Source organism: Athene noctua, chromosome 36 (genome assembly GCF_965140245.1).
Source record: "Athene noctua chromosome 36, bAthNoc1.hap1.1, whole genome shotgun sequence".
Taxonomy (NCBI): domain Eukaryota; kingdom Metazoa; phylum Chordata; class Aves; order Strigiformes; family Strigidae; genus Athene; species Athene noctua.
In genome coordinates this window covers 383,307-444,254 of record NC_134072.1, presented here as the reverse complement: position 1 = coordinate 444,254, position 60,948 = coordinate 383,307, and the positions used below count along the sequence as shown (strand labels likewise).

Genomic DNA, 60,948 nt, shown 5'->3' with positions numbered 1-60,948 from the left:
TGGTCCCCATCCCCCGCAGGGGAACCCCTGTCCCGCCCGGCCTGGGTGACGCGTCACAATGTGACCCCTTTGTGACATCGCTCCGTGTCACCCCCGGCACCGTATCTGAGCAGCGCAGCCCCGCAGGGTCTGACAAGTCGGGGAAGGGACAGGGCAGGAGCGCAGCGAGGAGACGCCTGAGCACAGCCTGTCTTTCCCCACCGCCCCCGGCGTTTAAGCTGAACCCCCCCCGGTCCCTCAACCACTTCCCTCCATTTTTGAAGATGGCAGAGAGACCCCCCAGCAGCCCCAGGGTGGTTTGGGAGGAGGTGGAGGCTCCCCAGGAGAGCAGCTCTCCTCCAGAGCCCCACGAGGTGTCCATGGTCCAGCCCCTGCAGATGGGTGAGTAGACGGCTCCCCGGGGCGGGCTCGATGCCGGGACCCCGTTCCCTCGGCGTGGGGCCATTTAAAGCTCTTCGCCGCCCGGGAGGCTCGTTGGCGAGGGTGGCGTGTCCCACCGACTCTTCCCTGTTTCCCTGTAGGCGAGACACTGCCGGAGGAGGAGCCAGAGCTCACAGAGCTCCAACCAGGGTGCGATTCTGAGAGCACCTCGTTGCTTTCTTGGCTTGACAGCAGCGACATGACAAAGGTAATGAGCTCCCCCCTCGCAGGGACCCTTGTCCGTGGCATCAGCTTGTGCGAGCAAAGGGACCCAGGGACGGTTGAGCTGATCAGCCGTGCAGCACCGTCGGCGTGCTCAGAGTGACACGTCTTCCCCCCATCCCTCTTCCCGTAGGTGTTTGGCAAATACCTCCGGCCTTCTCAGAGGACGGACATTCTCCTCGTGGCCATCGAGGCCTTGACGTCAGACGATGTCCAGGACAGGCAGAAGGGCATAGATGTCGTGTACATGGCCGTGAGGGACCCCGCGTCCTGGCTGACGGATGTAAGTGCCCCGTGGCTGGACCGTCCTCCTGTGTCAAGACGTGTCAAGCCTTGTTCTTCCCTCCTGCCCTAACCCGGCTCTCTCAGGCACCCCAAACCATTTCAAGGCAGCAGGGAGGGGTGGGAACGGCAGCACCATCCTTACCCATGTCCCCTCCAGGTGCTAGAAATCATGAGATACATCCACAAATATGTGGAGCACGTCCGCACGGAGCCAGCCCGCAAGAGCCTGGACTCACTGCTGCTGGTGTTGACAGACTGGAGCCCCAGGGAGACGGTCAGGAGCCTCTTGAGGATCTCTCCAACGTGTGACAGGTACCGGCCCCGAGAGCCTTGAGGGCTCGTTCCCCAGGGGGAGAGTGGCCCAGAGACTCTCCGGCTGCCAGACCCACGGAAAACTGCAGGATATCTATCCCCGAGGGGCAGGGCTCTCCATCCCACCACGCTTCCCCCTGCAGCCAGAGCCGGCCCAAGCAGAGCCCCTGCCCCACGGGAACAGAACCTCACCCCCCTCTGCCTCCGCGGGCACCCCGAAATGAGGGGGTGGGCAGGGCCGGGCTCCGGAGGAGCCGAGGCAGCTCTGCTGAGCGAGTTGGCTCTGGCTCCGCAGGGCGGCCATGGCCATGTGGGAGGTGCTGATCTCCGTGCGCTGGGCTTTGTGGAGCGTCTTGTTGCAGCTGGTCGACGTGCTGCAGGACCGGCGGCTGCGCAGGGTGTTCAGCTCTGCCACGGAGGACGCCTGCATCTACCCCTTGGATGTGAGTGACCCACACCCAGCCCCAGCGCTCTGCCTTCCTCCTCCTCCACCTCCTCCTCCTCCCAGACCCCTGTGCCACACGCTCGGGCCCACCTGATGCTGGTTTGGCCCGACCAAGCCTGTCCCGGCACAGGCAGTGCTCTGCCTTCCCCCCTGCCTGCATTCCCCTGCCCAGCTCTGGCCCTGGGACAGAGATGTGGGGACTCGGAGGTGGCTTCAAGGGGAAAGGAGACACTTGCCACGGGCTGTGCCAGTGTAGGGGAGGGAGCCCTGCAGCTCTGCTGGTTTCTCACCACTGTCTCCATTTTAGCTGCTGACCAGAGATGACATTGACGACAAGGATTTTGCTGCCCTCTACAATGCCCAGAGGTTCCTGAGGCGTCCCAGCCCGGTGATGCTCTCGCTGGTGCTCACAGGCCTTGTAACACTCTCAAAAACACCTGAACTGGTGAGCGGGGGGTCAGCAAGGGGAGCCATGCTGGTAGTTGGGGCCTGTGGGATGCGTTGGCTTGGCCCCGTCCGGGAGGATGTGGGGTGACGGCTCCAAGCACCCTCCCTGCTCTGGAGGGGCTGGGGGTGCCTGGGGGGGTCTTTCACTGCTTCACAAGAAGGTGACCGGTGTATTTCCGTACAGGCAAGGAAAATGCTGGTGCTGCTGCCCGACATCGTGGAGAACTTGCTGGCAGCCAACGCTGATGTCAGGGTGAAGGCCCTGATGCTCTTTACCAACGTGATTCATCACATGAAGAGGGAAGAGGCCAACCTCATTGCTCTGAGGCTGGCAGAGAAGCTCCTGCTCCTCTTCGATGATGTAAGGCGGCAGCTGGAGCTGAGGCGATGGGTGAAGGACCTTCAGCCCCAGCCCTGCGGACAGCATTTGGGCAGGGGTGCCCCCCTGGCTCCTCTTGTGTGGCCATTCAGGGTGCTTCCCACTCTCCTTCCATGGCCTTTCCAGGCTCTTCCCCTCCCCGCTCCTCTTCCGCGGCCTTTCAGGGCTCCGGGGCCGTTGAGCCGCAGCTGCGGGACTGGCCGACGGCTCCTGGTTCAGGATCCGACCCCGGAGCAGCTCCTCTCCGCCGGCCACGCTAACGCCCCTGCTCCCCGTGGGCGAGGAGCAGCTGGTGCTGAGCTGCCTCTGTCCTCCTCCCTTCCAGGAGTGCAGCCGGGTGCGGGAGCTCTCCATCAGCCTCTTCAAAGACGTGATGAAGACCGTGGTGGGGAGAAACACCAAAAAAATGGTGGAGAAAGTGCAGGGTGTGGTGCTGCCGCTGTTCTTCCACACCAACGAGCAGATCGAGAGTGTGGCCAAGGTGCAGTGATTAGTGACTGGTGTCGCGGGGAGGGGCGTGCTGACACCATGGGGGTGGCCTGGGCATGAGGGACAAGGGGAATGTGTGTCACTGCAGGGTCTCGCTGTGCTGGTCCCACCTCCACCGGCCTCCTTTCCCCCTGCTGCAGAGCTGGAGGGAGAGGTGGGGGCCCCCCAGCCCAGAGGAAGGGTCCCTGCAGCCCCAACACCATCAGGGCTGGGGAACTGGGCACAGACATTTCCCTGCTCAGCAGCAGCCTGTGGCCACCAAGCACACGAGTCCCCAACGGGCTTTGTGAGCTTTGAGTCCCCATCCCTGTCCCCCAGGGCTGTGCCAGGCCCAGAGCAGGAGGATGCCAGCTCTCCTTCTCTGGGCTCTGGTGCCATCTCCCAGCCTCTGCTTCTCCACAGGCTTCCTGGGACACCCTCCGTGCCTCTGCAGAGTTCCTGGGCTGGAGGAGGCTCAGCTTCCTGGCTGAGACAGAGCAGGCACACCAGATCAGAGAGTGCTTGGTGAGGACACCCCCCAAACCCCCGGGCCGGGCTGGACGGGGGCTGCAGCCGTGCCTGGGGGGGCTGTGCCGCTCTGCATCGCCGCCCTGACCCAGCCCCGCTGCTCCAGCTGCAGCCTCCTTCCCTGCCCTCCAGCACGCAGCCCCCAGGGGCTCTTCTCCAGGAGAGCCCGGCCCAGCTGGGCCCTGGCAGCGGGATGGAGGGGTCTCGGCACCCCCAGCCCCCTCTGCCTGCGGCTCTCTCTGGCCCCCAGCCCCACGGGGCTCCCGGCTGGGAGACGGGACTCACTGGGAGGGAGCGGGGGTGCTGGCGGGAGGGACTGGTCCGGACGGCTGCGGAGGGTCCGTACCAGCCCCGTGCCCTTGTGCTCCCTCAGATAACGCACAAGAGGAACAGCGTGGACGAGTATCTGCGCCAGAGCCTGCCCTACGTGGAGAACCCTCAGGCCACCGTGCGGGAGGCGGCCGTCAGGTTCATTGGTGAGTCCCCGGACCCATTTCGGGCCACCCAGCCCCAGTCCCCACTGGTGGGCTCGCTGGGGGCCTTGATGGGTCCCAGAGCCCTCGGGTGCTGTCCTTGCCGGGGGACAGCCCTGCCCAGGGGGAGCAGAGTTCTGACATTAGCTCTGTGCCCCAGGTCTTGCTGCGCGGCACCAGAGGATCCTCAGGCTGGAAAAGCTGTGGGACATCTGCCACAGTGAGTAGGGGCAGTGCTGTGCTGGCGCGGGCTGCTGGAGCAGGGGACGAAGCCTGGGATCCTGGGCTCTCTGCGGGCAGGGGGGGTTCACCTCTGCTCTGTTTCCTTCTCTTGCAGCCCTCCAGTCCTTGGGCAAAGACGCTGAGTTCTCGATCAGGTCCCTGGCAGCTCAGACCGTCCTCATCCTGACAGTTCTAAAGCAGAAGCCAAGGTCAGGATGGAGCCTGCGGTCGCTGTGCTGCTGCGCCTGATGAGCCTTGGAGACGTGCAGGTCTTGGGGAAACAGCTGTACTTCAATAAATCTTTTTTTTAAATCAAGCTGGAGCAACAAGCCCAGTCCTATGGTGTCCTTCCCGTGGGGACTCCCCCAAGCAGTGTCCCTCTGCTGCTGCCCCCAGGGCCCCACACCCAGGGTGTCCCGAATGACCACAAAGCCCAAAGAGGAGGAGGAGGAGGGAAGCTTTAGCCCATCCTGCCCCTCCTGAGGTGTCTCAGGGCACAAAAAGGCACCCGCACACCAAGCTGGCACGTCACCATTTGTCCCAGCACCAAAATCCTCTCCTGTACTGGGGAGCTGGGCTGGTTTTGACTGGGCACTGGTTGGTTGGTTGTCAGCAGTTGGTTTCATTGCCATCACTTGTCCCTCTTAAGTTTCATTTCCGTCTCTCTGCTAATTTTTGTCATGAGAAATTATTATTCTTCTTGTTACTTTAGTTCAGTTATTAAACTGTTCTTATCTCCAACCACCCTTCCAATTCTCTTCCCCCATCCTGCTGGGGGGGAAGGTGATTTGTTGCCAAATGGGGTTAAACCACAACACCAAGGAGCAATTTTGCCTTCTCAAAATAAAAATAAATCCCTTTAGTTACCAGCAGTAGCGTTCCCTTACTGGGTGCAAGACAGCAATAGAGAATGAATAGAATTGGTGAATCAGAAGAATTCCGGTTCAAAAAAACCTTTAATGTCACCGAACCTGGCCGTGAACCCACCACTGGCGAGCCCCGCCCCCAAACCGCGTCCTGAGCGCCACGTCTGCACGTCTTCTAAATACCCCCAGGGCTGGGGACGCCACCACCTCCCTGGGCAGCCTGTCCCCGTGCCCGACAGCCCTCACGGTGAAGAAATTCTTCCCGCATTTCGCTCTGGTGTTGGGAGAACGCGGTAGCGGGGGGGTGAAGGAAGTTTCTGAGCAGGGACAGAGAGGGGGTGATAGGGGGGAAGAGACAGAGGAGAAGCGAGGGCTGCAGAAAGGGAAGGACGGAAGAGGGAAAGAGAGGACAGAGGGGACAGAGCGGGGAGAGGAGCCCGTGTGCCGGGCTGGGGGGGCGTGAGGAGCGCCCAGCTCGCTCCCACGGACAAGAGCTGCTCCCTCTCCGGGGTGGGGGTGGCCTTTGGTGGCCGCTGCCCCAGCAGGGGTCCGCAGCGCGATCTGCAAACAGCAGCTGTAATTCCCACCAGGATCCACTCGCCCTAACACGTGTCTGCATGCCCTGGTGAGGAATTCCAGGGAAATCACCCCAAGGAAAATTAGAAGAGAGATCTGTCAAAGGGTGGGGGGAGGTGGAAGAAGGGGCAGTGGGTAAGGCAAGGGAGTGTGAAGAACAGCCCCTGTGACAACCAGGAGGGGCCGGGACCTGTGACTCATTTCTTTAATTAATTATTTCTTCACTGCATGCTGGTTTATTGCTGCCTAAACAATGCTAAAAAGAAGAAAAGTTGCTGCTGTGGGGAAAAGATTTTTTATTTTTTTACACACATTTTCTTCCTTGCTAGACAGAAGAAACACGGGCACTGACACACTCGCCTCCATCACTCTCCTGATCAGGGGCATCTGAAAATTGCGTCTGATGCTTATTCTTCAGTGGCAAAGCCTCAGTTTTCATTGCCAAAGCCTCAGTTTTAGTGTCCGAACCTCACGTGAAGACACTAAAGGTCACTTCAGAGACCGGACACGCCTCAGTCTGGTTTCCAGGCCTTCATTTATAGGGCTCAAAGCTTCAACCTCAGGGTCCAAATTCTCATTCCTGCAGTTCAAACCCCTCTTCTACAGCTCAAAGTCTTATTTTTGGATTCTTATTTTAAAGGCCCAAAGCTTCATTGTAAGGCTCTAAACTCTCATTTGTAGGGACAAAGCCACTTCTTCACAGTCAAAATCTACATTTAGAGAGTCCCAAGCCTCTGTTCATGGCCAAAAGCATCATTTTTGGTTTCCAAAGTCTTCTCTTTCAAGACCAAAGCACCAATTCTAGGGCACAAATCCTTGATTTAATCCTCAAAACCCACTTCAGGGAACAAAACCTCATTTTTGGGTCTCAAAGCCTCATCTTTATTGTTCAAGGCCTCAATTTCGGGACTCAAGCTTCATTTGAAGGGCTGCAAGCCTCATTGTAGGGCCCAAGGGTTCATTGTTTCTGAGGAATTACAGCCTCATTTCTAGGGTCCAAACCGTAACATTTAGGGCTGAAGCGCTGATTATTTGTGAACATTTAAAGCCTCATTTCTAGAGTCAAAACCCTAATTTTTAGGGTGCAAGGGTTCATTGTTTCTGAGCATTTAAAGCTTCATTTCTAGGGTGCGAACATTAATTTTTAGGGCGCAAGGGTTCATTGTTTCTGAGGATTTAAAGCCTCCTTTCTAGGGTGCCAACCCTCATTTCTAGGGCCCAAAGCCTCCTTTGGGGGAGTGGTGTGAGGGTCCAGAGCCGTCTCTCTGTGCTCTGAAGCCTGATGCCAGCCTCAGGCAGCGTTTGTGCTTGTAAGCAGGCTGCGTTGCCGTTAGCCATTGCGGAAGCACGGCCCTGCTTTTTGGGGCCGGGCTCTCCCTTGCTTTGTTTTCCCTCAGCACAAGCAGCACCCCCGCCTGCGCTTCCCGGCCCTCAGCACCCCGGCCCCGGCTGTGAGCAGAGCCAGCCAGCCACCAAGGCACTGCTACTGCCGAGCCTGGCCGGCAGAACCTTTGGGCAGGGAGTTTTCCTGACGCTACCCCGAGCGACCTGGCGGGGCGGGCTGTGAGGGCAGGCCCGGAGCCGCCCGAGCCATCGCCTGACAGCGCAGGCCGCGGCAGGGCCGGGCCTGGGCCGCCGCCATGACAACCGCCCCCCCACTGCCGGGGCGCTCCTGCCAGTCCAGCCCAGAGCCCGCCCCGGCCGGCAGAGCGACAGCCAATCGGCTGCTGCGGCGGGAAGCGCCGCCAATCGGCGCTGGGCGTGCCCTGCCCAATCCCAGCGCCGCTCTCGGCGGAGAGGCGGGAAAGTTCTGAGGGGAGGGCCCCGCCCCTGGCCCCTGGCCGAGGCCGCGGGCACCTGCGGTCCCGTGAGTTTTGTGGGGCCGAGGAAAGGGTTCATTCGCAGCGGGAATTCTCTGCCGCCTGCGGCTTCCCTGGATTTAAACTGTTTGCCGATGAAGACAGCCAGGAGACTCGAGTGTAAAGACTTGCGAGCCCGCAGCCTCCTTCAGTACCCTCCAGGACGGGTTGGGTTGCTCAGCCAGCGGGGGCAGTTTCAAGCCTCACTGACAAGGACAGAAGGCAAGTTTTCCAAACTGGAGACACTCGCTGGGAGTTTCTGTCACCGCAGCCCGGATTTGGAGCCGCACAGAAACCCAGTGCAGAGCACGGGCAGGTGAGAAGGTCAGCACTGAACGCAGCAGCACCGCTGCGTCATGCTGAGAAACGTCAAGTACACGGAAGACAACAACGGGCAGAAAACAAACTTTGTCTCCCTGAAACTAATGGCCCAAAGCATCAGCTGTCTGGAACTGGGCAGCAACAGAGGGAAGCGTAATCGGGAGACCTGGAAGAAATGATTGTAAAGGCAAGAGCCTTTCCTGCGCTCGCTTAGGACTAGGTCTGATTAATTTGAACTATTTCTTTAAAAGAAGAAAAAAAAAGCCTCCCTAGCCATGCCTCTGTGATGGATCAGTGTACTGGAAAATCTAACTGGGATGCTGTAAATTCAGTCTCGGCTTTCCAAAAAACTCCCAAGCCTGCCACCGTCTTTCTCTGGAAAAGCCGAGAAGCTGCCAGGAAAAAAGCCTGCTCTTAACTCAATTCCTCCCTTGCAGGAGTGCGATTTGGAGGGAGAAGCGTAGGATTCCCGAGCAGTAGTTTTCTGTCCTTGGAGAAAAATGCTTGGCTGGTGAGAATAGTTTTAATGTTCAAGTTGGCTGCAAGAGCAATTCCAGCTCCCTGGAAGGTGAAGGAGAGCAGCTGTTAGAGCTGCACGCGCACGTGTGACAGCGCCAGGAAGAACTTGTCCCCAAAGGCTCCCGGGTGCTGCTGCAGCTGGTGCTGCTGGTGGGGCTGGGCCATGGGGGGAGCCGGGATCCCGAGCCCGGGGCTCAGGCGGGGCCGTGGAGCTCCCTGGGCAAGGCAGGGCCGCCCTGGTGCTGCCCTGCTGCTGTGTTTAGTCAAGTCCTCCTCCTTTGTTAAAACTGCCTCCATAGGATTAGCTTGGCTGGGTTTTAAGCCAGCCTTGGGTCGGGACTATACAAGAAGCAGGCTAAGAACTTCTTCAGAGGGGGAGGACTCAGCGTCTCTTCCCCAAGCGGGAGCGGGCAGGATCCATCCCAAAGCACCATCCCTGCTCAGGGCCAGCTCCAGCTCTTCCCTCTCCCGTCCTCACCCTTCGGTCCTTCCTTCTCTTCTGTTCCAGGGTGTCCGAATTCCCGCCCTCCTCGGCTGCTTCGACGCCGTCTCCAGACAGATCCAGGTTGCAGAGGAGGCCGTGACTATCCACAGGTCTTTCGCCTGGCCAGAAACCCCGTCCTGGTCCGCAGCTTGACGGACAGCAAGGCCTACCTACCCGGTAAGAGGGCGGATTAAGCCCCAGTTGGCTCCGCGGTCATCGTGTCCCTTCCCTGGGGCTGAGAACTCCTCGGAAGCGACTCCCCCTCTACGGAGCAGAGCCAAAAATTTGGGGGTTTTGTCTTTCTGGGCGAGGCAACGATTGTTTCGCCTAGGGAAGCGCCCGTGGAAGGGCCACTGGCTGAACGTCTCCGTCCCTCTCGTGTTTTTTTTCAGGCAACAAGGAGCTGGAGCCCCTCAATACTCCAAGGTGGCCGCAGCCGCCTCGGTGTCCCGGCAGCAAGCGGAGGGCTGCATCCAGGGCACCATGTCCCTCCTGTCTTACTGCCTGGGGAAGGGGGAGATGTCCTGAGGGACACTGGGGTGCTCCTCACTGAAGGCAAGACAGTACAAATGGAGTTCTACTGCGACTGCCTGGAGACGATGTCTGGGAAGGAGAACTTGGAACAAGAGATTTTCAAGGTGAGCTGCTGCCTGGGGAGGTTGAGTGACCCGGGAGCTCTGTCCTGCCAGGGGGGTTGTGCTGTGCCTGCTGCAGGGGCTGCAGAGCCAGGGGCAGTGGCCGTGGCCCAAGCGGCGGGTGTCCCCGTGGGGCTCTGGCGCCTGTGACGTCACAGAGGAGAAGTCCCCGAGGGTGTCACCGGGGTGCCAGGCGGCAGCACCCGCTGCAGTCTGGCTCAGGCCAGCGGTGAGTGAGGGCGGCGGGGGGAAGGCTGGGCCGGCCGAGGGCCGGGGCAGAAGCTCTGGCCCCCGAGGGGGGTTTCTCCAGCGGGGGCGAGGGCGCAGCCGCTGCGGGGAGCGCCTGGGGCAGGGCAGGTGCCGCCCTCGGGGCTGGGCGCAGGGCTGCGGGGGCTGCCAGCCACGGCCAGTGCCCGGGGGCTGCGGGGAGATGTCCCCGTCCCTGCAGCGCTCACCGCCCTCACCCTTAGTGCCTCCCAGCTCCCTCGGCCCCTCTCCCAGCCGGCCCCAGCCCCGGCACGTTCTCCCCTGCTGCCCCAGCCGCCATCTCCCTCCCAGCCAGCCCCACTGAGCCCCTTCTCTCCCTCCTCCTCCTCCTGCAGACCATGGCTGTGGGCATCATCTGCATCCTGACCCTGCTGAGCGTCGCGCGATACTCTCTGAGGGAGGGTGACCGGGAGGATGCGGACATGCAAGAGCTCCTGCGGCAGCGTCAGGAGCAGCTGAGGCAGGAGGTGACCAGCCTGCTGACAAAGATGGCGCAGAGGAGGCAGGAGCGGTGCTGCTTCGCTGCGGAAGGCGTGCTCCTCGCTGCCGGCCGGCACTGGTGGCTCTGGGCCCCCGCCGAAGCCCTTTTCCTGCTCTTGGGGCTCCGCCGGCTGCGCAGGCAGAGCAGCGCTGACGGCGACAGCGGCAGCCAGCGGGGAAGCGCCAGCGACGCCGAGGAGCGGAGAGAGCGGGAGGAAGACTGCGAGGGCAGAGCAGAGCCCGGTGCCACTCTGCGTGCAGACAAGACTCTGGAGAAGGCGGGGAGCTCCGCTGCGCCTGCCAAGCAAGCCCGGCCCAAGAACTCCTTCCTGACGGGGCCGCGTCCAGCCTCGGGCCGGGGCAGCGCCTACGAGTGCCCCCAGACGAAGATCCGCAAGCGCCCGCTGCTCGCGCCCCTGAGCCCACCCCTCGGGCACAGCGTCCGCCAGCGCTGGGCACCGCGGGGGATCTGCCGGCGACGCGCTGCTGCACCCCCGGGAGCTCCTGACGGGGAACGTGCTGCGCCGCCGCCTCTGCCCCGGGAGCAGCTGAACGGCAGCCGGGTCCCCGCTGCCCGCGCAGCCTCTGCCCCGCTCCGCCGGGATGCTCCTCCAGCTCGGAGGCGCGTGAGGGGGTCCCTAAATACCCCAGAGAAATATTATATTATTGTAAATAAATAGATAAATTGCCAGAAGTGAGGTTGTGTCAAGAAACCCCGTGGCCGTGAGCGTCTGGGCAGCACTGGGTTGGGGGATGTCAGCCCTTGGCTCCAGCTCCGCTCTGCAACAAACAGATGAAGTTTGGGGTTGGATTCCCCTTCGCAGGGGTTACACTTGAGACCTTTAGAGCCTCCTTCCCTCCTCCCTCTTCTCCCGGGGGTCTGCACGGCCCCTCCTCCCCGGCTCCCTTCCCACGGCCCCGACCACACTCCCCCCTCCCCAAATTGCCAAATCCCCAAGCCCCCAGCTACTCCCTGAGGGCGAGGCAGGAGCAGACCCGCGGGCTGGAGCCGGCGGCGAAGGGGGAGCCGGAGCGGGGTGAAGTGAAGGGGCACGGCGGGGGGGCACTGGCACTGGGGGGGTCAGTGGGAGCTGGAGGGAGAGGGGCCGGGAACTGGCAACTGCTGGTTTTAATGGAGCTGGTCCCACCCCGAGCCCTGCCCTCCCCTGGGCAGGGAGGGGGCAAAGGGTCGGATAATGGTGGGGCTTGTACCAGTGGGTGTGCAAAGGTTGGGGCTTGTGTAAAGGCTTGTGCGAGCTTTTAGGGGAAGATGGAGGAGGATGGGGAGGAGAAGGAAGATGAGGACAAGGAATGGGGACAAAAATGCTGGGAGCTTCCAAGGCCCAGAAAGCCAAGTCCTCCCCTTCTCAGAGGCTTGTGCGAGCTTTGGCCTGGGGAAAGGCTCGTGCAACGTTTGGGACTTGTACAAACGCCTGTGCAAAGTTTTGAGCTTGTGCAAAGCCCTGTGCGATGCTCAGGCTTGCACAAACGCACGTTCCATGTCTGGGTCCGGTTCAAACGTGGGGGCAACGCCCGGGGCTTGTGCAAAGCCCCGTTTGCACAAGTGCAGAGCCCCGGCGCGGGTGCAAGAGCCCCAGGACGCGGAGGGACAGGGCTGCACTGCGGGGCACTGGGCGGCTGCGGGGCACTGGGAGTTCATTGGGTTATTAACAGCGCGCGGGTGCAGGTATTAACAGGGGGTCCCCGGGGGGGGCAGCCCAGGAAGGGGGACCCAGGGCCCTTGGTGGACATCGAGGGGCACCCAGGTCACACCCCGGTATCCCCCACCCCAGGGGGTCCTACCAAGCTCACTGGGGGGCACTGGGAGGTATTGGGAAAGGGAAATAGGGAAATTGGGGGACATCCACAGACACTCTGGGCACCCCCAAGCCACCCTCTTTGTTCACCATAGAGGCATCACGGGACACTGGGAGGGGCCACGGGGACAGTGGGGCACCCCCAGGCCACCCCCCATCCCCATACAGGGGTCCAAGGAACACGTGGGGACCTCCAAGTCACATGGCGACGCTGCACCCCCCACACACATGAGGACACTGGAGACACCCAGGACACCCCCTGACCCATAGAGGGGTGCCAGGAGACTGGGAGACACTGGGAGGGACACTGGGGGACCCTCAAGCAAACCCCCATCCCCACAGAGAGGTCCTGGGTACTTGGGAACAATGCGGGGCACAGAGGGACAGCAGAGAACCCCCAGGACACCCCCTGTCTCCATAGAGAGGTCCCAGGATACCCGGGGGTGATACAGGGACATTGGGGGAAGCCCCAGGCCACCCCCTGTCCCCAGCACCAGGGTCCCAGTAGGGTCACTGGGCAGACCGGGGGCACTGTGCCCCCACCCAGAGGTCCTGCTGGCTTTCCCAGCAGAGGAGGGGGGTGCTTGTGGACTGTCCCACGCTCCGACTGGGGAGGGACGGTGGGGGAGGTGGGGGCTGAGGGGGACAGTTGGGGTGCTGGGGTGGGGGCACCCATGTGGGTGTCACTGCTGGGGCAGGGACACCACGCTGTCCTGCTGGACGCTGCCGCTGACAGTGACACTGGGGATCGCAGGTGCCACCAACACCAGTTTGGCCACGGGCTGGACGCTGGGGACAGTGGTGGTGCCAGGGGACGTGGCCGTGGGCACCGGGCTGGGGCCGAAGGTGAGCGCCTGGGGGGCAGGGGGACAGCGTGGGGCATAATCCTCTGTCCTCTGTGGGATTCCCTTGGCAAAAAGAAGTGACCCTTGCAAAGGTCACCGGGAGTTCAAAAACTCTCTTTCTAAGTTTGTTTCGCTTCATGGGTAAAGAACACCTGAGCAGCGCCGGCACTGCCCCGCACACAAAGCCCTGCGAAGTCACGACAAAGAAATTAATTGCAGGCTTTGAGCAGGAAACTCATCGGGCAGCCCCACAGCTGAGCTCCTGTTTGACCTCATCTCAAAGCCCTGAGACACAGAAAGGCTTAAAACAGTTGCCAGGGAGGCCCCGGAGCTCTGAACCACAGAGTCTCCCTGTGACAGCCCCTGCAAGGGAAGGTCACCGAGGGCCTCGTGCCCAGGTCTCTCTCACTCTCCACTAACAGGAACAGCTCGGACAAAGCGAACCCGCAGCGCTCTCCAGAAGCTTCTCAACCCCTGGGGGGTTTTTAATAGGATTTTGACACACCCCCAGCCACAAATAATTCTCCAGCCTTGTGGAGATCTCCGGGTGATGCTCTTCAATAGCTGCTTAACCCTGAACAAAGCCTGAACCACACGTGGGAACACACTGGCTCTCAGCAGTAAGATGACCACGTTAGTTGGATATTCAAAATTCCCCGAGTTCTCAAACACAGTTGTAAGTAGCCTCAGGACTGACAACTTCATCGCGCCTCCGATCAATGTTACGCAGCTCAGCAGAACAAAAATCTTAACCCAGCTCCCACGGGCGGTGAGCAGCAGCAGGGGGACGATAGACAGCAAATGAGGTGATGAAATTTTAAGGCGCCAAGTGATGGACATTATGCCCAGCAATTGATAAGCCAATGTAATGAATGCTTTAACCAATGGTTATGACACCCTGACCCCATCTGCCGTTATCTCGACCCTTCGAGCCCCTCGCTGGGCCCCAAAAAGGACTCTGGTGGTTTGAACTCGGTCGGAGCCAAACACCACGCAGCGCTCGGTCACCCTCCCCCCGTCGGGGGAACGGGGGAAGAGAGTGGAGGGACACAAGGAAAGATCGTAGGTTGAGATTAAAACCCACCAGTTTAGGGATTGTAATAAAACACAATAATAGAAAGTACAGATGGGTGATGCACAAGGCGATTGCTCAGCACCCACCGACCGATACCCAGCCCGCTCCCGGCCAGCGACCCCGACAGAACGGAGATCCTCCCGCCGTCAGAAAACTGGAAGCAGGAGAGAGCGCACCTGCTTTGTATCCTGAGCATAACGTCACGGGATGGGGAACACTCCAATGGCCACTCTGGGCCTGGCACTCCGGCTGTGCCCCTCCCAGCTGGAGAAAATGAACTCTATCCCAGCTGAACCCAGGACACTCTTGTAGCAGATTAAAGCTACTCTGCGAGTGCGGGAGAGAACGGGACAGGGGCGAGCAAACGCCTCAGGTGACCGCCAGGGAGAGTCGGGGCAGGCTGGAGTGTTTCAGTCGCGACCAAAGCAGAAGGCCCGGGGGCTGTGCCGGGGTGTGTGAACCCTCTGGGACCAGCCGGGGGGTACAGGAAGGCGCTGAGGGGACATGGTGGGGGCCTGGGGGCACCTCGAGAGCAGCCATGGCCCATGGTCCCCATCCCCCGCAGGGGAACCCCTGCCCCGCCCGGCCTGGGTGACGCGTCACAATGTGACCCCTTTGTGACATCGCTCCGTGTCACCCCCGGCACCGTATCTGAGCAGCGCAGCCCCGCAGGGTCTGACAAGTCGGGGAAGGGACAGGGCAGGAGCGCAGCGAGGAGACGCCTGAGCACAGCCTGTCTTTCCCCACCGCCCCCGGCGTTTAAGCTGAACCCCCCCCGGTCCCTCAACCACTTCCCTCCATTTTTGAAGATGGCAGAGAGACCCCCCAGCAGCCCCAGGGTGGTTTGGGAGGAGGTGGAGGCTCCCCAGGAGAGCAGCTCTCCTCCAGAGCCCCACGAGGTGTCCATGGTCCAGCCCCTGCAGATGGGTGAGTAGACGGCTCCCCGGGGCGGGCTCGATGCCGGGACCCCGTTCCCTCGGCGTGGGGCCATTTAAAGCTCTTCGCCGCCCGGGAGGCTCGTTGGCGAGGGTGGCGTGTCCTACCGACTCTTCCCTGTTTCCCTGTAGGCGAGACACTGCCGGAGGAGGAGCCAGAGCTCACAGAGCTCCAACCAGGGTGCGATTCTGAGAGCACCTCGTTGCTTTCTTGGCTTGACAGCAGCGACATGACAAAGGTAATGAGCTCCCCCCTCGCAGGGACCCTTGTCCGTGGCATCAGCTTGTGCGAGCAAAGGGACCCAGGGACGGTTGAGCTGATCAGCCGTGCAGCACCGTCGGCGTGCTCAGAGTGACACGTCTTCCCCCCATCCCTCTTCCCGTAGGTGTTTGGCAAATACCTCCGGCCTTCTCAGAGGACGGACATTCTCCTCGTGGCCATCGAGGCCTTGACGTCAGACGATGTCCAGGACAGGCAGAAGGGCATAGATGTCGTGTACATGGCCGTGAGGGACCCCGCGTCCTGGCTGGCGGATGTAAGTGCCCCGTGGCTGGACCGTCCTCCTGTGTCAAGAGGTGTCAAGCCTTGTTTTTCCCTCCTGCCCTAACCTGGCTCTCTCAGGCACCCCAAACCATTTCAAGGCAGCAGGGAGGGGTGGGAACGGCAGCACCATCCTTACCCATGTCCCCTCCAGGTGCTAGAAATCATGAGATACATCCACAAATATGTGGAGCACGTCCGCACGGAGCCAGCCCGCAAGAGCCTGGACTCACTGCTGCTGGTGTTGACAGACTGGAGCCCCAGGGAGACGGTCAGGAGCCTCTTGAGGATCTCTCCAACGTGTGACAGGTACCGGCCCCGAGAGCCTTGAGGGCTCGTTCCCCAGGGGGAGAGTGGCCCAGAGACTCTCCGGCTGCCAGACCCACGGAAAACTGCAGGATATCTATCCCCGAGGGGCAGGGCTCTCCATCCCACCACGCTTCCCCCTGCAGCCAGAGCCGGCCCAAGCAGAGCCCCTGCCCCATGGGAACAGAACCTCACCCCCCTCTGCCTCCGCGGGCACCCCGAAATGAGGGGGTGGGCAGGGCCGGGCTCCGGAGGAGCCGAGGCAGCTCTGCTGAGCGAGTTGGCTCTGGCTCCGCAGGGCGGCCATGGCCATGTGGGAGGTGCTGATCTCCGAGTACTGGGCTCTGTGTACAGTCATGTCGGAGCTGGTCGACGTGCTGCAGGACCGGCGGCTGCGCAGGGTGTTCAGCTCTGCCACGGAGGACGCCTGCATCTACCCCATGATTGTGAGTGACCCACGCCCAGCCCCAGCGCTCTGCCTTCCTCCTCCTCCACCTCCTCCTCCTTCCCCTGCTCAGCACCAGCCAGACCCCTGTGCCACACGCTCGGGCCCACCCCACGCTGGTTTGGCCCCACCAAGCCTGTCCCGGCACAGGCAGCCTCTGCCCTCCCCCCTGCCTGCATCCCCCTGCCCAGCTCCGCAGCCTGGAGACCCCGGGAAGGGGCAGAAACCAGAGTCAAGGCGGTTGCTGGTCCTGGGTCAGAGACGTGGGGACTCTGAGGTGGCCGCAGGGGGAGAGGAGACCCTTGCCATGGAGCGTGCTGGTGGGGGGCGAGGGAGCCCTGCAGCTCTGCTGGTCTCACCACTGTCTCCATTTTAGCTCCTGCTCTGCACTGACATTCATGAGGCGGATTTTGCTGCCCTCTATGAAACCCAGAGGTACCTGAGGCGTCCCAGCCCGGTGATGCTCTCGCTGGTGCTCACGGGCCTCGTCATGCTCTCGAAAACACCTGGAACGGTGAGTGGGGGGTCGGCAAGGGGAGCCACATCGGCACCCGGGGGCTGGGGCGGTGGGGGGCGTCTTTCACCGCTTCACAAACAGGCAACGGTGTGTTTCGTACAGGCCAGAAAAATGTCAGTGCTGCTGCCAGACATACTGGAGACCCTGATGGACGCCAACGCCGATGTCAAGAGCAAGGCTCTGGTGTTGTTCATCAATGTGATGGGTCACATGAAGAGGGAGGAGGCCGATCTCATCTCCCCGAAGCTGGTGGAGAAGCTCCTGCCCCTCTTCGATGATGTAAGGCTGCCATGGGAGCCTGAGCCGAGGCGATGGCTGCAATGTGGCTGCCTTTGAGCGCGGCCATGCGGGAAGCATTTGGGCAGGGCTCCCCCCTTACTCCTCTTGCGTAGCCTTTGGGGGCTCTTCCCCTCCCCGCTCCTCTTCCGCGGCCTTTCAGGGCTCCGGGGTCGTTGAGCCGCAGCTGCGGGACTGGCCGACGGCTCCTGGTTCAGGATCCGACCCCGGAGCAGCTCCTCTCCGCCGGCCACGCTAACGCCCCTGCTCCCCGTGGGCGAGGAGCAGCTGGTGCTGAGCTGCCTCTGTCCTCCTCCCTGCCAGGAGTGCAGCCGGGTGCGGGAGCTCTCCATCAGCCTCTTCAGAGATATCATGAAGACTGCAGTGGGGAGAAACAAGAAAAAAATGGTGAAGACAGTGCAGAGTAACCTGATCCCACTGTACTTCCATACCAGCGACCAGGTCGAGAGCGTGGCCAAGGTGCAGTGACAGCGAGTGGTGTCGCGGGGAGGGGCGTGCTGACACCATGGGGGTGGCCTGGGCCTGAGGGACAATGGGAACGTGTGTCACCGCGGGGTCCCGCTGCACTGGTCCCAGTGCTGCAGAGCTGGAGGGGGAGGTGGCGTCGCCCCGGCCCACAGGAAGGGTCCCTGCAGCCCCAGCACGAGCAGGGCCAGAGAACCTGGCACAGACAGTTCCCTGCTCAGTCGGGGCCGGCTCCCAGAGCGCGGGATGGCCCCAGCAATGAAGGGGAGCCAATCCCGGGATCACCCCGTGCCCCCAGCTCAAAGCCAGGCTCAGAGCAGGAGGATGCCAGCTCTCCTTCCCTGGGCTCTGGTGCCATCTCCCAGCCTCTCCTTCTCCGCAGGCTTCCTGGGACACCCTCAGCGCCTGTGGAGACTTCCTGGGCTGGAGGAGGCTCAGCTCCGCGGCCGAGACGGGGCAGACGCACCTGATCGGAGACTGCTTGGTGAGGACACCCCCCAAACCCCCGGGCCGGGCTGGACGGGGGCTGCAGCCGTGCCTGGGGGGGCTGTGCCGCTCTGCATCGCCGCCCTGCCCCAGCCCCGCTGCTCCAGCTGCAGCCTCCTTCCCTGCCCTCCAGCACGCAGCCCCCAGGGGCTCTTCTCCAGGAGAGCCCGGCCCAGCTGGGCCCTGGCAGCGGGACGGAGGGGTCTCGGCACCCCCAGCCCCCTCTGCCTGCGGCTCTCTCTGGCCCCAGCCCCACAGGGCTCCCGGCTGGGAGACGGGACTCACTGGGAGGGAGCGGGGGTGCTGGCGGGAGGGACTGGTCCGGACGGCTGCGGAGGGTCCGTACCAGCCTCGTGCCCTTGTGCTCCCTCAGATAACGCACAAGAGGAACAGCGTGGACGAGTATCTGCGCCAGAGCCTGCCCTACGTGGAGAACCCTCAGGCCACCGTGCGGGAGGCGGCCGTCAGGTTCATCGGTGAGTCCCCCGACCCATTTCGGGCCACCCAGCCCCAGTCCCCACTGGTGGGCTCGCTGGGGGCCTTGATGGGTCCCAGAGCCCTCGGGTGCTGTCCTTGCCGGGGGACAGCCCTGCCCAGGGGGAGCAGAGCTCTGACATCAGTTCTGTGCCCCAGGGCTTGCTGTGCGGCGCCGGAGTACCCTCAGCCAGGAGAGGGTGTGGCAGATCTGCAACAGTGAGTAGGGGACAGCCTGGGCAGGAAAATGCTCCAGGGGCAGACGAGCAGTTTCAGAAAGTTGTTTGTGTCTTAACACATAGGTTAGCATATCTCTTTAGTAAGGTCTTGAAATTGGAGGAATTTTGTTTCCTCACCAAAAAGGAAGGGAATCTGTGGGGAAAAAACAGCCGTCTCTGTCCTGCCCCTTGCCAGGAGGCTGATGATGTCCAGACTCCACGCTGGGATGCTCAGATCAATACACGGGCTCGCTGAGGCCACACACAACTCTAGACCAGCTCGAACAGCAAACAAAAAAATGACTCTGTGGCCTGGCCCAGTCCTGAGCCCCTCTGTGTGTCGGGGGCACACGGGTCACTCCTGAGCAGCAGCTTCAGCCGCTCCGGGTGTCTCACCGGCTCCTCCTGGCAGGGAAGGAGATGGCTGGGGCTGGCATGGGCTGGGGGGGCCCTGGGGGTCCCTGCGGGCACTGGGGGCTCACAGCTGCTCTGCTCCCTTCTCTCGCAGCGCTCCTGCCCTTGAGGAAAGACTCGGAACTCTCCGTCAGGGCCCTGGCAGCCGAGACCGTCTCCAGCCTGACCACAGAGCAGAGTCTGACATCAAGATGGAGCCTGCGGTCGCTGTGCTGCTGGCTCTGCTGAGCCTCCGAGCGACAGAACGCTCTGGAAAAAGGCCGTACTGGAATAATGAGGTTTTTAAATAAAGCTGCAGCCACAAGCCGCTGGGACTCCATAGCGTCCTTCCCACGGGGACCCCCCTGAGTGTGCTGAGCAGTGTCCCCCCCGGCCTCTACCGCTGCCCCCAGGACCGCACACCCACATCCAGCCCAGATAGGAGGAGGAGGAGGAGGAGGAGTAGGAGGAGGGAAGCTTTAGCCCATCCTGCCCCTCCCGAGGCACCTCAGGGCATGAAAAGGCACCCGTGCGCCCAGCTGGCACGTCACCATTTGTCCCAGCACCAAAATCCTCTCCTGTACTGGGGAGCTGGGCTGGTATTGACTGGGCACTGGTTAGTTGCTCGAGCATTCTGGGGTTAACCTGGGGGATTCTGGGGTCCAAAGAGAATTTGGGGGCAAAAATGGGGGACTTCTTGGGGATGCTGGTGTAGATTTGGGGGTAAAAATGGAGGATTTTGAGATTCAGGATAGATTTGGGGATGAAAAATAAGAATTTTGGGGATGCTGAAGCTGATTTGGTGTCAAACTGGGAAAATCTGGGATCCAAAGAGGGAGATTTGGGAGTCAGAAATGGGAGATTTGGGGGTCAAACGTGGACATTTTGTGGTAAAATTGGGGGATTTGATGGTGAAACATGGATCCTGCGGCCATGCATGGTTTTGGGGTGAGAAGGGGCTTTGGGGGTCTCACCCCGCAGCACCCAGGTGAGGGTGGCCCTGGTGACAGTGGCAGCACCGTCCCCCACCCCGACGGCCTGGAGGACCACCCGGGTGGTCAGGGCGCCCATCAGGGTCTGTACAGAGCCTGCCCAGTGCTCCCAGTCACCCCCAGTTACCTCCCAGTTACCCCCACCTGCCCCACCCCCCCTCCCAGCTACTTCCCAGTCCTTCTCTTTAACCCCCAGACACCTCCCAGTAGTCCCCCACCACATTCAGTTACCAGTGACCCCCAGTTCTCCCAGCTACCTCACCTACAACACCTCCCTCTCAGTTACCTCCCAGTCTCTCCCAGCATTGCCCCAGCTCCTCCCAGTGGCCCCCAACCACCTTCCAGTGTCTCCAGTCCTCTCCCAGTGCTCAGTTACCTCTCAGTCCCCCCAGGTCCCTCCTAGTAGCCCCCAGCTGCATCCCAGTGCCCTCCAGTCCCCTCCCAGCACCCCTTCTGGTGACCCCCATCCCTCTCCCAGTTCCTCCCAGTAGCACCTGCAGTGCCTCCCAGCACTGGTACTGGAGTCAGTCAGGGCTGACACGCTCAGGGTACAACTGAGGCAGCAGAAGCTGCTGAGGGGGGACACACGGAGGGGGGGTCAGATACCACTGGGACCCCCAGAGACCCCAAATCACCCCTGTGGCCGCTCCAAACCCCATTTCCCCCCCTCTGCCCTGGTCCCTCCAAAACCCCCTTAGCCCCCGCCCAGATCCCACTGGCCCCCCAGTTCTCCATTTTCCCCTCAAGATTCCAACAGTCTCCCCGGAACCGACCGGCCGCCCCTTCTCCCCCTCCTCCTCCAGGCCGTGGGGCACCTGACGGGGAACGGCTGCGCCTCCTCCTCTGCCCCTCGGCGTGAGGAGCTGAACAGCAGCCGGGTCCCCGCTGCCCGCGCAGCCTCTGCCCCGCTCACAGCCGTGATGCTCCTCCTGCTCGGAGCGCAGGAGGGACCTACCCCAAGTAAATACCCAATAAATTAGTTTGAGAAACCCCGTGGCCGTGAGCGTCTGGGCAGCACTGGGTTGGGGGATGTCAGCCCTTGGCTCCAGCTCCGCTCTGCAACAAACAGATGAAGTTTGGGGTTGGATTCCCCTTCGCAGGGGTTACACTTGAGACCTTTAGAGCCTCCTTCCCCCCTCCCTCTTCTCCCGGGGGTCTGCACGGCCCCTCCTCTCCGGCTCCCTTCCCACGGCCCCGACCACACTCCCCCCTCCCCAAATTGCCAAATCCCCAAGCCCCCAGCTACTCCCTGAGGGCGAGGCAGGAGCAGACCCGCGGGCTGGAGCCGGCGGCGAAGGGGGAGCCGGAGCGGGGTGAAGTGAAGGGGCACGGCGGGGGGGCACTGGCACTGGGGGGGTCAGTGGGAGCTGGAGGGAGAGGGGCCGGGAACTGGCAGCTGCCGGTTTTAATGGAGCTGGTCCTACCCCAATCCCACCCGCAGTTGCTCCTGGGCTGGCAGCAAAGCCCCGTCTCCCCGCCCCAAGGCGCAGCAAAGCCGCGGGTTCTCTCCCACAACCCAGCGTAACCTGCCAGCGCCCCCCACCAACACCACACGGCAGGGAACTGGCAAACAGAGAAGCAGAACACGACTCGGTTCTGCTTTCAGCACGACACTGCAAACTGTACCCGTGATCACACAAACGACCGGCTGTGCTGTTGTAACACCGGTGCAGAGAAACAACGCTTAACATTGGAGTTCCTTCCGCAAGAGAGGAAAGAGAGCTCTGGACGCAGCCTTCTCTTCGGCGCCCCCTCCCCTTCTTCAAGGAAGAAAAATGCAAGAAACAGCCTAGACCTTCAATGAGAGAGCCTAAAAAACCAGAAACCCTTTTCCTGAGTAAGGACAAAGAGCTTCACATCAACTAGTTTCCATCTGAGGCGGGAAAGAAACAATCTGTTGGTCCGTGATCCATTTGTCAGTGGAGTCTGTTCCAGGTTACACCACCTCCTGCTGCCAGGTCAAACACCATTATGCCCGGGACTAACACGCAGTAGAACAGTAATGTTTGGACTAATACTACAGAAGAGACAATTCCCAAGGGCAAAAACAATTCAGACCCCGAGTTCACAGGCTTCGAGGGACCGGCCAGACCTACTTCAGTACCCAGACTGTCCTAAAGTCAGGCCTCAAGCCAAGAGCAGCTCAAGACTGGGGGACAAGTGGTAGGGGCAGAACAGAGAACCAAACCCAAGGCCAAAACACTCTGAGCACTCGACACGGTATTTCCCAAGAGTCACGACGTTACTTTCCCCAAATTCTTCCACTTCAGAAAAAATCACCTCCATGGAGCTTTGAACAAACAAAAGCAGCCACCTAATACCTTCTCTGCTCCCCCACCGCCTCCTCCAGAAGGCGCCTGATGGTCACAAAGCCACCGACCCTGCCAGTCCACGTTTATTTCAGGCAGCCGGTCTGATACAGCCAGGAATCCTGTGCAACGAGAGAGACACAATTACAGACAGCAGCTGCTACTGAAACGCAAAGCGCAGTTCAGCAGAGTGAAGGCAGGGAGATCTCAAAGCAGGAACCAAGTCCTGCGCGGATGATGCAAAATAAGCGCACAGCTCACCTCTGAGCTTCACGTGGGTTGGACTCTGCCATTAAGGCGGCTTTTGTCTCAAAGTTCCAGTCACGCAGTGTCCTTACAGAACAGCAAGGAGTAAAGAATAGAATACAGTAGGAAAACGTTTGGGAAAAGACCCTAAAAGATCAGGCCGAGCACTGCTGTTTTCCGTTAAAGAAAACAACCAAAGCCGCCGGGCAGTCAAGCTGCTTTCTGCAGGCTGGACACGGCCTTTAGGACTGTTCTGCAGCAGCCTGAGGTTTAGCCCCGTATATCCCTCTTACCCTTCGGCTCACGGAGGATCAGCCGCAGAACAAAGGGATTCACTGCCAGAAACCGGGGAGCTCTCATCATTAACCTTCCTGGGAACCCCGTGGCCACCTGCCACCCGGCTTATGGCCGGTGTCCCACGCAGCACACGGCCATCGAGAAATCCCTCGGTTCTCCCCGGGAAAGACCGTTTGTGGCACGTCAGGCCACGTTTCTGGGGCTCGCTAGGGCAGTACAGAGTGCGAGCAAAAACCAGTCTCAGCTCAAGCCTGCTCCTTATCACCCTCCCCTGAAAAAAACAGCCCCCACACGCCCAACCAGCAACAAAACCAGCAGCACCCGCACCGCCAGCCGTGTGCCCGCCCAAGAACACTGCAGGAGACCGGCAGCGCTGCCAGAAACTGTGGCAGGGCCGTGCAAAGCCGCGGCCGCTCACGGCGCGTTAAGGAGCACGCGAACCCGCCGAAGGAAACCGCCGGGAGAGGGCGGCTGCAAACCCCAAACGGACAGACAGCCCCGCAGGACGGAGATCCCCCTCGCTGCTCCGCCTTCAACAGCCCAGCCGAGCCCGAGACAGGTCTGGCGGCGTTGCCTCCCCCGCCGCGGCCGAGGCCGCACGCCCCGAGCTCAGGGCCCGCGCAGGAGGCACCGGCTCCCCCGGGAGCCCCCGCCGGTTCTTCCCCCGGCACCCGCCCGCCCGCTCAGCCCCGCTGCCGGCTCCCCCGCCCCGCCGGGACGAGCGGCCGGGCCCGAAGCCCCCCCGCCCCCCTCCCCGGGCCCAGGCGCCGGCGGCCCCGGCCGGGCCCTTCCCGCGCCGCGCGGTACCTGCACGCGCCGCCGCCGGCGGCAAGAGCGTCCCGGGGCGGGGCGGGGCCGGGGGAGCTCCGGCAAGGACCCCGCGACAGGTGCCCGTCCCAGCGCCTGACCCGCGCCGGCGCGCTGCGGCGGTGCCGCGGGCGGGCGGGCGGGCGGCAGCCGGCGGTCAGAGGGACGCCCCGGGCAGGGCAGGACCCCGCCGGAAGCCGCGGCTCTGAGGAGAAGCCGGGGCCGGCGCCAGCCCCGGGCAGGGCCGTGCGGCCGCGCTCCCGCTCCGAAATCAACCCTTGCTCTTCCTCCTTGACCCGCGCAGGCTGCGTGCGCCGGGAGGGGCCGGTGCTGGGCCCTGCGGGCGCGGCCCGTGCGGCGCGGAAACACCCTTTGGAGAGCGCAGGAGAAGGCGCGTGGAGCGCTGGCTGGCCCGGCCCCGCAGGAAATAAGGTCTGTTCGTGTCGTTATTCTTCGGGCGGGCGGGGGGGGTATGGGGGCAGGGCCCTGGGGAGGGGTGTGAGGCGGTGGGGGGTGCGTTGGGGTTTGTTGAGGGGTTTTCAGGGGGGCCGGGGGGGTGTTTTTTTCCAGGCGCTACTTGTCGGGCGTGTCACAGCGTTGCTCTTCCCGCAGGTCCGCCAGGTGGCGGTTCACCGCCACGAAGCGCTGCCTTAAGCAATTCAGACTTTGCACGGCGAGAGGATTTGTACCGCCCGGCGCTGCGTCCAGAGCGGGGGTGCAGGGACCGTGGTGGAGCGAGGGCGTTTGGGTGAGCGGCTGCAAATGAACTGTGCAGCAGGGAGCGGGGACGGGGAAGGGCTCTGAGCCCTGGTGAGGCCGCCCCTCGATTGCTGGGTTCAGTTTTGGGCCCCTCACCCCAAAAAGGCCCTTGAATGACTCGAGGGTGTCCAGAGAAGGGCAGCGGAGCTGGTGCAGGGTCTGGAGCACAGTTCTGCTGGAGAGCGGCTGGGGGAACTGGGGGGGTTCAGTCTGGAGAAGAGGAGGCTGAGGGGAGACCTCCTGGCCCTCTGCAACTCCCTGCCAGGAGGGTGCAGAGTGCTGGGTTTGAGCCTCTGGAGCCGAGGACCCCGTGCCAGGCCCAGAGGGAATGGCCTCAAGCTGCCCAGGGCAGGGTCAGGCTGGCTCTGAGGAAGGATTTCTTTGCAGAAGGGGCTGTTGGGCGTTGGAATGGGCTGCCCAGGGCAGGGGGGGAGTCCCCGGGATCCCTGGAGGGGTTGAAGAGTCGGGTTGACCCAGCGCTGAGGGATCTGGTGGCGTTGGGAACGGTCAGGGTGAGGTTCATGGTTGGGCTGGAGGAGCTGCAAGGGCTTTTCCAAATGAGATGACCCTGTGATTCTGTGATTGAAGTTCACTACCATCCCCTGTCTCAGAAATTCCTCTCTTCTGGGTCCAATCCTTGCTTCAGTGTCAGGGTGGTCATCTTCATCTTTCTTCCACACAATGTAATCTCACCCAAATCTGGGAAAGACTTCAAGATGTTCTAATGAAAAGCTTAGGTAGAGTGAGCAGTTTCTATGTCCTCAGTTGTCTTAATGTAGCAAACCCCCTGTGTTTAGTCAATTCCCCCTCCTTTGTTAAAACTGCCTCCATAGGATTAGCTTGGCTGGGTTTTAAGCCAGCCTTGGGTCGGGACTATACAAGAAGCAGGCTAAGAACTTCTTCAGAGGGGGAGGACTCAGCGTCTCCTCCCCAAGCGGGAGCGGGCAGGATCCATCCCAAAGCACCATCCCTGCTCAGGGCCAGCTCCAGCTCTTCCCTCTCCCGTCCTCACCCTTCGGACCTTCCTTCTCTTCTGTTCCAGGGTGTCCGAATTCCCGCCCTCCTCGGCTGCTTCGACGCCGTCTCCAGACAGATCCAGGTTGCAGAGGAGGCCGTGACTATCCACAGGTCTTTTGCCTGGCCAGAAACCCCGTCATGGGCCGCAGCCTGACGGGCAGCAAGGCCTACCTGCCCGGTAAGAGGGCGGATTAAACCCCGATTGGCTTCGCGGTCATCGTGTCCCTTCCCTGGGGCTGAGAACTCCTCGGAAGCGACTCCCCCTCTACGGAGCAGAGCCAAAAATTTGGGGTTTTTGTCTTTCTGGGCGAGGCAACGATTGTTTCGCCTAGGGAAGCGCCCGTGGAAGGGCCACTGGCTGAACGTCTCCATCCCTCTCGTGTTTTTTTTCAGGCAACAAGGAGCTGGAGCCCCTCAAATACTCCAAGGTGGCCGCAGCCGCCTCGGTGTCCCGGCAGCAAGCGGAGGGCTGCATCCAGGGCACCATGTCCCTCCTGTCTTACTGCCTGGGGAAGGGGGAGATGTCCTGAGGGACACCGGGGTGCTCCTCACTGAAGGCAAGACAGTACAAATGGAGTTCTACTGCGACTTCCTGGAGACGATGTCTGGGAAGGAGAACTTGGAACAAGAGATTTTCAAGGTGAGCGATTGAATATCAGATGCTTCTGTTAAAAGTTGTGATGGTAAAGCCAAAAAAGAAAAAAGAAAAAAAAAGTTTTCAAGTAAATTTCTTGAGATTTTTTTTTTAAACCTCTGGTTATGCCCTTTTTATGTGCAGAAGTTCATTGTGGCTTTTAAGACCTTACGATCCTCACAGCACTACTGTGATCGTAGAATCAGGAAAACTGTTTGTTGCTGCTTCCTGAGCTTTTTTCTCAAGTTGATATTATCTGTTTGTGGCCTTTATTTTTCCCAAGTTGAGATGGCTAATTAGCCAGTTCTTTTAAAAATCTGTTTGTGCTGCATGCTGTGGTTTTGCAAGGCTGGCTGTGTTTGCCTACAGATGGGATGGAAGGTTTTTAGTGGAGAGGTGATGCCTTTCTTTAAATCGCTGACAACTTTTAGGCAGAAATGAACAGGTTTTCAAGCACAGAAATTTTTCCTCGGGTGCAGTTGTAATATTAAATGGCAATGAAGACCAATCAAGCTTATCTTGATGGCTTCAATAACGTAAACGATTGAAGAGAAAAGGCCGCTGGTTCCTGAGAAACAAGGGCTGTTAGTGATGGTTGAAGTGAGATGGTCAGGTTGTGAGTTGTTATAGTGACTAGCGCTCAAATAGAGGAAAAAAAAATATTTCTGGAGAAGGTTCAGTTCTGAAGCGCTATGAGAGCAATAATTCAATAGTGTTTCTGCTCCTTTGCTCGAGTTTCTGAATTCTAATTTCCGGTATTACCTTTCTGAAGATACTTGAGAGTGATTGTTGTAGGACAGAACTGAGGAGACAGTTTGTGTTGGCTACTCTGTGAGTCATATATTTTCCTAGAAAACAAGGTTCTCTTGGTTTTTGCCAGTTGTTATTGATGTAAAATTCTTTCTAAGATGTGACTGCTGCGTTCCACCTACATCGTTTCCACAATATTATGTGTAGCAGTGATTAAAACCGAGTGTGTTTCGGAGTGTGTAGAATTTGGGAAGAGTTTGATTCAAGGTGATGCTTTGACTTGTGGAAAACAGACTCTAGACTGGAATAGAGTGATACAGCAGTATGTGTACTCCGGCCGGGGTGCCAGGGGGTTCCTCCACACAGCTTGCGCCCCCCCCGCACATTTTACCCCAGCCTCACCGAGTGTGGATATCCGTATTCGTTGGGTTCCATCCCACAAACACCCATGTGCAGGCGTGAGGCTGGGTTAGTTCTAGAGGCTGGTGTCAGCAGTGGATGTTCTCTTTGCCCCTGCCCATTGCCTCCGGGGGGGCGTCTCCGGGGGGGGCGCTTTGGGAGGAAGGCTCAGAGTCTTTCTCACCTTGTGCTTTTCCCCAGAGCATGTGCAGATTCTCCTGGCCAATTTCTGGAATAACAAGAGTGTTTGCCAGCTGGTTTATTCATTCTGCCTTATCTAAGAGAACCAGTGGAACTTCTCCCGTCCATACATGGCTATCTTTACTCGTCACCAAGAGCCGACTAGTTAGAGCACACCTGTTCCCCAAGGACAAAACCATGATATTTGTTGAACGCTGCAGTTGTTGGTGGATTTTCACAGTGAACTGCTTTGTTTTGATGAACACAGCAGTCCTTGGTAACATTCCACAGAGCGGTCTGGGCAAGCAGGATTGTTAGCAATATTCAGAAATACTCTAAGTTGCTCTAAGTAAGTAAATAAGTTGCTAAGCAGTTTGCTGTAAGTAAATAAATCTCAGAACGAGTAATCATTTCTCTGTATCAGCTTTCCTCTGCTGGGTGTATTCTGTTCACTTTAAACCAGTTCGGTGTGGTGCCTGGGTTACAGAAATGCCCAATAACCAATTCAATATTGTTAGTTGGGGCTCCTGTTTCGGTGTGCACGTGTGTTACCCAGATAGCATCTTGAAAAAGTGAAACCTGTGTTCTTGGAGTCCTGTGGGGTGGGGGGGTGTTTTGGGTTTGTCTGCTGAGTTTTATAAATTGCTGGTGTGTTCTAAATGAATAAATATTCTCTGTGATATGGATGGATACCTGAGCACCTGTCGTCTGTTAGAGGGTGTCACTGATTTTATGCAGATGTGCTTTCTATAAACCCATAGGCTGTGTGCTTTCCTGTGTCATAGTCTGTGCATCTTGTATTTTGATCTTGCCTGTAGAGTTAATGGTAGGGGGATGTGTTTTAGAAAATGCTCATGGGAGAGCGTGTGTTTGATGAACTTCTAAAATTCGTCAGTCTAAATGCTTCTTCCTGGCTAAAAGAAGTTGTCTATGTACTCGCTATGGACTTTGCTGTCGTTGTTTCTTGTCCCTGTTCAGCTGCTGCGTGCCACAGGGGATATTTGCTTGTAAATGCCTGTCCCTTCTCCGTAGAAGGTGACAATCTTGCCCTGTTTTCCCCCCTTACCAACTCTTCCTGTCTATTCAGAGTGGGCTAAGGAGCTTTCTGCTCAGTGCACAATTCCTGTGAGTTGTTTAGGCTGCTCTTTTCAATTTACGTCTTTGCTGTGTCAGTTTTTGGCTGCATAAGTCAGTCCAAGTGTCTGATCCTGTCGCTCTGTGGTCAGAAATATTGCCCCAAGGGAAGAAGAAAGAACATGTTGTGAGGAGAGAGGAGGAGGAGATGGTTTCTCTCAATATCCCCGAGGCAAATCCTGTACCTTATTCAGATCAGATCCTTCTCACTTAAACTGTATTTTCCTAGGGTGGTTCTGTGGCAGTTGAACGTGATGTTTCTCCTTGTGCTCAGAGTCTGAGTGCTGAGCTGAGGCAGATCCATCTCCCGACTGTTGGAGTATGTGCAGGCTCCTAACGCTGCCGGGGGTGCCGGGGAGAAGCAGAGCCACAGACACAGCTGTGGAGGGGAGAGGCGGGATGACAGACAGCAGTCTGGATTTAGACTGGTTTCCAGTGCACCCAGAAACTTGCGTCCTTTTGCAGTGTATGGAGTGATGTAAGAAAGCTTATGATCTCTGTCTGCAGTTTCTCTGCTGTTATTCTCCTCCTGCAGTTGTGTGCCCTGTGATGTGTACAGCTGGGTGTGCGTGTCTGCCTGTCCTGGCTGTACGCAGGCACCTGTAACTGTGTAGGTGAATGCGAGTTGTAGTGAAGTACGGAGAGTTTCTGTACTGGCGAGATAGCTTGGAGGTGTTCTGAGGGGGAGAACACAACTCCTGGCTTTACAGGATCAGCTCTTATCCACAGAGGGATGCACATTACTCTTACCACAGGCAAATATTTTGAGGATGCCTGTGTCACAGGCTGAACTCTGTATCTCAGGGGTTTGGGGAAGATGATACGCTCAGATCTGGGCTCTAACACCCGTCCCATCCATCAGCTGACCTTCCGGCACTGTTGGTTGTGTGTGTTTGGAGATAGTTCTTCTACTACGTGGGGTGTCCCTGAGGGGCTGATATTTATGAGGGAGTGTGTTGCTGGAGTCGTACAGCAATGCTGACAAACAGCAGTGTGGCGACGGGAATGGAAAAAGTCTGATATTTTGGTCTGTTGTTTTCTTGCCTTGTAGCTTTTTCTCAGATGAATTGTGTTGCAAGCCATTAAGAAGAAAGACTTTGTCCAGAAGGATTTGTGTATTTTATTTGGCAAAGCGTTTCCTGGCTCTTGGTAGAATGTGAAAATGTAATGAGTAAAGGAGAGTGAACCTTTAAGCAGATTTTTGAAGGCAGTTTTGAGGCAATTTTTGTATATGCGTGAAAAGTTCTGTACCAGCTACTGTAACTGAACCTTTCTGCATCAACATACAAAATCTGACTGAAAGGTGAAAGTGCTGCAGAGAAAATATTGGTGTGACATTCAAATGTTATCCCCAGAACAAAGAAAAATTTATCACAATGATTTTCTTCAAACTTTGGATTTTTCTTACAAATGTGGAGGCTCGTATCTGTGTAATGTACCCTGTTTCACCAGAGAGATTTTTGTCAGCAATAATTCGTATCTATGCACATAGGCCCTGAAGAATATCAGCTAACAATAACCTGAAATTGAGTACTGGGAAGCCGCATTTTGTAGTAAGTGTTCTCAGGATTTACTGATCTGTCGCATTATGTGGGCAGGTGTATGGTAAGAGGTAACAGTGAAGGGCAGAAGGTGAGGTGGCTCAAACCAGATTTCAGAGGGATGGATTTAAACCAATGGGGGTTGAAGGGGATTTTTAGCTGTTTGTTTGTGGCTTTGTTTTTCTCCTTTATCTTTGAACGTCATCAGTTTCCTGAAGGGACATAATTCCACCGAGTGCTGGGAACCTAACAAGCTACTGGGGAATGTGAATGCAGAAACCATTCCCTCTGAAGTGGGCCCGGACTGTTGCTGCTGAGCACTAAGCTGGCCTTGGCGGGCGTGACCCTGGCACTGTGGAGTTGCTCTGTTCTTTCTCGGCTGGCTCGCTGCTGCTGGCTCGTGGCTCTTCCTGTGGCCAGCTGCAGCGGGCTCCTGGCTTCCCTGCAGTCACCTGGTAGGATTTCACCTGGGTGCTGTATGGTGAGCCAGGCAAATGGTACCTCTGCTCTGCTGCTTTCCCAGGGAACCTGGAACACGGCTTGTGTCCTTAATGGGAAATGAGTCACAGCTCCTCCCTGGGACAGCTCCACCGAAACACTGGAGAGAAACTTGCCCTGGCTGGTAGGGCAGGTGTGGTATCCTCAGGAGGTGGACGGGTTTCTCTTCAACTTGAAGCTAAGGGTAGTGGCGGTGTTAGCAGCTTCTAAACCAGGTCAGTTAATGGGAACTAGCTGCAGGCTTGCTGAAGCCGCACTAATCTGGCTGCTCTCAAAGAAGTGTGTGTCTCTGATCAGCTCATTCTCTCTGAGCAGGCTGAAAAACAGCCCCAGGATAGGAGTGCTTAGTCTAGAATCCTGTCGATTTTGTTTTTTGTCCTTAGCTGTTGGAGATTAATGAATGAAAATGGTGTTTGAATTTGCAGCCAGTTCCCATCCCTTGGCAGTGTTATTTCCAGCTGTTCTCTCCTTGGCTCACCGGAGCCCATCAGCTGAAGGACTCTGCTCTTCTGCCCTGGGGGAGTGGGGTGCAGCCTTCAGCATCTAGGAAGGAGTGAGGTGATAGCAGAGGGTGTTGAGGCCTTTTTTGCTTGTCCACTGTGTATTTGTCCCAGCCGTGTCCAAATCCAGCCCTGGCCTTTCCTCTTCACTCATTTTTGCCCCTATCACAATCTCCCCTGACCTCAGAAGAGGAGCCTCCTTTGATTCCACCGGCAGCCATCAGACACAGCGACAGTATGTTGGGGATGGTCGCTGATGTGGAAGTGCAGACAGCACCTTAGATGCTCGACAGCTGAGTGCAAGCAAGGTCTGCTCGGCAAGGTCTGTATGTGCTGGCGTTTGGGTAAGCACCTGGCGTATGGATGGCGGGTTTCTTCGATTTCTTGGGGTCCCACTGGAAGGGGAAGGCGAAGGTGGTGAGTCTGAGTGTCCCTCTGAAGTGTCTGCATCTCCTAGAGGCAGCCCTGATATTTTGGTTCTGTAAAGATTTGATTTGACCTCTGGTTCCTCCAGAGGTATTACACACGTGGAATTCTTTGCCGCTGCAGTTTACCATTAAGGTGTTTCCTTTTGGGGAAGGAAGTGGAGTGCAAAGTGCACTTGTTCAGGAGGAAGAGTCTTAAATGAGAGGAACAGTGATCTCTGCTAGCTGACACCTGAGGAAGGAAAAAACCTTTTGTGGGAGGTGTTGGGTCAGAAATAGTTGCCAGGAAGGTATTGCCCAAATTCGATGGGATATGCCTCCTGTATGTTGGCTTTTTTTTTTTTTTTTTTTTTTCTGAATTACGATACTGCCTTCATTTTAGAGGTAATATTTATTTTCCAGGAAGTGCTGCAGAGGTGTAACTTGTTAATGTTTAAAAGAGGTTTTCTCTGACCTGGATGGAAGTATCTACAGAGGAATGTGTTGTATTTTGTGTAGGAATAGCTTTCAATAGCTTTTTCTCATGATGGAGGAAGAGCATTAACCGGTTTAATCTTTGCGCTGTTGAGTTTTATTTGGGGTGGGGGTGGGGACAGCTTGGACAGCTGGTGTTGTGTAGCCCTGGTATTTGTTCTAGTTCCACTCTGGCTCGAACATGGCTGTGAGACTGGCTTTGGGCACTAAAGCCTGATCCTGATACCCGCGATGTGCTGTCTCTTACCACGCTGAGGAGTCTTTGTCATTAATTCCTTCATTTGGTGCAGAGATGGCGTCTAGTTCTGCTTGCTTGCAGGGAAGCTCTAGAGAGAGGAACGGATCCTGATAATTACTGAAACACCTCAATTCTGTGTGAGGGCTGGGAGAGATGTTCATATCCCTTGTAGTGCCTTATCTTGTAGTAAGACCTTGCGGAAGCTTTTTCTTGCCTTTTTGTTGGAGAACGGCTTGCAGAGAGCAAGGCCATGGGTCCCTGCAGAAGCTGATTGCAGCCATCTGAGGTAAACAAAGGAAAAAACCCGGGGTACAGTTATGCCAAACAACAGACTGTTATGTTAACAAAGAGAGAAACTGAGGTACACAATGGCCTTGATGGTAAAAACAACCTTGGGAAAGGAGGCAGGCCAGAAGAGGGAAGATGTTGTGACATGTCTGAGATGCCACAGGGGGCTGGGATATTATAATGTAGCCTTTTACGTGTATCCAATAGATTTGTGAGTAGTGTGCATGATTATTGTAGAGTGCTTATATAAGGTGTGATTTCTGTCAATAAAGTTGAAGCTTGCTCTATCATTCACATTGAATCGGCTGCGTGCTTCCTCCGCCCGCCACACCTTTTCACATAGTAGCATGATGTTCATGTGGAAACTGAACATCTGTGAAAAAAGAGTCAGCTTGAACTCTAAACGTGAGCCCACAGCAGGGAGCTCTCAGGGAGCACTGAGCGGGGTGTGCGGGGGTGTCTGATCCCAGCGTCTGCCTCCCCTCGTGCTTGGAAACCCCCTTGTTGTCCCCCCCGCCCCGGGAGACCACTGTGCCCAGCGCCCGGACCCAGCAACCCTGTGACATCAGCCTCGTTGCCAAGGGCACCGTGGGCACCGCGAGCCCTGTGGGCACTCTGTCGGCTGCTGCGCTGGTGGTGACACCCCTCAGCTCTGGCAGCTGGCACATGGCACTGGCAGTGATGGATCTGCTCCGTCTCCTCGTCGTGCTGGCCCTGTGCCGGCCTGCGCAGGGCACCTGGGACAGCTGTGGGTAAGTGGCCGAGGCTCTGGCAGGGAGCTTGGGCAGCCTGCTGGGGTTCCCTGGAGGGTCCCCGCTGGCCTCCCGTGGCCACAGCACGGCTTCCCCAGCCCCACGCGGGAGCCTCGGCTCCTGGCAGCACCCGGGCTGCTGGCACAACTGGCCTGCGGAGCTACAGCAGAAACGGGGGTGGCTGCCCACCCGCCCCCCGGGGCTCCCCGGCCTCGCTGTGCGTGCAGCGCCCCGTGGGGAGGGCAGAGGGCTGACCTTCAGCCGGGACAGCCGCCAGCTGTCGAGCAGGACGCTGATGAGATTTTTGGTTGCAGACGGACCTGCGGGCTCCGGAACGTGGCTGCTGACGACGGCACCTCGCCTGTGCTCGGGGGAAAAGACGCCCTGGCAGGGTCCCAGCCCTGGATCGTCAGCATCCAGGATCCCTGGGCAGCAGGCACGGGACATGTGTGTGGAGGGTCCCTCATAAGCCCACAGTGGGTCCTGACAGCAGCCCACTGCTTCCTCGAGGCCAGGTAAGGAGGGCCAGGCACGGGGATATCCCCCGGCACTCGCGGGCGCCCCGTCCGCAGCACCGCGGGCTGCTCCCGTGCCCTCGCCTTGCCGTACGGCCGGTGCCTGGGCACTGCAGAGCCCGGCTGAGAGGCTGCTCAGGAGAGAGCTGGGCTCCTGCCCCGGCTTCCTCCGGCCTCCAGCTCGACACGCCTTGAGCCCGAGGCACGCAGGGGCAGTCTGAGCCTCCGTAGCGCTGCTTTCCTCTGCCCCGTGTGAAGCAGAGGGCAGGGAGCTGGTGGGCTGCGGCAGCACGTGGCTGGGCTCCCTCTGAGCCCTCTCCCCATCTGCCTTCCAGGAACGTCACCATGTGGCGCGTGGTGGTCGGGGCCACCCGCTTGACCCAGCTGGGCCCGGAGGCCCAAGTGCGGAATATCAAGCGGCTTCTGGTTCACGCGGACTATAGGAACATCCCGCACAGGCAGGACGTTGCGCTGCTGGAGTTGGACCAGCCTGTGCAGTGCAGCCGCTCCGTCCAGCTCGCCTGCGTGCCCGACGTCTCGCTGAACGTGTCCGAGCTGACGCCCTGCTACGTCAGCGGCTGGAGGGCCTCGACGGCGAGCGGTGAGTTCCCAAAGAGCGCTCGGGTCCCGAGCGCGAGCTGGGCACGTGGGGGAGGCGGGCTGGGCTTCCTGACAGCGGAGGCGAGAGCCAGAGCCCGCCTGCGGGGACGTGTGCCCGTGGAGAGAGGGGCTTGGCCCAGGGTCCACGGCGAGAGAGCAGGGCAACGCCGGGGCAAAGCCAAGGCCCAGGGCAGGGAGGGGCTCCCCCAGACAGGGCAGGACACCTGGCCAGGAGCTGCCGGGCATTAATTCCTTTCTGTGCTCACAGCTGCAAGAACAACGGATGTCCTGCAGGAGTCCGAGGTCCGCCTCATCGACCTCAACGTCTGCAACGCCAGCCGGTGGTACGCAGGGGCCCTCCACCCCCACAGCCTGTGCGCTGTCTCCGCGCAGGGCGGCATCGACACCTGCCAGGTAGGAGCCTGCGACAAGGCAGCGCCCAGCGGCACCGGCAGCCCCCTACAGCCGCCCAGACACCCCCCGGCACGGGCTGTGCCTGGCCAGTCGCCTACCCACCGCTGGGTCCCCGCCGCTGGCGGGGCTCACCGCCCCTTCCCCAGCTGCAGGTCCTTGCCCCTGGCCCCACTTGCCCCAGAGGCCCGGGACTCTGCCCAGAAAGCCCACCCAGCGCTCCTGGCAGCCCTGAGGTCCGGCTCCCAGCCCTGGAACATCCCTCTCGCACCCGGCCAGCGTCGCTGTGCGGAGATGAGCGCCAGCCCCACCCCGCGGGCCCACCACCCCCTCCCAGACAAGGTCCTGTCGGCCCCAGCACCTGAGCAGAGCCTCTGTGCTGGGGACACAGCTCTGGGGGTGCTGGCAGAGAGAAGGAGCCCGCCCTAACGCTGCCAGCGGCCACCCGCCACCACCCTGACTCTCTCTCCTCCGCTGCAGGGGGACAGCGGCGGTCCTCTCGTCTGCAGAGACAGCACTGCTGACTACTTCTGGCTCGTTGGGGTGACCAGCTGGGGGACAGGCTGCACGAGAGCAAACCGGCCTGGAATCTACACCTCCACTCAGCACTTTTACAGCTGGATCCTGGAACAGATGGGGCTGAGCCCAGAAGTAACGGCTGCTCCGACGCCAGGGCCGGCCTTCCCATCAACCCCCTTGCAGACGCCGAGGCCAACAGCAACCCCATCAGGCAGCTTCAGCTCCGACACCCTTCTACCGCAGAAGTTGGTGCCATTCTTCACCTGGTTGCAGGAGCTGGTGCAGAACCTGTGGGAAGGGCTGAGCAGCAGGATGGACAGGATCCAGTGCAGGCTGCAGTGCACCACGGCCACCTCCTGCAGGGGCTCTGCCTGCTGAGCCAAGCGTAGCCTCAGCGTCAGCGGCCTGCTCGGTCCTGCCCACGGCCCTCCACCTGCACAAAAAAGGACATTTTCTTAGCAGCTGAATAAAGTTTCCACGTTTCAGAGGTCACCAGGCTCCGGTTCCATTCCGTCTCCTGTGCACGGCAAGGATTCCATGCCCAGCACCTGCAAAGTGAGGCTGCAGCAGCCAAGTGGGGCACAAAGGGAAAGAGTGACTCCGAGGGGTGACCCCGAGCCTGGTCACTGGCAGTGTCTGGGTGCCTTCTGCCAGATTGAACTTGACATCGAGAAAAAAAAGTTGTCTTTTCCAAACAAGACATTGGCATTACTGCTCGTGAGCAATCATAGACATCCCCCACTGTCTGTTTCTGCTGTTTCCTCTATCAGCAAGAACCTCAAGAGCATTTCCAGTGCAGGCCAGGGGCGCCGAGTCACCTAGAGCCAGATCTGCCGTAATCTCCCCGATCCCATAAAGGACCACACCACCGGGTAGATGGAGCCCCTGAATAAAACCAGGGAGAACTGATCTCTGTGCCCCTTTGCCACAAACCTTGGCCAAGCTGCTTCAGTCCCGAGCCCAGCACATGCGTATCTGCCGCTGCTGCCCAGCTGCAGGGGGCGGCTCCTTCAGGCCCAGCACCTCACGCCCTTTCAGCTGGGGGCTCTGCTTTGAGCTCCTCATCTGTCGGACTGGCATCAGGACTGTTGCTTTCCCTGGAAAGTCTTCCGAGAGCTAGTTAGTGCTTAAAATTCAGGTCTATTCTTTTACCCAGAGTACAGAAAAAGGCATTTTCTTGACCTTGAAAGGCTACTGTGGGCCCAAGGCGAGGCCCCAGCTGCAGCCCAGCACTGCCTGAGGCTCTCAGCCTGCTGTGCCAGGTCGCACGGCCTGGCCTATGGCAACGCAAGCGCTCCTTGCCCCCACCCCAGCCTGCCCTCTCGGCAGGCAGCTTCCAAAAACTGTGTCCCGAGCATCGGAGAGAAGGAAAAAGATGCCCTGAAACTTGGAAGGAGCGTCCTGAACTGCTGCTGGGCCTTGGGAACACTCTCCTCTGGACTGTCTGGCCATCCCCAGGGAGGGCACGTCGCAGATGGAAATATTAGCCCAGTAAGGATTTAGCAGCAAATCAAGATTTATTGATGACTGGCAGCCCTTAATCATTAACCAAGGTAAGGATTTACAAATCAGTTCAGTAAAATACATGATGATTCGAATAGCCACTTCACTAGAGGTTTGAAAGTGAAAAGATTCACACTAACTTGCTGTAAGGTATCCTAACCCAGACTATATATATATATCTGTATATTCCTAGAGGGAAGATGTACAAACAGACGGTTCCTCTGCCCAGCATTACCCCCTCTCTCCCTTCAACTCTCTGTGGAGTGTGGCCCCTCTCACATCATTCCCCCTTAACCACCGGCCAAGCCTGGTGCTGGAATAGCCACAGAGGACGAGTCGCCTTCTCTCAGGCCGCCTTCTGCCTGCTCCCTTGAAGCAGGTCTGGGGCATCACCTTCAGGTCAACCGCCCCAGAGCAAAGCAGCCTCGAGTCCCGTTTCTCTGGGGCCCAGCCCTGGTGCCTCGGAAGCCTCAGGGGCCTTGACAGCAGGTATTCCATTTTCAGAGGGAGCTGCCCTGGCACCCTCGGGGCCCGGCTGGGCGTCAGCTGTGTGCCTGGCGTCTGTCCACAGAAGCCAGGATGGCAGCAGGGAGCTCCCGCACCCTGCTCGAGCTTTGAGGCTGCCGTTTGATCCCCTGGGAGACGATCCTGAAGGGTACAGGGGCCCAGGAGGGCTGGGCGCTCTCTAAGAAGGAAGTGTTAATGGCTCAGGAGCAGGCGGTCCCCAGGTGCTCTAAGAGAAGCCGACGCCAGAGGAGACCACCCTGGCTGAACAGGGAGCTCTGGCTGCAACTCGGGGAGAAAAGGAGAGTTTTACAGCCTTTGGAAGAAGGGGCTAGCCACTCACAGTGATTACAGAGAGGCTGTGAGGCTGTGCGGGGTGGGAATTAGGAGGTCCAAATCCCAGCTGGAAATTAATTTGGCCTCAGCTATCAAGGATAACAAGAAATGATTCTGTAAGTATGTCAGTAGCAAAAGCGAGTCCAGGGAGAGTCTCCATCCCCTGCCAGACGCAGGAGGAAACGTGGTAACCAGTGATGAGGAGAAGGCTGAGGGGCTTAATGCCGCCTTTGCCTCAGGCTTTAGAAACAAGACCAGTTGTCCTGAGGGAATCCAGCCTCCGCAGCCAGAAGACAGAGACTGGGAGAATGACCCCCCGCAGTCCAGGACACAGTCAGTGACCTGCTGCATCCCACAGACGCACGCCAGTCTGGGTTAAACCACGACACCAAGTGGCAATTTTGCCTTCTCAGAAAAAAAAAAAAAAAAAAAAAAAAAATCACTTCAGGTACCAGCAGTAGCGCTCCCTTACTGGGTACAAGACAGCAATAGAGAATGAATAGAATCGGTGAATCAGAAGAATTCCGGTTCCGGTTCAAAAAAACCTTTAATGTCACCGAGTCCGGCCGTGAACCCACCACTGGCGAGCCCCCCCCCCAAACCGCGTCCTGAGCGCCACGTCTGCACGTCTTCTAAATACCCCCAGGGCTGGGGACGCCACCACCTCCCTGGGCAGCCTGTCCCCGTGCCCGACAGCCCTCACGGTGAAGAAATTCTTCCCGCATTTCGCTCTGGTGTTGGGAGAACGCGGTAGCGGGGGGGTGAAGGAAGTTTCTGAGCAGGGACAGAGAGGGGGTGATAGGGGGGAAGAGACAGAGGAGAAGCGAGGGCTGCAGAAAGGGAAGGACGGAAGAGGGAAAGAGAGGACAGAGGGGACAGAGCGGGGAGAGGAGCCCGTGTGCCGGGCTGGGGGGGCGTGAGGAGCGCCCAGCTCGCTCCCCACGGACAAGAGGTGCTCCCTCTCCGGGGTGGGGGTGGCCTTTGGTGGCCGCTGCCCCAGCAGGGGTCCACAGCGCGATCTGCAAACAGCAGCTGTAATTCCCACCAGGATCCACTCGCCCTAACACGTGTCTGCATGCCCTGGTGAGGAATTCCAGGGAAATCACCCCAAGGAAAATTAGAAGAGAGATCTGTCAAAGGGTGGGTGGAGGTGGAAGAAGGGGCAGTGGGTAAGGCAAGGGAGCATGAAGAACAGCCCCTGTGACAACCAGGAGGGGCCGGGACCTGTGACTCATTTCTTTAATTAATTATTTCTTCACTGCATGCTGGTTTATTGCTGCCTAAACAATGCTAAAAAGAAGAAAAGTTGCTGCTGTGGGGAAAAGATTTTTTATTTTTTTACACACATTTTCTTCCTTGCTAGACAGAAGAAACACGGGCACTGACACACTCGCCTCCATCACTCTCCTGATCAGGGGCATCTGAAAATTGCGTCTGACGCTTATTCTTCAGTGGCAAAGCCTCAGTTTTCATTGCCAAAGCCTCAGTTTTTGTGTCTGAACCTCACGTGAAGACACTAAAGGTCACTTCAGAGTCCGGAGACGCCTCAGTTTGGTTTCCAGGCCTTCATTTATAGGGCTCAAAGCTTCAACTTCAGGGTCCAAATTCTCATTTCTGGGGTTCAAACTCCCTTCTACAGCTCAAAGTGTTGTTTTTGTACTCTTATTTTAAAGGCCCAAAGCTTCATTGTAAGGCTCTAAACTCTCATTTGTAGGGACAAAGCCAGTTCTTCACAGTCAAAATCTACATTTAGAGAGTCCCAAGCCTCTGTTTATGGCCCAAAGCATCATTTTTGGTTTCCAGAGTCTTCTCTTTAGAGTCCAAAGCATCAATTGTAGGGCACAAATCCTCGATTTAATCCTCAAAACCCACTTCAGGGAACAAAACCTCATTTTGGGTCTCAAAGCCTCATCTTTATTGTTCAACGCCTCAATTTCAGGAACTCAAGCTTCATTTGCAGGGCGGCAAGCCTCATTGTAGGGCCCAAGGGTTCATTGTTTCTGAGGAATTACAGCCTCATTTCTAGGGCCCAAAGCCTCCTTTGGGGGGTCTCAAAGTGTCATTTCCAAAGCCTGACTCCGTGTTGTGAGGGTACAGAGCCGTCTCACTGTGCTCTGCAGCCTGATGCCAGCCTCAGGTAGCGTTTGTGAAGAAAGACCTTGTCCCCAAAGGCTCCCGGGTGCTGCTGCGGTGGGTGCTGCTGGTGGGGCTGGGCCATGGGGGGAGCTGGGAGCCCGAGCTCGGGGCTCAGGCGGGGCCGTGGAGCTCCCTGGGCAAGGCAGGGCCGCCCTGGTGCTGCCCCGCTGCTGCCCGGGGAGGTTGAGTGACCCGGGAGCTCTGTCCTGCCAGGGGGGTTGTGCTGTGCCCGCTGCAGGGGCTGCAGAGCCAGGGGCAGTGGCCGTGGCCCAAGCGGCGGGTGTCCCCGTGGGGCTCTGGCGCCCGTGACAGCAGAGAGGAGAAGTCCCCGAGGGTGTCACCAGGGTGCCAGGCGGCAGCACCCGCTGCAGTCTGGCTCGGGCCAGCGGCGAGTGAGGGCGGCGGGGGGAAGGCTGGGCCGGCCGAAGGCCGGGGCAGAAGCTTTGGCCCCCGAGGGGGGTTTCTCCAGCCGGGGTGAGGGCGCAGCCGCTGCGGGGAGCACCTGGGGCAGGGCAGGTGCCGCCCTCGGGGCTGGGCGCAGGGCTGCGGGGGCTGCCAGCCACGGCCAGTGCCCGGGGGCTGCGGGGAGACGTCCCCGTCCCTGCAGCGCTCACCGCCCTCACCCTTAGTGCCTCCCAGCTCCCTCGGCCCCTCTCCCAGCCGGCCCCAGCCCCGGCACGTTCTCCCCTGCTGCCCCAGCCGCCACCTCCCTCCCAGCCAGCCCCACTGAGCCCCTTCTCTCCCTCCTCCTCCTCCTGCAGACCATGGCTGTGGGCATCATCTGCATCCTGACCCTGCTGAGCGTCGCGCGATACTCTCTGAGGGAGGGTGACCAGGAGGATGCGGACATGCAAGAGCTCCTGCAGCAGCGTCAGGAGCAGCTGAGGCAGGAGGTGACCAGCCTGCTGACAAAGATGGCGCAGAGGAGGCAGGAGCGGTGCAGCTTCGCTGCGGAAGGCGTGCTCCTCGCTGCCGGCCGGCACTGGTGGCTCTGGGCCCCCGCCGAAGCCCTTTTCCTGCTCTTGGGGCTCCGCCGGCTGCGCAGGCAGAGCAGCGCTGACGGCGACAGCGGCAGCCAGCGGTGAAGCGCCAGCGACGCCGAGGAGCGGAGAGAGCGGGAGGAAGACTGCGAGGGCAGAGCAGAGCCCGGTGCCACTCTGCGTGCAGACAAGACTCTGGAGAAGGCGGGGAGCTCCGCTGCGCCTGCCAAGCAAGCCCGGCCCAAGAACTCCTTCCTGACGGGGCCGCGTCCAGCCTCGGGCCGGGGCAGCGCCTACGAGTGCCCCCAGACGAAGATCCGCAAGCGCCCGCTGCTCGCGCCCCCGAGCCCACCCCTCGGGCACAGCGTCCGCCAGCGCTGGGCACCGCGGGGGATCTGCCGGCGACGCGCTGCTGCACCCCCGGGAGCTCCTGACGGGGAACGTGCTGCGCCGCCGCCTCTGCCCCGGGAGCAGCTGAACGGCAGCCGGGTCCCCGCTGCCCGCGCAGCCTCTGCCCCGCTCCGCCGGGATGCTCCTCCAGCTCGGAGGCGCGTGAGGGGGTCCCTAAATACCCCAGAGAAATATTATATTATTGTAAATAAATAGATAAATTGCCAGAAGTGAGGTTGTGTCAAGAAACCCCGTGGCCGTGAGCGTCTGGGCAGCACTGGGTTGGGGGATGTCAGCCCTTGGCTCCAGCTCCGCTCTGCAACAAACAGATGAAGTTTGGGGTTGGATTCCCCTTCGCAGGGGTTACACTTGAGACCTTTAGAGCCTCCTTCCCTCCTCCCTCTTCTCCCGGGGGTCTGCACGGCCCCTCCTCCCCGGCTCCCTTCCCACGGCCCCGACCACACTCCCCCCTCCCCAAATTGCCAAATCCCCAAGCCCCCAGCTACTCCCTGAGGGCGAGGCAGGAGCAGACCCGCGGGCTGGAGCCGGCGGCGAAGGGGGAGCCGGAGCGGGGTGAAGTGAAGGGGCACGGCGGGGGGCACTGGCACTGGGGGGGTCAGTGGGAGCTGGAGGGAGAGGGGCCGGGAACTGGCAACTGCTGGTTTTAATGGAGCTGGTCCCACCCCGAGCCCTGCCCTCCCCTGGGCAGGGAGGGGGCAAAGGGTCGGATAATGGTGGGGCTTGTGCCAGTGGGTGTGCAAAGGTTGGGGCTTGTGTAAAGGCTTGTGCGAGCTTTTAGGGGAAGATGGAGGAGGATGGGGTGGAGAAGGAAGATGAGGACAAGGAATGGTGACAAAAATGCTGGGAGCTGCGAAGGCCCAGAAAGCCAAGCCCTCCCCTTCTCAGGGGCTTGTGCGAGCTTTGGCCTGGGGAAAGGCTCGTGCAACGTTTGGGACTTGTACAAACGCCTGTGCAAAGTTCAGCGCTTGTGCAAAGGCCTGTGCGAAGCTCAGGCTTGTACAAACCCACGTGCCATGTCTGGGGCTGGGGCAAATGCGGGGGCAATGCCCTGGACTTGTGCAAAGCCCCGTTTGCACAAGTGCAGAGCCCCGGCGTGGGTGCAAGAGCCCCAGGACGCGGAGGGACAGGGCTGCACTGCGGGGCACTGGGCGGCTGCGGGGCACTGGGAGTTCATTGGGTTATTAACAGCGCGCGGGTGCAGGTATTAACAGGGGGTCCCCGGGGGGGGCAGCCCAGGAAGGGGGACCCAGGGCCCTTGGTGGACATCGAGGGGCACCCAGGTCACACCCCGGTATCCCCCACCCCAAGGGGTCCTACCAAGCTCACTGGGGGGCACTGGGAGGTATTGGGAAAGGGAAATGGGGAAAGTGGGGGACATCCACGGACACTCTGGGCACCCCCAAGCCACCCTCTTTGTTCACCATAGAGGCATCACGGGACACTGGGAGGGGCCACGGGGACAGTGGGGCACTCCCAGGCCACCCCCCATCCCCATACAGGGGTCCAAGGAACACGTGGGGACCTCCAAGTCACATGGTGACGCTGCACCCCCACGCACTTGAGGACACTGGAGACACCCAGGACATCCCCTGACCCATAGAGGGGTGCCAGGAGACTGGGAGACACTGGGAGGGACACTGGGGGACCCTCAAGCAAACCCCCATCCCCACAGAGAGGTCCTGGGTACTTGGGAACAATGCGGGGCACAGAGGGACAGCAGAGAACCCCCAGGACACCCCCTGTCTCCATAGAGAGGTCCCAGGATACCCGGGGGTGATACAGGGACATTGGGGGAAGCCCCAGGCCACCCCCTGTCCCCAGCACCAGGGTCCCAGTAGGGTCACTGGGCAGACCGGGGGCACTGTGCCCCCACCCAGAGGTCCTGCTGGCTTTCCCAGCAGAGGAGGGGGGTGCTTGTGGACTGTCCCACGCTCCGACTGGGGAGGGACGGTGGGGGAGGTGGGGGCTGAGGGGGACAGTTGGGGTCCTGGGGTGGGGGCACCCATGGGGGTGTCACTGCTGGGGCAGGGACACCACGCTGTCCTGCTGGACGCTGCCGCTGACAGTGACACTGGGGATCGCAGGTGCCACCAACACCAGTTTGGCCACAGGCTGGACGCTGGGGACAGTGGTGGTGCCAGGGGACGTGGCCGTGGGCACCGGGCTGGGGCCGAAGGTGAGCGCCTGGGGGGCAGGGGGACAGCGTGGGGCATAATCCTCTGTCCTCTGTGGGATTCCCTTGGCAAAAAGAAGTGACACTTGCAAAGGTCACCGGGAGTTCAAAAACTCTCTTTCTAAGTTTGTTTCGCTTCATGGGTAAAGAACACCTGAGCAGCGCCGGCACTGCCCCGCACACAAAGCCCTGCGAAGTCACGACAAAGAAATTAATTGCAGGCTTTGAGCAGGAAACTCATCGGGCAGCCCCACAGCTGAGCTCCTGTTTGACCTCATCTCAAAGCCCTGAGACACAGAAAGGCTTAAAACAGTTGCCAGGGAGGCCCCGGAGCTCTGAACCACAGAGTCTCCCTGTGACAGCCCCTGCAAGGGAAGGTCACCGAGGGCCTCGTGCCAGGTCTCTCTCACTCTCCACTAACAGGAACAGCTCGGACAAAGCGAACCCGCAGCGCTCTCCAGAAGCTTCTCAACCCCTGGGGGGTTTTTAATAGGATTTTGACACACCCCCAGCCACAAATAATTCTCCAGCCTTGGGGTAGATCTCCGGGTGATGCTCTTCAATAGCTGCTTAACCCTGAACAAAGCCTGAACCACACGTGGGAACACACTGGCTCTCAGCAGTAAGATGACCACGTTAGTTGGATATTCAAAATTCCCCGAGTTCTCAAACACAGTTGTAAGTAGCCTCAGGACTGACAACTTCATCGCGCCTCCGATCAATGTTACGCAGCTCAGCAGAACAAAAATCTTAACCCAGCTCCCACGGGCGGTGAGCAGCAGCAGGGGGACGATAGACAGCAAATGAGGTGATGAAATTTTAAGGCGCCAAGTGATGGACATTATGCCCAGCAATTGATAAGCCAATGTAATGAATGCTTTAACCAATGGTTATGACACCCTGACCCCATCTGCCGTTATCTCGACCCTTCGAGCCCCTCGCTGGGCCCCAAAAAGGACTCTGGTGGTTTGAACTCGGTCGGAGCCAAACACCACGCAGCGCTCGGTCACCCTCCCCCCGTCGGGGGAACGGGGGAAGAGAGTGGAGGGACACAAGGAAAGATCGTAGGTTGAGATTAAAACCCACCAGTTTAGGGATTGTAATAAAACACAATAATAGAAAGTACAGATGGGTGATGCACAAGGCGATTGCTCAGCACCCACCGACCGATACCCAGCCCGCTCCCGGCCAGCGACCCCGACAGAACGGAGATCCTCCCGCCGTCAGAAAACTGGAAGCAGGAGAGAGCGCACCTGCTTTGTATCCTGAGCATAACGTCACGGGATGGGGAACACTCCAATGGCCACTCTGGGCCTGGCACTCCGGCTGTGCCCCTCCCAGCTGGAGAAAATGAACTCTATCCCAGCTGAACCCAGGACACTCTTGTAGCAGATTAAAGCTACTCTGCGAGTGCGGGAGAGAACAGGACAGGGGCGAGCAAACGCCTCAGGTGACCGCCAGGGAGAGTCGGGGCAGGCTGGAGTGTTTCTGTCGCGACCAAAGCAGAAGGCCCGGGGGCTGTGCCGGGGTGTGTGAACCCTCTGGGACCAGCCGGGGGGTACAGGAAGGCGCTGAGGGGACATGGTGGGGGCCTGGGGGCACCTCGAGAGCAGCCATGGCCCATGGTCCCCATCCCCCGCAGGGGAACCCCTGCCCCGCCCGGCCTGGGTGACGCGTCACAATGTGACCCCTTTGTGACATCGCTCCGTGTCACCCCCGGCACCGTATCTGAGCAGCGCAGCCCCGCAGGGTCTGACAAGTCGGGGAAGGGACAGGGCAGGAGCGCAGCGAGGAGACGCCTGAGCACAGCCTGTCTTTCCCCACCGCCCCCGGCGTTTAAGCTGAACCCCCCCCGGTCCCTCAACCACTTCCCTCCATTTTTGAAGATGGCAGAGAGACCCCCCAGCAGCCCCAGGGTGGTTTGGGAGGAGGTGGAGGCTCCCCAGGAGAGCAGCTCTCCTCCAGAGCCCCACGAGGTGTCCATGGTCCAGCCCCTGCAGATGGGTGAGTAGACGGCTCCCCGGGGCGGGCTCGATGCCGGGACCCCGTTCCCTCGGCGTGGGGCCATTTAAAGCTCTTCGCCGCCCGGGAGGCTCGTTGGCGAGGGTGGCGTGTCCTACCGACTCTTCCCTGTTTCCCTGTAGGCGAGACACTGCCGGAGGAGGAGCCAGAGCTCACAGAGCTCCAACCAGGGTGCGATTCTGAGAGCACCTCGTTGCTTTCTTGGCTTGACAGCAGCGACATGACAAAGGTAATGAGCTCCCCCCTCGCAGGGACCCTTGTCCGTGGCATCAGCTTGTGCGAGCAAAGGGACCCAGGGACGGTTGAGCTGATCAGCCGTGCAGCACCGTCGGCGTGCTCAGAGTGACACGTCTTCCCCCCATCCCTCTTCCCGTAGGTGTTTGGCAAATACCTCCGGCCTTCTCAGAGGACGGACATTCTCCTCGTGGCCATCGAGGCCTTGACGTCAGACGATGTCCAGGACAGGCAGAAGGGCATAGATGTCGTGTACATGGCCGTGAGGGACCCCGCGTCCTGGCTGGCGGATGTAAGTGCCCCGTGGCTGGACCGTCCTCCTGTGTCAAGACGTGTCAAGCCTTGTTCTTCCCTCCTGCCCTAACCCGGCTCTCTCAGGCACCCCAAACCATTTCAAGGCAGCAGGGAGGGGTGGGAACGGCAGCACCATCCTTACCCATGTCCCCTCCAGGTGCTAGAAATCATGAGATACATCCACAAATATGTGGAGCACGTCCGCACGGAGCCAGCCCGCAAGAGCCTGGACTCACTGCTGCTGGTGTTGACAGACTGGAGCCCCAGGGAGACGGTCAGGAGCCTCTTGAGGATCTCTCCAACGTGTGACAGGTACCGGCCCCGAGAGCCTTGAGGGCTCGTTCCCCAGGGGGAGAGTGGCCCAGAGACTCTCCGGCTGCCAGACCCACGGAAAACTGCAGGATATCTATCCCCGAGGGGCAGGGCTCTCCATCCCACCACGCTTCCCCCTGCAGCCAGAGCCGGCCCAAGCAGAGCCCCTGCCCCACGGGAACAGAACCTCACCCCCCTCTGCCTCCGCGGGCACCCCGAAATGAGGGGGTGGGCAGGGCCGGGCTCCGGAGGAACCGAGGCAGCTCTGCTGAGCGAGTTGGCTCTGGCTCCGCAGGGCGGCCATGGCCATGTGGGAGGTGCTGATCTCCGTGCGCTGGGCTTTGTGGAGCGTCTTGTTGCAGCTGGTCGACGTGCTGCAGGACCGGCGGCTGCGCAGGGTGTTCAGCTCTGCCACGGAGGACGCCTGCATCTACCCCATGATTGTGAGTGACCCACGCCCAGCCCCAGCGCTCTGCCTTCCTCCTCCTCCTCCTTCCCCTGCTCAGCACCAGCCAGACCCCTGTGCCACACGCTCGGGCCCACCCCACGCTGGTTTGGCCCCACCAAGCCTGTCCCGGCACAGGCAGCCTCTGCCCTCCCCCCTGCCTGCATCCCCCTGCCCAGCTCCGCAGCCTGGAGACCCCGGGAAGGGGCAGAAACCAGAGTCAAGGCGGTTGCTGGTCCTGGGTCAGAGACGTGGGGACTCTGAGGTGGCCGCAGGGGGAGAGGAGACCCTTGCCATGGAGCGTGCTGGTGGGGGGCGAGGGAGCCCTGCAGCTCTGCTGGTCTCACCACTGTCTCCATTTTAGCTCCTGCTCTGCACTGACATTCATGAGGCAGATTTTGCTGCCCTCTATGAAACCCAGAGGTACCTGAGGCGTCCCAGCCCGGTGATGCTCTCGCTGGTGCTCACGGGCCTCGTCATGCTCTCGAAAACACCTGGAACGGTGAGTGGGGGGTCGGCAAGGGGAGCCACATCGGCACCCGGGGGCTGGGGCGGTGGGGGGCGTCTTTCACCGCTTCACAAACAGGCAACGGTGTGTTTCGTACAGGCCAGAAAAATGTCAGTGCTGCTGCCAGACATACTGGAGACCCTGACGGACGCCAACGCCGATGTCAAGAGCAAGGCTCTGGTGTTGTTCATCAACGTGATGGGTCACATGAAGAGGGAGGAGGCCGATCTCATCTCCCCGAAGCTGGTGGAGAAGCTCCTGCCCCTCTTCGATGATGTAAGGCTGCCATGGGAGCCTGAGCCGAGGCGATGGCTGCAATGTGGCTGCCTTTGAGCGCGGCCATGCGGGAAGCATTTGGGCAGGGCTCCCCCCTTACTCCTCTTGCGTAGCCTTTGGGGGCTCTTCCCCTCCCCGCTCCTCTTCCGCGGCCTTTCAGGGCTCCGGGGTCGTTGAGCCGCAGCTGCGGGACTGGCCGACGGCTCCTGGTTCAGGATCCGACCCCGGAGCAGCTCCTCTCCGCCGGCCACGCTAACGCCCCTGCTCCCCGTGGGCGAGGAGCAGCTGGTGCTGAGCTGCCTCTGTCCTCCTCCCTGCCAGGAGTGCAGCCGGGTGCGGGAGCTCTCCATCAGCCTCTTCAGAGATATCATGAAGACTGCAGTGGGGAGAAACAAGAAAAAAATGGTGAAGACAGTGCAGAGTAACCTGATCCCACTGTACTTCCATACCAGCGACCAGGTCGAGAGCGTGGCCAAGGTGCAGTGACAGCGAGTGGTGTCGCGGGGAGGGGCGTGCTGACACCATGGGGGTGGCCTGGGCCTGAGGGACAATGGGAACGTGTGTCACCGCGGGGTCCCGCTGCACTGGTCCCAGTGCTGCAGAGCTGGAGGGGGAGGTGGCGTCGCCCCGGCCCACAGGAAGGGTCCCTGCAGCCCCAGCACGAGCAGGGCCAGAGAACCTGGCACAGACAGTTCCCTGCTCAGTCGGGGCCGGCTCCCAGAGCGCGGGATGGCCCCAGCAATGAAGGGGAGCCAATCCCGGGATCACCCCGTGCCCCCAGCTCAAAGCCAGGCTCAGAGCAGGAGGATGCCAGCTCTCCTTCCCTGGGCTCTGGTGCCATCTCCCAGCCTCTCCTTCTCCGCAGGCTTCCTGGGACACCCTCAGCGCCTGTGGAGACTTCCTGGGCTGGAGGAGGCTCAGCTCCGCGGCCGAGACGGGGCAGACGCACCTGATCGGAGACTGCTTGGTGAGGACACCCCCCAAACCCCCGGGCCGGGCTGGACGGGGGCTGCAGCCGTGCCTGGGGGGGCTGTGCCGCTCTGCATCGCCGCCCTGCCCCAGCCCCGCTGCTCCAGCTGCAGCCTCCTTCCCTGCCCTCCAGCACGCAGCCCCCAGGGGCTCTTCTCCAGGAGAGCCCGGCCCAGCTGGGCCCTGGCAGCGGGACGGAGGGGTCTCGGCACCCCCAGCCCCCTCTGCCTGCGGCTCTCTCTGGCCCCAGCCCCACGGGGCTCCCGGCTGGGAGACGGGAGTCACTGGGAGGGAGCGGGGGTGCTGGCGGGAGGGACTGGTCCGGACGGCTGCGGAGGGTCCGTACCAGCCCCGTGCCCTTGTGCTCCCTCAGATAACGCACAAGAGGAACAGCGTGGACGAGTATCTGCGCCAGAGCCTGCCCTACGTGGAGAACCCTCAGGCCACCGTGCGGGAGGCGGCCGTCAGGTTCATCGGTGAGTCCCCGGACCCATTTCGGGCCACCCAGCCCCAGTCCCCACTGGTGGGCTCGCTGGGGGCCTTGATGGGTCCCAGAGCCCTCGGGTGCTGTCCTTGCCGGGGGACAGCCCTGCCCAGGGGGAGCAGAGCTCTGACATTAGTTCTGTGCCCCAGGTCTTGCTGTGCGGCGCCGGAGTACCCTCAGCCAGGAGAGGGTGTGGCAGATCTGCAACAGTGAGTAGGGGACAGCCTGGGCAGGAAAATGCTCCAGGGGCAGACGAGCAGTTTCAGAAAGTTGTTTGTGTCTTAACACATAGGTTAGCATATCTCTTTAGTAAGGTCTTGAAATTGGAGGAATTTTGTTTCCTCACCAAAAAGGAAGGGAATCTGTGGGGGAAGGACAGCCGTCTCTGTCCTGCCCCTTGCCAGGAGGCTGATGATGTCCAGACTCCACGCTGGGATGCTCAGATCAATACACGGGCTCGCTGAGGCCACACACAACTCTAGACCAGCTCGAACAGCAAACAAAAAAATGACTCTGTGGCCTGGCCCAGTCCTGAGCCCCTCTGTGTGCCGGGGGCACACGGGTCACTCCTGAGCAGCAGCTTCAGCCGCTCCGGGTGTCTCACCGGCTCCTCCTGGCAGGGAAGGAGATGGCTGGGGCTGGCATGGGCTGGGGGGGCCCTGGGGGTCCCTGCGGGCACTGGGGGCTCACGGCTGCTCTGCTCCCTTCTCTCGCAGCGCTCCTGCCCTTGAGGAAAGACTCGGAACTCTCCGTCAGGGCCCTGGCAGCCGAGACCGTCTCCAGCCTGACCACAGAGCAGAGTCTGACATCAAGATGGAGCCTGCGGTCGCTGTGCTGCTGGCTCTGCTGAGCCTCCGAGCGACAGAACGCTCTGGAAAAAGGCCGTACTGGAATAATGAGTTTTTTAAATAAAGCTGCAGCCACAAGCCGCTGGGACTCCATAGCGTCCTTCCCACGGGGACCCCCCTGAGTGTGCTGAGCAGTGTCCCCCCCGGCCTCTACCGCTGCCCCCAGGACCGCGCACCCACATCCAGCCCAGATAGGAGGAGGAGGAGGAGGAGGAGGAGGAGGAGGAGGAGGGAAGCTTTAGCCCATCCTGCCCCTCCCGAGGCACCTCAGGGCATGAAAAGGCACCCGTGCGCCCAGCTGGCACGTCACCATTTGTCCCAGCACCAAAATCCTCTCCTGTACTGGGGAGCTGGGCTGGTATTGACTGGGCACTGGTTAGTTGCTCGAGCATTCTGGGGTTAACCTGGGGGATTCTGGGGTCCAAAGAGAATTTGGGGGCAAAAATGGGGGACTTCTTGGGGATGCTGGTGTAGATTTGGGGGTAAAAATGGAGGATTTTGAGATTCAGGATAGATTTGGGGATGAAAAATAAGAATTTTGGGGATGCTGAAGCTGATTTGGTGTCAAACTGGGAAAATCTGGGATCCAAAGAGGGAGATTTGGGAGTCAGAAACGGGAGATTTGGGGGTCAAACGTGGACATTTTGTGGTAAAATTGGGGGATTTGATGGTGAAACATGGATCCTGCGGCCATGCATGGTTTTGGGGTGAGAAGGGGCTTTGGGGGTCTCACCCCGCAGCACCCAGGTGAGGGTGGCCCTGGTGACAGTGGCAGCACCGTCCCCCACCCCGACGGCCTGGAGGACCACCTGGGTGGTCAGGGCGCCCATCAGGGTCTGTACAGAGCCTGCCCAGTGCTCCCAGTCACCCCCAGTTACCTCCCAGTTACCCCCACCTGCCCCACCCCCCCTCCCAGCTACTTCCCAGTCCTTCTCTTTAACCCCCAGACACCTCCCAGTAGTCCCCCACCACATTCAGTTACCAGTGACCCCCAGTTCATCCCAGTGCTCCCAGCTACCTCACCTACAACACCTCCCTCTCAGTTACCTCTCAGTCTCTCCCAGCATTGCCCCAGCTCCTCCCAGTGGCCCCCAACCACCTTCCAGTGTCTCCAGTCCTCTCCCAGTGCTCAGTTACCTCTCAGTCCCCCCAGGTCCCTCCTAGTAGCCCCCAGCTGCATCCCAGTGCCCTCCAGTCCCCTCCCAGCACCCCTTCTGGTGACCCCCATCCCTCTCCCAGTTCCTCCCAGTAGCACCTGCAGTGCCTCCCAGCACTGGTACTGGAGTCAGTCAGGGCTGACACGCTCAGGGTACAACTGAGGCAGCAGAAGCTGCTGAGGGGGGACACACGGAGGGGGGGTCAGATACCACTGGGACCCCCAGAGACCCCAAATCACCCCTGTGGCCGCTCCAAACCCCATTTCCCCCCCTCTGCCCTGGTCCCTCCAAAACCCCCTTAGCCCCCGCCCAGATCCCACTGGCCCCCCAGTTCTCCATTTTCCCCTCAAGATTCCAACAGTCTCCCCGGAACCGACCGGCCGCCCCTTCTCCCCCTCCTCCTCCAGGCCGTGGGGCACCTGACGGGGAACGGCTGCGCCTCCTCCTCTGCCCCTCGGCGTGAGGAGCTGAACAGCAGCCGGGTCCCCGCTGCCCGCGCAGCCTCTGCCCCGCTCACAGCCGTGATGCTCCTCCTGCTCGGAGCGCAGGAGGGACCTACCCCAAGTAAATACCCAATAAATTAGTTTGAGAAACCCCGTGGCCGTGAGCGTCTGGGCAGCACTGGGTTGGGGGATGTCAGCCCTTGGCTCCAGCTCCGCTCTGCAACAAACAGATGAAGTTTGGGGTTGGATTCCCCTTTGCAGGGGTTACACTTGAGACCTTTAGAGCCTCCTTCCCCCCTCCCTCTTCTCCCGGGGGTCTGCACGGCCCCTCCTCTCCGGCTCCCTTCCCACGGCCCCGACCACACTCCCCCCTCCCCAAATTGCCAAATCCCCAAGCCCCCAGCTACTCCCTGAGGGCGAGGCAGGAGCAGACCCGCGGGCTGGAGCCGGCGGCGAAGGGGGAGCCGGAGCGGGGTGAAGTGAAGGGGCACGGCGGGGGGGCACTGGCACTGGGGGGGTCAGTGGGAGCTGGAGGGAGAGGGGCCGGGAACTGGCAGCTGCCGGTTTTAATGGAGCTGGTCCTACCCCAATCCCACCCGCAGTTGCTCCTGGGCTGGCAGCAAAGCTCCGTCTCCCCGCCCCAAGGCGCAGCAAAGCCGCGGGTTCTCTCCCACAATCCAGCGTAACCTGCCAGCGCCCCCCACCAACACCACACGGCAGGGAACTGGCAAACAGAGAAGCAGAACACGACTCGGTTTTGCTTTCAACACGACACTGCAAACTGTACCCGTGACCACACAAACGACCGGCTGTGCTGTTGTAACACCGGTGCAGAGAAACAACGCTTAACATTGGAGTTCCTTCCGCAAGAGAGGAAAGAGAGCTCTGGACGCAGCCTTCTCTTCGGCACCCCCTCCCCTTCTTCAAGGAAGAAAAATGCAAGAAACAGCCTAGACCTTCAATGAGAGAGCCTAAAAAACCACAAACCCTTTTCCTGAGTAAGGACAAAGAGCTTCACATCAACTAGTTTCCATCTGAGGCGGGAAAGAAACAATCTGTTGGTCCGTGATCCATTTGTCAGTGGAGTCTGTTCCAGGTTACACCACCTCCTGCTGCCAGGTCAAACACCATTATGCCCGGGACTAACACGCAGTAAAACAGTAATCTTTGGACTAATACTACAGAAGAGACAATTCCCAAGGGCAAAAACAATTCAGACCCCGAGTTCACAGGCTTCGAGGGACCGGCCAGACCTACTTCAGTACCCAGACTGTCCTAAAGTCAGGCCTCAAGCCAAGAGCAGCTCAAGACTGGGGGACAAGTGGTAGGGACAGAACAGAGAACCAAACCCAAGGCCAAAACACTCTGAGCACTCGACACGGTATTTCCCAAGAGTCACGACGTTACTTTCCCCAAATTCTTCCACTTCAGAAAAAATCACCTCCGTGGAGCTTTGAACAAACAAAAGCAGCCACCTAATACCTTCTCTGCTCCCCCACCGCCTCCTCCAGAAGGCGCCTCATGGTCACAAAGCCACCGACCCTGCCAGTCCACGTTTATTTCAGGCAGCCGGTCTGATACAGCCAGGAATCCTGTGCAACGAGAGAGACACAATTACAGACAGCAGCTGCTACTGAAACGCAAAGCGCAGTTCAGCAGAGTGAAGGCAGGGAGATCTCAAAGCAGGAACCAAGTCCTGCACGGATGATGCAAAATAAGCGCACAGCTCACCTCTGAGCTTCACGTGGGTTGGACTCTGCCATTAAGGCGGCTTTTGTCTCAAAGTTCCAGTCACGCAGTGTCCTTACAGAACAGCAAGGAGTAAAGAATAGAATACAGTAGGAAAACGTTTGGGAAAAGACCCTAAAAGATCAGGCCGAGCACTGCTGTTTTCCGTTAAAGAAAACAACCAAAGCCGCCGGGCAGTCAAGCTGCTTTCTGCAGGCTGGACACGGCCTTTAGGACTGTTCTGCAGCAGCCTGAGGTTTAGCCCCGTATATCCCTCTTACCCTTCGGCTCACGGAGGATCAGCCGCAGAACAAAGGGATTCACTGCCAGAAACCGGGGAGCTCTCATCATTAACCTTCCTGGGAACCCCGTGGCCACCTGCCACCCGGCTTATGGCCGGTGTCCCACGCAGCACACGGCCATCGAGAAATCCCTCGGTTCTCCCCGGGAAAGACCGTTTGTGGCACGTCAGGCCACGTTTCTGGGGCTCGCTAGGGCAGTACAGAGTGCGAGCAAAAACCAGTCTCAGCTCAAGCCTGCTCCTTATCACCCTCCCCTGAAAAAAACAGCCCCCACACGCCCAACCAGCAACAAAACCAGCAGCACCCGCACCGCCAGCCGTGTGCCCGCCCAAGAACACTGCAGGAGACCGGCAGCGCTGCCAGAAACTGTGGCAGGGCCGTGCAAAGCCGCGGCCGCTCACGGCGCGTTAAGGAGCACGCGAACCCGCCGAAGGAAACCGCCGGGAGAGGGCGGCTGCAAACCCCAAACGGACAGACAGCCCCGCAGGACGGAGATCCCCCTCGCTGCTCCGCCTTCAACAGCCCAGCCGAGCCCGAGACAGGTCTGGCGGCGTTGCCTCCCCCGCCGCGGCCGAGGCCGCACGCCCCGAGCTCAGGGCCCGCGCAGGAGGCACCGGCTCCCCCGGGAGCCCCCGCCGGTTCTTCCCCCAGCACCCGCCCGCCCGCTCAGCCCCGCTGCCGGCTCCCCCGCCCCGCCGGGACGAGCGGCCGGGCCCGAAGCCCCCCCGCCCCCCTCCCCGGGCCCAGGCGCCGGCGGCCCCGGCCGGGCCCTTCCCGCGCCGCGCGGTACCTGCACGCGCCGCCGCCGGCGGCAAGAGCGTCCCGGGGCGGGGCGGGGCCGGGGGAGCTCCGGCAAGGACCCCGCGACAGGTGCCCGTCCCAGCGCCTGACCCGCGCCGGCGCGCTGCGGCGGTGCCGCGGGCGGGCGGGCGGCAGCCGGCGGTCAGAGGGACGCCCCGGGCAGGGCAGGACCCCGCCGGAAGCCGCGGCTCTGAGGAGAAGCCGGGGCCGGCGCCAGCCCCGGGCAGGGCCGTGCGGCCGCGCTCCCGCTCCGAAATCAACCCTTGCTCTTCCTCCTTGACCCGCGCAGGCTGCGTGCGCCGGGAGGGGCCGGTGCTGGGCCCTGCGGGCGCGGCCCGCGCGGCGCGGAAACACCCTTTGGAGAGCGCAGGAGAAGGCGCGTGGAGCGCTGGCTGGCCCGGCCCCGCAGGAAATAAGGTCTGTTCGTGTCGTTATTCTTCGGGCGGGCGGGGGGGGTATGGGGGCAGGGCCCTGGGGAGGGGTGTGAGGCGGTGGGGGGTGCGTTGGGGTTCGTTGAGGGGTTTTCAGGGGGGCCGGGGGGGTGTTTTTTTCCAGGCGCTACTTGTCGGGCGTGTCACAGCGTTGCTCTTCCCGCAGGTCCGCCAGGTGGCGGTTCACCGCCACGAAGCGCTGCCTTAAGCAATTCAGACTTTGCACGGCGAGAGGATTTGTACCGCCCGGCGCTGCGTCCAGAGCGGGGGTGCAGGGACCGTGGTGGAGCGAGGGCGCTTGGGTGAGCGGCTGCAAATGAACTGTGCAGCAGGGAGCGGGGACGGGGAAGGGCTCTGAGCCCTGGTGAGGCCGCCCCTCGATTGCTGGGTTCAGTTTTGGGCCCCTCACCCCAAAAAGGCCCTTGAATGACTCGAGGGTGTCCAGAGAAGGGCAGCGGAGCTGGTGCAGGGTCTGGAGCACAGTTCTGCTGGAGAGCGGCTGGGGGAACTGGGGGGGTTCAGTCTGGAGAAGAGGAGGCTGAGGGGAGACCTCCTGGCCCTCTGCAACTCCCTGCCAGGAGGGTGCAGAGTGCTGGGTTTGAGCCTCTTGAGCCGAGGACCCCGTGCCAGGCCCAGAGGGAATGGCCTCAAGCTGCCCAGGGCAGGGTCAGGCTGGCTCTGAGGAAGGATTTCTTTGCAGAAGGGGCTGTTGGGCGTTGGAATGGGCTGCCCAGGGCAGGGGGGGAGTCCCCGGGATCCCTGGAGGGGTTGAAGAGTCGGGTTGACCCAGCGCTGAGGGATCTGGTGGCGTTGGGAACGGTCAGGGTGAGGTTCATGGTTGGGCTGGAGGAGCTGCGAGGGCTTTTCCAAATGAGATGACCCTGTGATTCTGTGATTGAAGTTCACTACCATCCCCTGTCTCAGAAATTCCTCTCTTCTGGGTCCAATCCTTGCTTCAGTGTCAGGGTGGTCATCTTCATCTTTCTTCCACACAATGTAATCTCACCCAAATCTGGGAAAGACTTCAAGATGTTCTAATGAAAAGCTTAGGTAGAGTGAGCAGTTTCTATGTCCTCAGTTGTCTTAATGTAGCAAACCCCCTGTGTTTAGTCAATTCCCCCTCCTTTGTTAAAACTGCCTCCATAGGATTAGCTTGGCTGGGTTTTAAGCCAGCCTTGGGTCGGGACTATACAAGAAGCAGGCTAAGAACTTCTTCAGAGGGGGAGGACTCAGCGTCTCCTCCCCAGGCGGGAGCGGGCAGGATCCATCCAAAGCACCATCCCTGCTCAGGGCCAGCTCCAGCTCTTCCCTCTCCCGTCCTCACCCTTCGGACCTTCCTTCTCTTCTGTTCCAGGGTGTCCGAATTCCCGCCCTCCTCGGCTGCTTCGACGCTGTCTCCAGACAGATCCAGGTTGCAGAGGAGGCCATGACTATCCACAGGTCTTTTGCCTGGCCAGAAACCCCGTCCTGGTCCGCAGCCTGACGGGCAGCAAGGCCTACCTGCCCGGTAAGAGGGCGGATTAAACCCCGCTTGGCTTCGCGGTCATCGTGTCCCTTTCCCTGGGGCTGAGAACTCCTCGGAAGCGACTCCCCCTCTACGGAGCAGAGCCAAAAATTTGGGGTTTTTGTCTTTCTGGGCGAGGCAACGATTGTTTCGCCTAGGGAAGCGCCCGTGGAAGGGCCACTGGCTGAACGTCTCAGTCCCTCTCGTGTTTTTTTTCAGGCAACAAGGAGCTGGAGCCCCTCAAATACTCCAAGGTGGCCGCAGCCGCCTCGGTGTCCCGGCAGCAAGCGGAGGGCTGCATCCAGGGCACCATGTCCCTCCTGTCTTACTGCCTGGGGAAGGGGGAGATGTCCTGAGGGACACCGGGGTGCTCCTCACTGAAGGCAAGACAGTACAAATGGAGTTCTACTGCGACTTCCTGGAGACGTTGTCTGGGAAGGAGAACTTGGAACAAGAGATTTTCAAGGTGAGCGGTTGAATATCAGATGCTTCTGTTAAAAGTTGTGATGGTAAAGCCAAAAAAGAAAAAAGAAAAAAAAAGTTTTCAAGTAAATTTCTTGAGATTTTTTTTTTAAACCTCTGGTTATGCCCTTTTTATGTGCAGAAGTTCATCGTGGCATTTAAGACCTTACGATCCTCACAGCACTACTGTGATCGTAGAATCAGGAAAACTGTTTGTTGCTGCTTCCTGAGCTTTTTTCTCAAGTTGATATTATCTGTTTGTGGCCTTTATTTTTCCCAAGTTGAGATGGCTAATTAGCCAGTTCTTTTAAAAATCTGTTTGTGCTGCATGCTGTGGTTTTGCAAGGCTGGCTGTGTTTGCCTACAGATGGGATGGAAGGTTTTTAGTGGAGAGGTGATGCCTTTCTTTAAATCGCTGACAACTTTTAGGCAGAAATGAACAGGTTTTCAAGCACAGAAATTTTTCCTCCGGTGCAATTGTAATATTAAATGGCAATGAAGACCAATCAAGCTTATCTTGATGGCTTCAATAACGTAAACGATTGAAGAGAAAAGGCCGCTGGTTCCTGAGAAACAAGGGCTGTTAGTGATGGTTGAAGTGAGATGGTCAGGTTGTGAGTTGTTATAGTGACTAGCGCTCAAATAGAGGAAAAAAAAATATTTCTGGAGAAGGTTCAGTTCTGAAGCGCTATGAGAGCAATAATTCAATAGTGTTTCTGCTCCTTTGCTCGAGTTTCTGAATTCTAATTTCCGGTATTACCTTTCTGAAGATACTTGAGAGTGATTGTTGTAGGACAGAACTGAGGAGACAGTTTGTGTTGGCTACTCTGTGAGTCATATATTTTCCTAGAAAACAAGGTTCTCTTGGTTTTTGCCAGTTGTTATTGATGTAAAATTCTTTCTAAGATGTGACTGCTGCGTTCCACCTACATCGTTTCCACAATATTATGTGTAGCAGTGATTAAAACCGAGTGTGTTTCGGAGTGTGTAGAATTTGGGAAGAGTTTGATTCAAGGTGATGCTTTGACTTGTGGAAAACAGACTCTAGACTGGAATAGAGTGATACAGCAGTATGTGTACTCCGGCCGAGGTGCCAGGGGGTTCCTCCACACAGCTTGCGCCCCCCCCGCACATTTTACCCCAGCCTCACCGAGTGTGGATATCCGTATTCGTTGGGTTCCATCCCACAAACACCCATGTGCAGGCGTGAGGCTGGGTTAGTTCTAGAGGCTGGTGTCAGCAGTGGATGTTCTCTTTGCCCCTGCCCATTGCCTCCGGGGGGGCGTCTCCGGGGGGGGCGCTTTGGGAGGAAGGCTCAGAGTCTTTCTCACCTTGTGCTTTTCCCCAGAGCATGTGCAGATTCTCCTGGCCAATTTCTGGAATAACAAGAGTGTTTGCCAGCTGGTTTATTCTTTCTGCCTTGTCTAAGAGAACCAATGGAACTTCTCCCGTCCATACATGCTATCTTTACTCGTCACCAAGAGCCGACTAGTTAGAGCACACCTGTTCCCCAAGGACAAAACCATGATATTTTGTTGAACGCTGCGGTTGTTGGTGGATTCTCACAGTGAACTGCTTTGTTTTGATGAACACAGCAGTCCTTGGTAACATTCCACAGAGCGGTCTGGGCAAGCAGGATTGTTAGCAATATTCAGAAATACTCTAAGTTGCTCTGAGTAAGTAAATAAGTTGCTAAGCAGTTTTCTGTAAGTAAATAAATCTCAGAATGAGTAATCATTTCTCTGCATCAGCTTTCCTCTGCTGGGTGTATTCTGTTCACTTTAAACCAGTTCGGTGTGGTGCCTGGGTTACAGAAATGCCCAATAACCAATTCAGTATTGTTAGTTGGGGCTCCTGTTTCGGTGTGCACGTGTGTTACCCAGATAGCATCTTGAAAAAGTGAAACCTGTGTTCTTGGAGTCCTGTGGGGTGGGGGGGTGTTTTGGGTTTGTCTGCTGAGTTTTATAAATTGCTGGTGTGTTCTAAATGAATAAATATTCTCTGTGATATGGATGGATACCTGAGCACTTGTAGTCTGTTAGAGGGTGTCACTGATTTTATGCAGATGTGCTTTCTATAAACCCATAGGCTGTGTGCTTTCCTGTGTCATAGTCTGTGCATCTTGTATTTTGATCTTGCCTGTAGAGTTAATGGTAGGGGGATGTGTTTTAGAAAATGCTCATGGGAGAGCGTGTGTTTGATGAACTTCTAAAATTCGTCAGTCTAAATGCTTCTTCCTGGCTAAAAGAAGTTGTCTATGTACTCGCTATGGACTTTGCTGTCGTTGTTTCTTGTCCCTGTTCAGCTGCTGCGTGCCACAGGGGATATTTGCTTGTAAATGCCTGTCCCTTCTCCGTAGAAGGTGACAATCTTGCCCTGTTTTCCCCCCTTACCAACTCTTCCTGTCTATTCAGAGTGGGCTAAGGAGCTTTCTGCTCAGTGCACAATTCCTGTGAGTTGTTTAGGCTGCTCTTTTCAATTTACGTCTTTGCTGTGTCAGTTTTTGGCTGCATAAGTCAGTCCAAGTGTCTGATCCTGTCGCTCTGTGGTCAGAAATATTGCCCCAAGGGAAGAAGAAAGAACATGTTGTGAGGAGAGAGGAGGAGGAGATGGTTTCTCTCAATATCCCCGAGGCAAATCCTGTACCTTATTCAGATCAGATCCTTCTCACTTAAACTGTATTTTCCTAGGGTGGTTCTGTGGCAGTTGAACGTGATGTTTCTCCTTGTGCTCAGAGTCTGAGTGCTGAGCTGAGGCAGATCCATCTCCCGACTGTTGGAGTATGTGCAGGCTCCTGAACGCTGCCGGGGGTGCCGGGGAGAAGCAGAGTGACAGACACAGCTGTGGAGGGGAGAGGCGGGATGACAGACAGTAGTCTGGATTTAGACTGGTTTCCAGTGCACCCAGAAACTTGCATCCTTTTGCAGTGTATGGAGTGATGTAAGAAAGCTTATGATCTCTGTCTGCAGTTTCTCTGCTGTTATTCTCCTCCTGCAGTTGTGTGCCCTGTGATGTGTACAGCTGGGTGTGCGTGTCTGCCTGTCCTGGCTGTACGCAGGCACCTGTAACTGTGTGGGTGAATGCGAGTTGTAGTGAAGTACGGAGAGTTTCTGTACTGGCGAGATAGCTTGGAGGTTTTCTGAGGGGGAGAACACAACTCCTGGCTTTACAGGATCAGCTCTTATCCATAGAGGGATGCACATTACTCTTACCACAGGCAAATATTTTGAGGATGCCTGTGTCACAGGCTGAACTCTGTATCTCAGGGGTTTGGGGAAGATGATACGCTCAGATCTGGGCTCTAACACCCGTCCCATCCATCAGCTGACCTTCCGGCACTGTTGGTTGTGTGTGTTTGGAGATAGTTCTTCTACTACGTGGGGTGTCCCTGAGGGGCTGATATTTATGAGGGAGTGTGTTGCTGGAGTCGTACAGCAATGCTGACAAACAGCAGTGTGGCGACGGGAATGGAAAAAGTCTGATATTTTGGTCTGTTGTTTTCTTGCCTTGTAGCTTTTTCTCAGATGAATTGTGTTGCAAGCCATTAAGAAGAAAGACTTTGTCCAGAAGGATTTGTGTATTTTATTTGGCAAAGCGTTTCCTGGCTCTTGGTAGAATGTGAAAATGTAATGAGTAAAGGAGAGTGAACCTTTAAGCAGATTTTTGAAGGCAGTTTTGAGGCAATTTTTGTATATGCGTGAAAAGTTCTGTACCAGCTACTGTAACTGAACCTTTCTGCATCAACATACAAAATCTGACTGAAAGGTGAAAGTGCTGCAGAGAAAATATTGGTGTGACATTCAAATGTTATCCCCAGAACAAAGAAAAATTTATCACAATGATTTTCTTCAAACTTTGGATTTTTCTTACAAATGTGGAGGCTCGTATCTGTGTAATGTACCCTGTTTCACCAGAGAGATTTTTGTCAGCAATAATTCGTATCTATGCACATAGGCCCTGAAGAATATCAGCTAACAGTAACCTGAAATTGAGTACTGGGAAGCCGCATTTTGTAGTAAGTGTTCTCAGGATTTACTGATCTGTCGCATTATGTGGGCAGGTGTATGGTAAGAGGTAACAGTGAAGGGCAGAAGGTGAGGTGGCTCAAACCAGATTTCAGAGGGATGGATTTAAACCAATGGGGGTTGAAGGGGATTTTTAGCTGTTTGTTTGTGGCTTTGTTTTTCTCCTTTATCTTTGAACGTCATCAGTTTCCTGAAGGGACATAATTCCACCGAGTGCTGGGAACCTAACAAGCTACTGGGGAATGTGAATGCAGAAACCATTCCCTCTGAAGTGGGCCCGGACTGTTGCTGCTGAGCACTAAGCTGGCCTTGGCGGGCGTGACCCTGGCACTGTGGAGTTGCTCTGTTCTTTC

General features: G+C 58.8%; 6 protein-coding genes and 1 long non-coding RNA gene across 7 annotated transcripts; all 7 read left to right on the top strand.

Annotated features, from left to right (window-relative positions):
* Positions 1 to 8,985: 8,985 nt before the first annotated feature.
* On the top strand, positions 8,986 to 12,295 carry LOC141972842 (uncharacterized). The gene is made up of 4 exons (XM_074930879.1): positions 8,986 to 9,003; positions 9,219 to 9,464; positions 10,064 to 10,663; positions 12,194 to 12,295. Exons 2-4 carry the CDS (start codon positions 9,396 to 9,398, stop codon positions 12,293 to 12,295), a joined length of 771 nt encoding a protein of 256 aa, XP_074786980.1. The 5' UTR covers positions 8,986 to 9,003; positions 9,219 to 9,395.
* Positions 12,296 to 14,364: 2,069 nt separating this feature from the next.
* On the top strand, positions 14,365 to 17,025 carry LOC141972841 (uncharacterized). Its single transcript, XM_074930878.1, has 8 exons — positions 14,365 to 14,872; positions 15,013 to 15,119; positions 15,267 to 15,416; positions 15,576 to 15,730; positions 16,026 to 16,173; positions 16,549 to 16,686; positions 16,792 to 16,938; positions 16,987 to 17,025. Exons 1-8 carry the CDS (start codon positions 14,491 to 14,493, stop codon positions 17,023 to 17,025), a joined length of 1,266 nt encoding a protein of 421 aa, XP_074786979.1. The 5' UTR covers positions 14,365 to 14,490.
* A 286-nt stretch (positions 17,026 to 17,311) lies between these two features.
* On the top strand, positions 17,312 to 19,341 carry LOC141972870 (maestro heat-like repeat-containing protein family member 7). Its single transcript, XM_074930907.1, has 5 exons — positions 17,312 to 17,445; positions 17,834 to 17,935; positions 18,311 to 18,413; positions 18,571 to 18,630; positions 19,138 to 19,341. Exons 1-5 carry the CDS (start codon positions 17,338 to 17,340, stop codon positions 19,269 to 19,271), a joined length of 507 nt encoding a protein of 168 aa, XP_074787008.1. The 5' UTR covers positions 17,312 to 17,337; the 3' UTR covers positions 19,272 to 19,341.
* A 4,492-nt stretch (positions 19,342 to 23,833) lies between these two features.
* Positions 23,834 to 25,560, top strand: LOC141972862 (uncharacterized). The gene is made up of 3 exons (XR_012635438.1): positions 23,834 to 24,105; positions 24,286 to 24,421; positions 25,475 to 25,560. It is a non-coding gene; the product is annotated as an uncharacterized LOC141972862 (long non-coding RNA).
* Positions 25,561 to 25,587: 27 nt separating this feature from the next.
* LOC141972840 (acrosin-like) lies at positions 25,588 to 36,129 on the top strand. Its single transcript, XM_074930877.1, has 7 exons — positions 25,588 to 25,627; positions 25,981 to 26,089; positions 33,577 to 33,777; positions 34,113 to 34,382; positions 34,653 to 34,791; positions 35,269 to 35,597; positions 36,078 to 36,129. Exons 1-7 carry the CDS (start codon positions 25,588 to 25,590, stop codon positions 36,127 to 36,129), a joined length of 1,140 nt encoding a protein of 379 aa, XP_074786978.1.
* A 7,187-nt stretch (positions 36,130 to 43,316) lies between these two features.
* On the top strand, positions 43,317 to 47,498 carry LOC141972839 (uncharacterized). Its single transcript, XM_074930876.1, has 8 exons — positions 43,317 to 45,354; positions 45,495 to 45,601; positions 45,749 to 45,898; positions 46,058 to 46,212; positions 46,508 to 46,655; positions 47,022 to 47,159; positions 47,265 to 47,411; positions 47,460 to 47,498. Exons 1-8 carry the CDS (start codon positions 44,973 to 44,975, stop codon positions 47,496 to 47,498), a joined length of 1,266 nt encoding a protein of 421 aa, XP_074786977.1. The 5' UTR covers positions 43,317 to 44,972.
* An 18-nt stretch (positions 47,499 to 47,516) lies between these two features.
* On the top strand, positions 47,517 to 49,024 carry LOC141972838 (maestro heat-like repeat-containing protein family member 7). The gene is made up of 4 exons (XM_074930875.1): positions 47,517 to 47,918; positions 48,307 to 48,408; positions 48,784 to 48,966; positions 48,998 to 49,024. Exons 1-4 carry the CDS (start codon positions 47,811 to 47,813, stop codon positions 49,022 to 49,024), a joined length of 420 nt encoding a protein of 139 aa, XP_074786976.1. The 5' UTR covers positions 47,517 to 47,810.
* Positions 49,025 to 60,948: the final 11,924 nt, after the last annotated feature.

Coding starts and splice junctions, on each gene's coding strand:
- LOC141972838 (XM_074930875.1), top strand. CDS start 47,811: ATGAAGACTGCAGTGGGGAGAAACAAGAAAAAAATGGTGAAGACAGTG. Junction 48,409..48,783: donor ACCTGATCGGAGACTGCTTG/GTGAGGACACCC, acceptor GTGCTCCCTCAG/ATAACGCACAAGAGGAACAG. Junction 48,967..48,997: donor GGGCCTTGATGGGTCCCAGA/GCCCTCGGGTGC, acceptor GCCGGGGGACAG/CCCTGCCCAGGGGGAGCAGA.
- LOC141972840 (XM_074930877.1), top strand. CDS start 25,588: ATGGGCCGCAGCCTGACGGGCAGCAAGGCCTACCTGCCCG. Junction 33,778..34,112: donor CACTGCTTCCTCGAGGCCAG/GTAAGGAGGGCC, acceptor TCTGCCTTCCAG/GAACGTCACCATGTGGCGCG. Junction 34,383..34,652: donor GCCTCGACGGCGAGCGGTGA/GTTCCCAAAGAG, acceptor CACAGCTGCAAG/AACAACGGATGTCCTGCAGG.
- LOC141972841 (XM_074930878.1), top strand. CDS start 14,491: ATGGTCCCCATCCCCCGCAGGGGAACCCCTGCCCCGCCCGGCCTGGGT. Junction 15,417..15,575: donor CCGCGTCCTGGCTGGCGGAT/GTAAGTGCCCCG, acceptor TGTCCCCTCCAG/GTGCTAGAAATCATGAGATA. Junction 16,939..16,986: donor ATCTCATCTCCCCGAAGCTG/GTGGAGAAGCTC, acceptor CTGCCATGGGAG/CCTGAGCCGAGGCGATGGCT.
- LOC141972870 (XM_074930907.1), top strand. CDS start 17,338: ATGAAGACTGCAGTGGGGAGAAACAAGAAAAAAATGGTGAAGACAGTG. Junction 17,936..18,310: donor ACCTGATCGGAGACTGCTTG/GTGAGGACACCC, acceptor GTGCTCCCTCAG/ATAACGCACAAGAGGAACAG. Junction 18,631..19,137: donor GGTGTGGCAGATCTGCAACA/GTGAGTAGGGGA, acceptor CTTCTCTCGCAG/CGCTCCTGCCCTTGAGGAAA.
- LOC141972842 (XM_074930879.1), top strand. CDS start 9,396: ATGGAGTTCTACTGCGACTGCCTGGAGACGATGTCTGGGAAGGAGAAC. Junction 9,465..10,063: donor TGGAACAAGAGATTTTCAAG/GTGAGCTGCTGC, acceptor CTCCTCCTGCAG/ACCATGGCTGTGGGCATCAT. Junction 10,664..12,193: donor ACAGCGTCCGCCAGCGCTGG/GCACCGCGGGGG, acceptor ATCCCCATACAG/GGGTCCAAGGAACACGTGGG.
- LOC141972839 (XM_074930876.1), top strand. CDS start 44,973: ATGGTCCCCATCCCCCGCAGGGGAACCCCTGCCCCGCCCGGCCTGGGT. Junction 45,355..45,494: donor GGTCCAGCCCCTGCAGATGG/GTGAGTAGACGG, acceptor GTTTCCCTGTAG/GCGAGACACTGCCGGAGGAG. Junction 45,602..45,748: donor ACAGCAGCGACATGACAAAG/GTAATGAGCTCC, acceptor CTCTTCCCGTAG/GTGTTTGGCAAATACCTCCG.